Below are 70,394 nucleotides of genomic sequence, written 5' to 3'. Positions count from 1 at the left end.
GTGTGTGTGTTTATGTATACTGTGTGGCCCCATAATCTCTGATTGCCTGGGGGCCCCATAATCTCCGATTGCCCGGGGGCCCCATGAGTTGTCAGTCCGCCCCTGCTCCACCGTGTTTTCTACTGAAGTACAATACAGTAATCCAATCACTGGCTAAATCCTGCCGCCTTCACCTCCACAACATCTCCAGAATTCCACCCTTCCTGACTAATGACACCACAAAGCAACTTATTCACGCCTTGATTATTACTTCAACTCTCTCCTTAATGGCCTACCCTTGTGCAGGCTATCCCCCCTTCAGTCTATTATGAATGCTGCTGCTAGACTAATACACCACACTAATCGAGCCGTGACTGCTGCCCCTCTCTGCCAATCCTTTCACTGGCTTCCCCTACCCAACCGTATATAATTCAAAATACTAACCACATCATACAAGGCCATCCACAACATCTCCCACAGCTACATCACCAACCTCATCTGCAGAGATCGCCCAAATTGCCCCCTCCGCTCCTCCCGGGACCTCCTGCTCTCTAGCTCCCTTGTTACCTCCTCCCATGATCGCCTTCAAGACATCTCCAGAGCCTCTCCCATCCTCTGGAACTCCCTGCCCCGGTATATCCGATCAGCCCCTACCCTGCCCACCTTTAGGAGATCCCTGAAAACTCATTTATTCAGGGAAGCCTATCCAACGCCCACCTAAGAACTGTGCCCGAGCCGCCCCCATCAAATTATTCCCTGCATCTGCTACCTTTTGTACCACCACCCCCTCCTTTTAGAATGTAAGCTCTACAAGCAGGACCCTCTTGTCCCTTCTGTATTGAACTGTACAGTAATTGTGCTGTCCCCTCTATACATTGTAAAGCGCTGCGTAAACTGTTGGTGCTATAGAAATCGTGTATTGTAATAATAATAATAATTTAGTTTCACGTGGTATCGAATTCTACAAAATATGTTGATAGGTATCTAAGGCCGCGTACACACGGGCGGATTGTCTGTCCAACTTAGTCTGCTGAACAGTGTTTCAGCGGACAATCCGCTCGTGTGTGGGCTTCAGCTGACTTTTTCAGCGGACAGTCTGACGAACAAAGTCTTACAGAATTTCCGTAAGACGGTCCGTTCAAACTTGGTTTTGTCCGTCCAAACTTGGTTTCAGCGGACAGTCCGCTCGTGTGTAGGCAAGTTGGACGGACTAAGTATGGCGCATGCTCAGAAAGGGTTTACACGGCCAAAGGTTGCATTGCAGTGTATAGGACGTCGTTTTTCTAGTCCCGTCGTACGTGCTGTACACGTCATCACGCACGCTTTCAGTGGACTGTCTGCTCATCGTGTGTGGTCAAGTCCGTTCATGCTAATTTTGAACGGACTGTCTGTCAGATTGTCTGCCGAACTTAGTTGGGCAGACGATTCGCCCGTGTGTACGCGGCCTTAGAATTATTATTTCATGGATATTTCTATCAACAGATACTTTCTTCTTGCTGTGCACACGTTTGTAATGCTTTTATTTCCCATCAGCAAACAGTATTGTAATACCGGTAAATGTAACCTAAACATCCTTATCTGATATTTCCTGGTAGGCATCCTTCACCTATTAACCACTGTACCTATGCTCTGGTATTTACATAATGCAAACATTGACTCTTTGTGTAAACTTATTGTAATTCCCAAGAAAAGACTTTGACACTTATGAAATGCTTGTAATTATACTTCAGTATACCATAGAACACTGAAGCAGCAGACTTTGTGAAAATTAATATTTGTGTCATTCTCAAAACTTTTGGCCACTGCTATAAAACAGATACAAATTGGAAACTATGCTTTTTTTCTCTCCAGATTGAATGTATTTCATACTGTGGATCAGGAAAATACTGCATTATAGCCTCTAGATGGAGCTGTTAGAAGAAATGTTTTATTATGTATTTATTTCAGGTACTTATATAGCACCATCAACTTATGCAGTGCTTTACATATACCTTGTACATTCACATCAGTCCCTACCCTCAAGGAGCTTACACCCTAAGGTCCCTAACTCACATTCATACACACTCATACTAGGGACAATTTAGAGAGGATCCAATGAACCTACCAGCGTGTCTTTGGAGTGTGGGAGGAAACAGGAGTACCTGGAGGAAACCCAACGCAGGCACAGGGAGAACATGAAAACTCCAGGCAGGTAATGTCGTGGTTGGGATTCAAACCAGTCACCCTTTTTTACTGCTAGGTGAAAGTGCTACCCACCACACCACTGTGCCACCCACATACTTATTAAAGCAAAACTTCACTCTCTTAATCAACATTAACTACTTTGAATCCTTAGGCCTCATGCCCACGTTTTTAAAAACCAGCTGTAAAACTAGTACCGATGCCTGGAAAAAGAGGCGTTAAAAACGCGATTTTTACAGCGTTTTGCATTAGTGTTTATGTGCGTTAGCATTAAGTAGTGTTTTTTTTAAGAAAAATACATGCCCCGGATACAAAATTACCCACAATGCCACAGACACCCCTCCCCCCCCCAAAAAAAACGCCGGAGCTCAAAAACGCAAAAAAAGTTGATGCGGCGTGTTTGCGCATTTGCTGTTTTTACAGCTTTAGCGCCTCAGAACGCCCTGGTCCTGGGTTTTTTTTTTGCAGTTTAAAAACGCCTACACCATTTACAGCTCAAAAAACGACATGGTGGGCATGAGGCCATGGGCTAACATGGAGAGGCGTTTCTAAGCTGCAAAAAATGCTCATAAAAGTTCCAACTCTAATTCTTAACCTTCAACGCTGACCGGAACCCAACAGTAACTTTAAATCTCAACCTAACCTCAAAATCTCAAATCAAACCATAACCCAATTTCTAATCCTAAGCCCTTGTACACACGGTCAGACATTCCGACAACCAAATCCATCAGATTTTGTCCAATGGATTTTGTCTGAAAAGTTGTCAGAAAATCCGATCGTACTTAACGTGATGACGTTATTTCATTAGGGCGGGACTATGTTCAGGCTAGTAGCCAATAGCTTTGGTCTAGGAATTTGATCTGAGCATGCGGAATTCTCTACACTTTGTCTGATCGGATCATGTTGTCGGAAAATTTTATAGCCCAGCTGGAAAACTTGGTCCGTCGGATGCTCCGACGGAAACAGTCCGATGGAATCCACACACTGTCTGATTATCCAACAACAACGTCCTATCGGACATTGTCCATCGGAATGTCTGACCGTGTGTACAAGGGCTTAAACTTATGTGGGATGTGAGTTTGTTGGCGGTAAGACCATGTGTACGCTCCATCGGACAATTGTTGTCGGACTTTCCACCAACAAATGTTGGCTAGCGTGTTCTCAAATTTTCCACCAACAAATGTGGGTTGTCGGACTTTCCGATCGTGTGTACACAAGTCCGTTGGACAAAAGTACGAACACACAAGCTCAGAATCAAGGACGAGCCGGAAGTGCTTGGTTTTGTAAAACTAGCTTTCGTAATGGAGATATCACACGACTATTGAACTTCCTTTTTAACGGCTCGCCGTATGTCTTGCACAGCGCACGTCACTGCGTTCGTAATTGTTGGCCAACATTTGTGTGACCGTGTGTAAGCAAAACAAGTTGTTTAAAAGCTAAAATATAAATATATGTATATATATATATATATATATATTTATGGTGTAGAGCCCTCTGACCGATACGTATAAGGATGACAAACAAGGTTAACATAAACTCCCTTCCTAGAAATGGACCTGAAAGTGTGCCCTGGTCTAACGTACGGTATACCAAAATAAGGGGGCAAAAACATTCAGGTAGGGGTTGTATTTTATTTGTCTCAAGTTTGAGACTGGGTGAGTTTAACAAAGGCCTGGGCCATCTCCACTTGCGGGTTGGGTATGTAACGGGCGAAACAGGTGGACTTCCATCTGCCCAACTTCTTGATAACATGGTCCGGGACCCCTTGGCGGGAGGCGGTTGAAGCTGCTCCGATATGAAAAGAATGTCCGGAGTAGTGAGTAGGATTGAGGTGAAGGATGCCCAGAAGTATCCTGACATGTTCCATAAACTGGGCAGCGTTCAATGGTTTAGTGTGAAATGGCAGAAGCGGGCCAGACCCTGGTTGACCGGCCAGAAGGTTTAACAAGCGGGTGAGAACGGCGACCGGGCACCAGCGGTTGTTGGTTTTATAGAAATGTATGACAGTACCCGAGCCAAGCTGCTGCGTCTTGGAGACTGCTAAGTGTAGGATATAATGATCTTCGTATCGGACCAGGTGGTGCTCGCACAGCATGCGTGCTGAGGGGCCATTACAAGTAAACTCGCCTGGCCGTAAGAAGCCGTAGAAGGCCAGGTGTATGGCTGCTTGCAAGACGATGCTTATGCGGAGACCAAAAGGTGAAGTGGCCAGAATATCTGACATATCTCTAAAAACATCTCCTGTAATAGGCAGCCGTTTGGTGCGGGCCACTGGCTGGCGCTTCTGGATGCCGCGCAAAAGAGCCCGTACGGCGTGATAAGAAAATAAGGAAGGTTCGGTAGGGTCCTGGAGGGACGAGAAATGTTGTACGCCGGCCAGATATAGCCGGATCGTATTAAAGGATAACGCCAACTCAGAGTGGCAGTGGGAAAGGAAGGCTAGGACTTGCTTGACACGGGACGTCTCTGTACTGTGACACGTCATGAAGCGGTTAAAGGCCCTCCAGGCCGATTGATAGGCCTTGAGGGTATTGCGTGAGAGGGAGCGCTCGATGAGTTGGGTCGCCGCTAGGAGGTGTGGTGCTAATCCAGGGTCAGCTGAGACCAGTCCGGGATAGCTGCTGATGTTGGTCCGGCTCCGGGTACCTGATCAAAAAAAAGAGACAAAGTTAAAGCGGGAGAGGGCGTCCGCTGCCTGATTGAATTCACCGGGGATGAAGGAACAATGGATGTTGAACTGAAATGATAAAGAAAGCTGGACCAGTCGACGAAGGAAGGACATAATAGCTAGAGAGTTGGATCTGCCTTTATTAATGATCTCCGCAGTGGCTAGATTGTCTGTAGTAAAGGTCACTGTTTGCCCCGACCAACTGCGGCCCCATGTGTGAGCTGCAGCTACGATGGGGTACAACTCGAAGAGGGAGGACATCTCAGCGAAGCCAGGAATAGCCAGTATCTGGGGAGGCCAGGGAGCTGCGAGCCACAGATGGCCAAAAATAGCCGCAAAGCCTGTGGAGGCCGCTGCGTCGGTCACCACCTGGGGTGAAAGGGAAGACACAGAGGGAATGAAGAGGGACACGCCATTCCAAGAGGATAGGAACTCCTCCCACATAGCAAGGTCTGCTATCGCCGCGGGATCCAGGCTGAGGACTTGCTCCGGGTCCTGTGAGAGGGACAGTAAGACTAATAAGCGTGACATGAATGCGCGACCCTGCGGGATGATGCGCATGGCGAAATTCAGGGAAATTCAGGGAAATAGGGACTGTAGCTGTCTTTTGGTGCAAGTTCTGGCACGGGTGAAATCCCTCAGGACTGTCCTGATGCGGGCCAGTTTGTCCAGGGGGAGGCTGGCCTGCATGGTGTTGGTGTCTAGGCTGACCCCGAGAAAGGTGATGTTCTGCGTTGGACCATCCACCTTGTGCTCGGCAATGGGGACGTTGAGGTTACTGAAGACCGCCCTCAACTTATCCAGATCTCCTGGAGGTGAGCCGGGTGGCTCGATCAGCAGGAAGTCATCCCAATAGTGTATGACTCCCCGACACTGGGCTACGTGCAGCAGGATCCACGTGAGAGTCTGTGCGAAAGAATCGAAGAGCTGGGGGCTGCTCTTGGACCCGAACGTTAGTTTGGTGGCAAAATAGTACCGCTCCTTCCACTTGATGCCATGCCAGCACCAAAGAGATGGGTGGATGGGAAGGAGCTTGAAGGCGTCCGAGATGTCGGCCTTGGAGAGCCAGGTTCCTGTGCCTGTTTTGAGAATGGCCTGGATGGCCGTGTCTACCGATGTATACTTGAAGGAGAACTCCTCTGAGGGGATGAGGGAATTAAGACTGGGGACGGAAGAGGAATGAGGCGCTGACAAGGCGCTGACAAATCGTAAACCACTCTGAGTTTATTAGAGAACTTGCCCTTGACAAGCCCAATAGGGCTGACTCTCCAGGTGTTAAATGGGGGCTGTGTGAAAGGGCCTATGATGAAGTCTCGGTCCAACTCTGACTGTAGTAGTTGGTCAATGGCTCGTTCACCCATAGCTGCTGACCGCAGGTTCTGGCATTCGTGCGTGAGGTGAGGAAGAGAAATAAGTCCAGTGTGAAAGCCCTGAGTGAAGCCCTGAACAAGGTAGACAGATAGTGAGGGGGTAGGATGATTGGTAAGGTAGACGCTGAGCCACGAGACGTTGACCCGGCTTAGTCAAGATTTCTTGATCTGTTTGACCTCACACATAATCCTGGGATGAGCCCTATGACACTGCGTGCATACGTGGAGCAGCCTGCACTGGCTGAAATTGCATGAGCCGCTATTATAATTGTTGCAGATTGCTGCACCCCCCATGGTCTTGACCGGGCGCCCAAATTTAACCGCCTGCGGCAGGCGTGCCGGCGCCTGTGGGCCCTGAGCGGTGTCTGAGGGCGGGGCTGCCACTGAGCTAGCGCACCAAGTCGCGGTGTGAGTAGCCGATTGGCAAATCGCACAAAGAGGAGACCGTAGCCCCGCGAAGTGGCGGCAGAATAGCTCTGTATCCATGACGCTCCAATCAGTAGGTGTCTGGAACTGGGAGAGCCTGGCGGCCGCCTTAGCGGAGAAGGAGCGGTGGTAGTCGTAAAATGAAAAACCGCCGTATTTATAACCTAAATCTACTACCACATGGAGGTAGCGATCCAGCTCCTCCCTCCTGCCAGGGGAGACTGAGCAGATGATGTCCCTCATCATGCCGAAGGCCAATGTAAATTCGGTGACAGAAAGCTTCCTGTCCAGCCTGGGGTCTTTGGTCTTGAGGACCACCGACACGTCCCCCCATGTATAAGCCTTGTTTTCTGCCAGTTCATGAATAGAAATGAGAAGCGAAGCCAGATTGACGTCCTTGCCCTCTAGGATGTCCTTCCTGATGCTAGCTGATACCAGATGAGAAGGGTACACTACTGATGTACACCCGGTGGTACCTGCGAGAGGGCTAGTCACTGCCTGGGATGCTGGTACTGGAGGAGACACGGGCGGGCGGGTCTCGAGGAGGGCCACCCGATTCTGGACCTCTGACATTGAGGTCGTCAGGGAAGACACCAAGGTATGGAGCTGCGAAATAGAAGAAGCGATAGAGCCCAGTGAGGCCTGCTGGGTACTAGCCTCAGCCACTGCTGGGGGAGGAAAGAGGAGCCTGAAAAGCTCGGCCTTTCTGGCTGTTGCCGGAAAGGGTACGCCTCTGCGCCTAAGCTCAGCTGTCAGCTTAGGAATAGTCCATGCTCTGGGAGACCGTTGGCTGCCACTCTCTGAGACTAGAGACGGAGATAATGGGGCAGTGAGGTCCTCGCTGCCAGCCCGAGACATGGTGGCGTAATTCAGACCTGGCGAGCCTATTAGTCCTTGGGTTCGGGTTTTCTCCTATGCAGAACCTATATGAGGGTGACATGGATTACAAGACTCGATGGAGACTCCTGAAAAGAATATATGCTTTAACACGAAGGATGCTTCCGCTCATGAGCGTTTCCTCCTGGATGATGTTTTTTTTTTTTTTTTTTTTTTTTTTTTACCTAAGGAGGCACCGTCCCACCAGGTGCAGGGTGGACCTACTGAAAACTCGACTGACCTGAGGAGATGAAGGTGAAGTTTGAGAGTTCTATACCTGAACAGAAATGCTAGCCAAAATAGTGACTTCATGGAGGTGAGATTTTAGAAATGAAATGAAACAAAATAAAAGAAATAAAACAAACAACAAAAATGAAATGTAGCTTCCTTTTCCCCTTTTTTTTTTTTTTTTTCCAGCAGGTATGAAACTTAGAAGCAACTTAAAGTGAAATGTGGTCGATGAGCCAAGCCCCCGGTAGGAATCCGAAGTTTGAAGAATCAACTGGACTCAAACCGGGACGCGGTATGACAGTGAAATGAGTGAATCCGCCATGACAGATGTCCGGATCGCCATGCCACAATCTTGCGACCGAGCACGAAACGGATTCTGGAGCATGTACTGAAATGAGGTGTGTCCTAGGGCACGCCGAGACGAATTTGGTACACAGATGTGACCATTCGTACCGGAGCGTGATAGGTGAGATGAAATGATACCCATGACAAAGACAAGAATCAGAGGATGTGCCCATGAATGAAACAAAACGAATCCTGTCTTTGGAGCATGTACAGAAATGAGGCGTGACAGCTGGGCACACCGGAACAAATCGGTGCATCAATAAATGCAACAGGATTCGAATCGGAGCGTGATAAGTGACAGAAATGATATGCCATGACAGAGACAAGAATCAACGACTGGACAGATGGTTACAACAAAGAATCCGTCTCTGGAGCACGTACTGAAATGAGGCGTAACAGCTGGGCACACCGGAACGAATCGGTGCATCAATGAATGCGACGGGATTCGAATCGGAGCGTAATAAGTGACAGAAATGGTATGCCATGACAAAGACTAGAATCAGGGACTGTGCCTGAACCTGCGAGTGACTCAGTCTCTGGAGCATGTACAGAAATGAGGCCGAAAACTGGGGCACTTCGAAGCGAATCGGTGCATCGGGGATGCGACAGGATTCGCACCGGAGCGCGTGTGACAGAAATGAAATGATTAGAAAATTGATTGAAATGATTTGATCTGACATAAAAGATTGAAATGATACGAAGTGACATGAAATGACCGAAATAATTCGAACGGAATGAAATGATAGAAATGACTCAAACATATGAAATGAATTGCATTTGGAGCGGTCGGACCGGTTTACCGCTTGAAAGGCCCGACATTTGAAATGTTGCGGACTGCTAGATTTAACGTAACGAGCAGTCGGTTGTGGTATCGAAGTGATTCGACCGATTCGAATATTTAAGAAATGATTGGGGAGCCGTTCGGCTCGAAATGACGTGCCTACGAAATGAAGTGCCCGATGTGGCACGACCGACGCGTCTTTGAAAGGAAATAACAACTTTCCTTCGCAAGGAAAAGGAGTAGTGACATGAGGTAACGAGTACGAGTGACACAGTTTAAGACGTTCGTGAAATGAAAAGTGAGAGGTTCGTGAGTTCAGGATATCGTGTTTAAGTGACATTGTAACACATGAAATGAAAACTGGGTGCCGAAGCCCTACCTGCGACAGCCGGCCCGAACGCGTTGTACGACAACGGCAATTTCTTTGAGTATGCGACACTCGGACGGAAAACACACGAACGCCAACGACGACAAGACGATAGACAACACGGACACGCTCAAGACAAACACGGGAACTCACGAACACAACTCGCTACGCTTGGTCTCAAACAGTCGGCCCTTGATTTCTGACGTATCAGATATCGCGCACCGGAACCGACGAGGAAGGCAGGCGAACGGGCTAGTTATATACCCCACCGGGCTCCTCCCATAATTCCAGGCCACCATACTGGCCTTTCTATATATATATATATATATATATATATATATATATATATATATATATATATATATTTTTTTTTTATTTTTTATTTTTTTTTGACATTTTGACTTTAAGGAAAAAAAAAAATCAATTCTTGATGGCCAAGAACCTGAAGTGATGTCAGAGGTTGCTCCAGTCCATCCTTTCCAGTGCATATGGATGGTTTGACTTGCATAAAATAATAATATACGTAGCAATGTCCTGGCATGTGTGTGGAGAATATGGTCATTGAGTATTCCCAAGAGTCCCACCACTGGGATGTGAGTTATCGGCAGGTAAAGTCTGTGGTCGAAGAAAGCAAACAGTTCCTCCCAGAAGGCTGAAAGTCCGGGGCAGGTCCAGAACATATGGAAAAAGTCATCAGTAATCGTATCACATCTAGCATATGCAATATCCTTTCCCAACCCCATCCGTACCAGCCCAGCTGGAGTATAATGCAATTAGTGTATAAACTTAAATTGTACCAGTAGGTCAGCAGTGCTAATGATATCCTGAAAGCATATCTCAGATGCTTCTTCCCAGTCTTCTTAAGGAAGCTTAGGCATAGACAATAGCCATTTGAGATGAGAGTTCTGGAATGGATCAGCTCCCACCAGTTGGAGGCGACCATAAAAGGTTGTCAGCATTTTGGCAATTTCGAGGAACGACAGGAGATCTTCAATAGACGATTCCGTGAGCTCAATGGTTAAAGATCCGAACTGTGCCCGGATGGCGTGTCTGATTAGGAGGTATTTGAAGAAGAATTTATTGTCCAGGTTATATTTAAGCCTGAGTACTTTAAAGGATAATAATACATTCTCTTCGATTACGTGAGTTAGATGTGTAATCCCATGTCGACTCCACCAAGTCGAGTCTGGATGACCAAAGAGCTCAGGGAGGTTGGGGTTCCATCACAAAGTGAGGCCCGGAGTGAATGGACTAGGAGGGAAGTAATGGAGGGCCGGGCATGACAGGGATGTTTAAGGGAACTAAGGGTTAAGCTGCAAGGGGATTAGCCTGAGGGGGAGGAGCTGGTGGTGAGTGTGGGGACAGGGGAGGAGCCCTATAAGAGGTGGAGTGGGCGGAGCAAAGTCCAGTTCGACGGAGGGGACAGAGAGAGGAGGCAATTTTTCCACTGCTCCTCTGGAAGATGGCGGACGACGAGACCATGCTGGCGGGCCTGCGGCGGCCAGCGGAAGAACGCGGACCGGAGTGGCTGCGGGTGCAGCTGGGAGGCCTGGCGGGGACATCGGGACCGGACCTGAGGAGGGGTGAGCCCTTGCAACGCGCGCGGAGGTCGCGGCCTCCGGCGCATTGTTCGCCTGGACCGGACCCTCTGCCACCCCGGGTAATCGGCAGCCTTGGGGTGGACGGATCGCTCCCCCCAGACGAACGGACACGGGGGGTCTCAGGGGACCCGGAGCGGTCTTCACGCCGCGGCCCGGGGGGGGGGGGGTGGAGCGGGTGAGTCACGCGGCCGGCGTGCGGCTTAGGAGCCAGTTGGGGGGGGGGGGGGGGCGGGGGTGATGCTGCAGCAGGACACAGCGTGGGGAGAGGGATGGCTGCTCGGGCTGGCTCTCACAGGGATTCAGCGGCCCGGAGCAGGGGGACAGCCAGTAAGCCTGGGCAGGTTCGTGGTCCGCCTGCAGGCTGCTCCACCCGGATGGATGTGAGGAGCGCCCGAGGGTCCACCGTCCCAGGGGCTGGCAGGGTTGGCTCCCTTCGCCAGGCTGTCACGGAGGAATCAGCCGGAGGCGCGGACTCACCTATACGGGTGGCGGCTTCAGCTTCCGGAGTCTCTTCCCCCGGGGGGCTTGCACCCCCGCCAACATGGGTCCAGGAGGACCGGTCCGGGGGGAGATGTCGGATGAAGAGGAGTTACCCATTCCAGGGGGAGATGTCGCCGGTCCGGCTGTGAGGAGTGTTCCGGGTCAGCCAGGTGAGTCCCCTGCTGCGTTGTTAGGTATAATGCTTTGCAGGGTTCGTCTGGGGTGGTGCGGGCGGGCGCGGGGAGGCCAGTGACGCCTGGGGTTTGTGACGCGGGGTGGCGGGGGTTCCTGCGGCGGCGGTGCCGGGTGTGCGGGTACGGGATCGGCGGGACGGATGCGGTTGTGGGCCTTGGCGGGGCGTTTTGACCGGGGGGCAGGCCTATCCGTCGTTGGTGACCCCATGGGTGGCTCCCCCGGCGGGGGGGCCTCGGGGTGGCCTCTGCTACCCCGGGGGTTACGGCGCCGGTGGCACCTTGGGTGCCGTCAACAGGGGGGGGGGCGGGGCATCGGGGGGTTGACGCGGTCAAACAAGATTTGGTGGCGCGGTCGGACATGGTTCGGTTGGCCGACGCGGCGCGGTGTGAGGGGTATGTATGTTTCGAGGGGCCGCTGGGGAAGCGGCGGTATCGGCTGATGCCGCGCACTTTTCCAATTGGCTCCGGGCGCTTGCCATTTTGGATAGCGTCATTGGGGAGAAGAGCCCCGAGCATTGCTGGGCGCTTTTCTGTTATATGGATGCGATCGGGAGGCCCGTCGGGTTTATGGGGGGGTGGCGTGGCTCCGGTACGATGAGCAGTTCCGGCAGCATAAGGCGGTGCGGTCGGGATTGCGCTGGGACCGCGAGGGCATCGGCCTCTGGATGAGGCTTATGTCGTTGGCGGGGGCCCCCGTCTCAGTTTCTTCGGGGGGGGCGGGAGTGCGCCTACCTTGGGGGCTGCCGGCCGGAATAAAGTGGGGGGGGTCTGCTGGCAGTACACTGAGGGGGCCTGCTAGTTCGGGGGAGCGTGCACGTTCAAGCACGGGTGTTACGGTTGCGGCGGGACTCACATGTGGTCCCGGTGCTTCCGGAAGGGGAAGCGAGTCGGGGATGCTGCGCAGGTGAGGGAGGACGCCGGTGATGCTGGCAAGGATGCCCCCCTTTTCTGAGTTGGTATCCGGACGGGGCGGCGGCGCGTTTGCTGGTGGCGGGGTTTCGGGATGGCTTCAGGATTCCGTGTTCGCTGCCTGAGGTGCCGCGGCTTGTGGAACACTTGTAGTCCGCATTAGAACATCCGTGGGTGGTGGATGCCAAGCTGCGGAAGGAGGTGGCGTGGGGGCGCATGGGGGGGGCCGTTTGGGGATAGGCCGTGGCCCGACTTGGTGGTTTCCCCGTTGGGGGTGGTCCCCAAGAAGGAGCCAGGGATGTTTCGGCTTATTCTTCACCTGTCTTTTCCTCTTGGGCTCCGTGCATGATTTCAGTGACCCTGGGGTGTGCACGGTGTCTTACACGTCGTTTGACGCTGCGGTACGGTGGGTGCGACGTTAGGGCCGGGGGGCGCTGATGGCCAAGGCCGATGTGGAATCGGCGTTCCGGCTGCTTCCGGGTCATCCGGCTAGCTTTCGGCTGTTGGGGTGCCACTGGCGTGACAAGAGTTTAGTGGCTATGTGCCTACCGATGGGTTGCTCGATCTCATGTGCGTACTGTGAGACGTTTAGCTCCGTTTTGGTATGGGTGGTGAGGGACGCTTCGGGTCTGGAGTCAGTTGTCCACTATTTGGATGACTTCCTCTGTGTGGGCCCGCCTGCCTCCGCTGTGTGTGCGATTTTTCTGTCTACGTTGCAGCACATCGCAGGCGGGTTTGGGGTTCCCTGGGGCGGCCGATAAGACGGAGGGCCCAACGTCGGAACTGAATTTCCTGGGGATCGTGATCGACTCCCGGGCAAAGGAGTGTCGGCTGCCGGAGGACGAGTTGGTGGAGCTGCAGCGGGAAATTAAGGTTATTCGGGGCCGGCGCAAGGTCCAGTTGTGGATGTTAGTCGCTCTTGGGTAAGCCGAACTTCGCATGTAGGGTCATTCCCGTGGGAAGGTTTTTCTGCCGGCGGCTGTCGGCGGCTACGGCGGGTGTCAGCGTTCCCACCCATTTTGTGCGGTTGGGGAGGGAGCACCGGGAGGATTTGGGGGTTTGGCACGGGTTTTTTGGGCTCATACAATGGGAGGGCCATGTGGATGGCGGGCCCGGTCGGCAATTTTGTCTTGGCTTTGGTCCCAGACGCGGCTGGTTATGCGGGTTACGGGGCGTTTTTCTGGGGCAAGTGGTGCGTGGAGCCGTGGCCGGAGGCTTGGGGAGCGGCGGGGTTTTTGGGCAATCTGGTTCTGTTGGCACTGTTTCCGGTGGTGTTGGCCTTGGAACTGTGGGGGGAGGAGTGTAGGAATCTGAAGTTGCGCATTCATTGCGACAACATGGGGGTTGTGCAGGTGGTGAACCGGGTGTCGGCTTCATCCCCTCTAGTGATGCGGTTGATGCGGCAGTGGGTCCTTCGTTGGTTGCCGTTGAATGTTTTTGCTTACGCTGTGTACATACCCGGTGTGGAACACGAGTGGGCTTACTCCGTCTCGTTTTCAGTGGGACAGGTTCAGGGAGCTGGTTCCGGACGCGGAAGCGGAAGGAGCCCATTTCCCGGAGTGGATTTGGGGGTTGCCCTTGGAGTCGCCGCCGGATGGATCCGGCAGACTGTGAGTGCGCCCACCTGGGCGGCCTATTCCAAGGTTGGTCTGAAAGGTCAGGTCTGGTTCGGGAGGCTGGGGTACGTGATCGATTGGTGGTTGTTGGTGCTTTATTTTGTGGCCCGGAATATGGAACGGGGGGTGTCGGTTTCTGCGCTCGGTCGGAATACGGCAGGTTTGGCGTTTTTGTTTACGCTGTTGCGGGTGGTAGACTGGACTAAGGATTTTTGGGTTCGTCAGGCGCTGAAGGGTGGTAGGTGGCAACACGGGACGAGGGATACGCGGAGGCCGGTTACGTTCGCCATCTTGCGGGCGATCTGTGCTCAGCTGGAGCGGGTGTGCTCTGTGGAATTTGAGACGCGGCTGTTCACAGCGGCGTTTTCTTTGGCCGTCTTCGGGGCGTTTGGGATTGGGGAATTGGTTAGCCTGTCCAAGAAGGTGGCAGGGGGTTTGTTGGCTGAGGAGGTTCGAGTTGCAGTTGATCGGGTGGGGCTCTGGCTCCGCAGGTCCAAAAGGGATCGGCTGGGCAAGGGGGTTCTGGTGTCCCTGTTTGCGTTGCCGGGTTCCAGAGTGTGCCCGGTGGCGGCAGTGCGGTTTTTTCGGGCAGTGTGACGGGGGGGGGGGAGGGCCCCCTTTTTCCTGTGGCATGAGGGTGGGTCCTTTTTTGTACAAAAGTACCATTTGTTTCGGTGTTTCGGAAGTGCTTGCGGGCGGTGGGGCTGGATGAGGGGGATTTGCGTCCCATTCGTTCCGGATTGGGGCTGCCACGGAGGCGGTCCGGTGCGGTTTGGAGGAGGCGGCAGAGCGCCGGATAGGGAGAGGGAAGTCTCGGCGTTTTCGTTCTTATGTCAGGCCACAGTTGGTGGTTTGATGGTCTATATAACAAAAAAAAAAAAAAAAAAAACTTTACCTGACACAGGAATAATAAAAACGTAACGAGCAGACATTATGTTCTTAGGGTTGCACGCCTGCAAAAATCTTTTGGGCTTCCTTTGGGTTTGGGGGGCTGGCGTGGTTGTTGTCCTGTCGGGGTGGATGCCATGTTACTGGGTGGAGGCTGTTTACGCTGTGGATTTTCTTTTCGGACGGAGGTCCGGCTCGCCTCGTCTGGCTCGTGGGGCACTCCTACGTATGTTGGGGGGCCAGGAGAGGAGATCAACGGCCCGAGGGCAGGCAACGTGGGATTTTCCGGGGGGAGGCATGCTTGCAGTGGTTGGGTATCCCTGGAATGTGGTGGGGACGGTGGATGGAGGAGATTGAGAGACATGTGTCTCGGGACGGTCCCCCAGCGGTGCTGGGAATCCATGCGGGGGGGGACTGACCTGGGGGTACGGAGGGTTAGGGATTTGATTGCGGACGGCAAGTCCGATTTCATGCGTCTGCGCTTCGGGTTGCCGGGTACTGTACTGGTGTGTTCGGACATTGTGGCGTGGACGGCCTGGCGCTGGGCTCGTTCGGTGGCGAGCATCCATGGGACCCTTATTGGGGTCAATAAGGTGGTGGGGAGATTTGTGGCCCTACAGGGTGGGGTCGTGGTTCGCCACTGCGAACTGGGAGGTTATGTGGGCATGTACCTGAGACGGGATGGGGTTCACTTGTCCGATGGGGGGATTGCCTTGTGGTCCTTGGGGTTGCAGGAGGGTATCCACATGGCCTTGCGGGTGTGGGGTGGCCCTCAAGGGTAAGGGAGTCACCCTTTTGGGCTGTGGCGGTTGTGTCTGGTGGTCTTTGACGTTTGGCGGTAAATCAGAAGTCATCTGATATGGGGTGGGGGGCCCATTCTAGGATGGGTCCCTCCGGTGTATTCCTGAACGTTGGAGGGAATACCGTTATGGTTGTCACTGCGGAGGTTGTCTCCGAGCGGTCACAGCTGGAGGCCTGGAAAAGTTACAAGTGGGTACCGCAGTGATTGGTTGGTTGGTAAAGTTATGGGTCACCGTCAGAGATCACCAGACCGGGCATGTTAGCTAGATGCTATTCGTTACCAGTTGTGGGTTATGGTTATATGGATATGGTTATATTTATGGTTATATTTATACTGTTTGGTTATTTATATATAGATATAGATATATTTATATATATTTTGATTGGAGTATTTGAGTATCGTAATAAAGGCTGTTATGGCCATTTTACTCCAAAGCAAGATGTGGTCTCTTACTTTACGGGTTGATAATGGGGTGGAGGTTGGAGTGGAATGGGTAACAGGTAAAAAGGGACCTTTAGACTACCCTGGTCAAGTGAGGCCCGGAGTGAATGGACTAGGAGGGAAGTAATGGAGGGCCGGGCATGACAGGGATGTTTAAGGGAACTAAGGGTTATACTGCAAGGGGATTAGCCTGAGGGGGAGGAGCTGGTGGTGAGTGTGGGGACAGGGGAGGAGCCCTATAAGAGGTGGAGTGGGCGGAGCAAAGTCCAGTTCGACGGAGGGGACAGAGAGAGGAGGCAGTTTTTCCCACCCTCCCGCCCTATGTTTAGGTTGTTGGGGTTTGCCGGTGTTGTTTCTTTTCTTCTTTTTCAGGTGGCGTTGATCGGATGTCATGACAGCTGTGCAGAAGGCATTGGACGTTGGCGGTTGTGTCTGGTGGTCTTTGACGGTTGGCGGTAAATCAGAAGTCATCTGATATGGGGTGGGGGGCCCATTCTAGGATGGGTCCCTCCGGTGTATTCCTGAACGTTGGAGGGAATACCGCTATGGTTGTCACTGCGGAGGTTGTCTCCGAGCGGTCACAGCTGGAGGCCTGGAAAAGTTACAAGTGGGTACCGCAGTGATTGGTTGGTTGGTAAAGTTATGGGTCACCGTCAGAGATCACCAGACCGGGCATGTTAGCTAGATGCTATTCGTTACCAGTTGTGGGTTATGGTTATATGGATATGGTTATATTTATGGTTATATTTATACTGTTTCGTTATTTATATATAGATATAGATATATTTATATATATTTTGATTGGAGTATTTGAGTATCGTAATAAAGGCTGTTATGGCCATTTTACTCCAAAGCAAGGTGTGGTCTCTTACTTTACGGGTTGATAATGGGGTGGAGGTTGGAGTGGAATGGGTAACAGGTAAAAAGGGACCTTTAGACTACCCTGGTCAAGGAATCTGTAGCGAAATACCCATAGGAGACTATGTCAGCTTTTACCCCCCCCCCCCCCTCCAGACCATAAAACGAACCTCAAAGGGGGAGAATCTAGAACCACCCGATTTTTTTGACCTATGGAGTTCATCTCATAGGGAGTTAGGAGGTTCAAACATGGTCAACATAAGTGCTGTGGAAGGAGTCGGTGAGTCAGAGTGTAACCAGGCATGGACTTAGGTAAGTTGGGAAGCAAGGAAGTCATTTCTTAAACTTGAGCAAGCCAGGCCACTTTTGCCACCTGTAAGGAGGACCTGGCTATACGGTGCTGACGGCCATTCCAAACAAAGGAGGAAAGAGTGGAGTCTATTTGCCAAAAAAGGTTTTAGTTTAAAAAACTGGGACAGCTCAAAAACAGTATAGAAGCTTAGGTAAAAAAATCATCTTGAATATGTTTATGCGTCCAATTAAATTGAGGGGCAATGGCGACCAAGTTCTTCATATTTAGAAATGTTTAGAAATGCCGGCATGTATTTGAAGGAGGATGTTAATTGAATATGTGACCTTTGCAGGTATTCAATAGGAAAGAGGGGGGCCTATAAGGAAGGCCTGAGATTTTTCCCATCCCACCTGTAGTCCAAAAGCTGCACAGAAATCATCCACAACACACAGTCATTTTTGAAAAGAGCTCTCCCTACCATCTAAATATATAAGGGCATCGTCTGCATAGAACTACAACTACGAGAATGCTGAGAGGACAGAACGGACTGCTGTGAGAGGATTTTAAAAGGGCTGGTCATGGCCTGCATCACTCTCTGCCAGCAGGAGGTCCGTGTGACAGTGAGCTGCTGTGATTCATGGCCCATACAGCGGAGAGCCATCAGCTATACCCAGAGGGATCTCTTTGGACAGCATCACTTCTCCCTTACAGCGGACCAGAGGTTATCCAGAGATGCATGCACTTCAGATCCCAGTAGGCCGCAGCGCGGCGGATGCCATTTCCCAGAGCCAGGATACAGAGAGAGTTCCTGATAGAGCCTTCTTCATCACCTACATCGTTGCCAGCTGTATCTGAGTCCAGTGTGGTGGGCATAGCTCATTTAGTTGCTATAAGACACTGCTTACAGGCATCATTTACTCAGTTCTGCTTACTTGTAGTGCCACTGAGAAGTCAGTTCTTATACAAGTGTGCCAACAAGCACTTAAATGGCATGACTGGCATGGACTCTGCTCACTGGTGTGCTCTACACAGAAGCTAAAGAACCCCCAAATATCACTAATTCGGGGAAGCCTATCCCACACCCACCTAACAACTGTCCCCGAGCCACCCCCATCAAATCATTCTCTGCAGCTATTACCTTTTGTACCACCACCCCCCTCCCTTTAGAATGTAAGCTCTACGAGCCGGGCCCTCCTGTACCCTTTGTATTAAACTGTACTGTAATTGTGTTGTCCCCTCTATACATTGTAAAGTGCTGCTTAAACTGTTGGCACTATATAAATTATGAATAATAATATATATATTATTGAATGATTTCATTTCATATTACAATGTAATAATAGAAATAATGCGCTTCATTCATCCTGACACCATAACAATCGTGGCGCCGGGATGATTGAAGCGCTAACACCAGGTATTTGGAGTATCTTTATCTGCTGATTGTCAAACTCTGGAAAACACATATTGCTATTGTGGTGTAGGATTGGGGGGCTGCTGTCTCTCCTTTCCCTCTCCCCTCCTCCTTTCCCTCTCCCCTCCTCCTTTCCCTTTCCCTCCCCACATTCATCTCAGACTCGAGCCACGCCCCATGTAAGCCACACCCACTATTTAACGTAAACCCCGCCCACATTTTTGCTTCACGCGCTGCATTTTTACCTTTCCCTATGCCACACCCATAACCCCCATGCCCCACCCCTAATTATAATACAACTCCGCCTACTGCCAAAAAAGTCCCGTTTTTTTTTTTACAATGTTGGCAACTATGCTGTGTTGACCTGTGTTCACTTACAGCCTGAAGAGGGCTTTAAACTATTATATTGCCCTTTTCATCAATATAACCATAGTGTTCATATAAGTGTGCCTTTTTCTTATTGCATGTTAAAATATACTTATTTCTGTGTCCTCACTAATACAGCAAACAAACTTGAACAGTTTTGTTAATATTGTGTGAGTCTCCCATTATTAGTACAGTTAGTAATGGAGGATTTGCAGATTCGAGGTAATCAGTGGCGTACAGAGTCTATTAACAGCCCTCACGGGGGCACCGCTACATATTGGCAAGGGGCACACCCGTATGTCACTCGTGACACTGCCCCATCTGACGTCACGTGATTCTGATAAGCCCCCCCACCCGCAGACCCCGACAACCACAGCTCAGGCATTTGTCCCCATTAACACAGGGACAAGGTGCTTTGGGGGGCACAAAGCCCCCCACCCGCCCATGTTGAGGGCATGTGGCCAGTATGATTTAGGAAGTGGGGGGAAGCTCGCTCATCGCCCCCTTCCTGACCTGCCAGGCTGCATGCTTGGATAAGGGTCTGGTATATAATTTAGGGGGGGGGACCCCACGCTGTTTTTTTTAATGTTGGCGCGGTGTTCCCCTTAAAGCGGGAGTCCACCGGGACTCCGCGTTTTTTTTTTTTTTTAAAGCCAGCAGCTACAAATACTGCAGCTGCTGACTTTTAAAATAGTGACACTTACCTGTCCAGCGCGCCCGCGATGTCGGCACCCGAAGCCGATCGCTAGGTCGTCTGTCGGGTCCTGCCGCCGCCATCTTGGGTATGGGAATCAGGAAATGGAGCCTTTCGGCTTCATTTCCCGGTTCCCTACTGCGCATGCGCGAGCCGCGCGGCGCAATCCGGACGGTCCCCGCTGCCTCTGGGAACTGTGTGTTTCCCAGCAGGCAGCGGGGCACTTGCGCAAAGGGGCGGGCAGTTGCGGAAAGGGGCGTAATCTACGCCCCTTTCCGCAGACAGCTATCCCGGTAGTGGGTGCAGTTACCTGGATTATCCAGGTAACTGCACCCCCCTCCCCCCTGAAAGGTGCCAATTGTGGCGCCGGAGGGGGGGGGATTCCGATGAGCGGAGGTCCATTTTAGGGTGGACCTCCGCTTTAAAATTCATAAAAAACCCAAAAGACCTGGTATGGAATGGGGGGGGGGGACTCCACGCCGTTTTTTTTTTTCTATTACCGACAATTTCCAGCATTCTTTATCTTTACATTTATCTGTCAGTGGGGAAGCCCGCTGACAGATGATGACTTATGGTTATTAAAGTGAAAGTAAACCCATCGATTTAACCACTTCAGCCCCGGACCAATTGTCAGCCTCAGGACCAGAAGTCTTTTTACAATTTGGCACTGTACTGCTTTAACTGGTAATTGTGCGGTCATGCAATGTTGCACCCAAACAAAATTTGCGTCCTTTTCTTCCCACAAATAGAGCTTTCTTTTGATGGTATTTAATTGTCTCTGCGATTTTTATTTTTTACATTATAAAAGGAAAAAGACTAAAAATTAAAAAAAAAAAAAAGATATTTTCTACTTTTTGTTATAAGAAAAATCGAATAAACAAAATTTTAGTCATACATTTAGGCCAAAATTTATTCAGCCACATGTCTTTAGTAAAAAAAAATGTCAATAAGCGTATATTTATTGATTTGCGCAAAAGTTATAGCGTCTACAAACTAGAGTACATTTTCTGGAATTTACACACCTTTTAATTTATGACTGCCTATCTCATGACTATAGTATAACTGATGTTTGCACTGCTGCTACACCGACCACCCAACTCCGAACCTTATCCCATTACCATTAAATGAGACCACACCTTTTTGGAGTAATTAGTGGCCGTAGCAGCCCCTTTATTAATCAAAACCAATAATTAACATATCAAAACCAAACATCAATAGAATTATCATTTAACTGATCAAACTGAAACTCGTTGGTCTTCTGCAGGGCATTCCCCCTCCCCACTCCATTAACATAACGAGCAACATGCACTGCGGTCGTATTAACGGTAACTAGGCCTCAAGCTGACGTGCTAGCTCAGAGACAACCAACTCTTGACCGCAGTGCACCCATTCACCATCTTCCATATAAACCATCGTTATATGGCATCTGAGCAACGAGCCCATATCTCCAATGGGTCCCGCATCAAACTCAGTGGGGAGGGGTTATCTTCCTTTACCTGCACCGACCAACACCCGCCACAGCAAGCAAGGATAACACCTTATCCTTGGGCGCACCTCCACACCCTCAAGGCTTGCTCAATCCCATCCTGTAAATCTAAGGTCCATAGATCGATCCCCACGGCATTAAGACGCACTCCGTCATCTCTCAGATACCGCCATGTGTCAATCTCCAACTCCAAATGCCGAACCGCCAACCCCCCATTCCTTACTACAAAACGCCTAGTCTCTCGGTTCACCTTCCTCCTGGCCTTGTTAATCCGACCCACTGACCTCGCAAACCTCCATGTGGTCCTGGCAACCATGTCCGACCACACAATGATCATCCCAGGAAAATCTGCCTTAGGTGCAAGAAATCATACTTGATGTCCCGCGTTATGTCCAACTTCTAGCGAAGGCCAAGAATATTGCCCCCCACATGCAAAACCAACACATCCCGGGGCCTATCAAAAACCCGCAAAACGGTGCACCTCGAGCACCATCCTGCTCCAGAGCATGCCCAGGAAAACCAAACCACTTCAATCATGCCTCCCGCCTTGAAATGCCCAGCTGCCCACCTTCCGGCCTAGCATCACCCCTCCTAGCCCCCCAGCAGATGTAAGAGTGACCCATGATCCAGACCAACCCTGCTGGAGCACCTGAAAGAAAAGAAAACACAAACCAAATAACAGTTAATGTACAGCTGTAACACAAACCCATGCTGACAGCCCCTGGTTCTCCCAACTAAACCCCCACCAGTTCCGGCCCAACGTAAGAACGAAACCTCCACGATACCCACCGGCCAATCCTCTTCACAGACACCTCATCCAACCCCCATCCGACCGCCTCCGTCACGGCCCCAATCTTGAACGAACGTGAGGAAAACTTTTCCCCTCCCAAACCCAAAGCCATCAAACCTTTCCGAAAAAACCCCTATAAACTGGAATCGCGACAAAAATTCCCCATTCGCGTGCATCAACAACGGGCCCGGCAAGGCCGGCCGACGATCCAGGAACTCACGCACCACGAAAACAGGACAAAGCTTACAGTCCGGAATTGCGAACACCACAACTTCCTCGCCCTTGCCCCCTTGGTCCGTTTTCGATATGCGCACCAGCATGCTCAACCTGTCACCCGTACAAATCACATCCTCAAAAAAAAAAAACGACCCCCCCCGCACCTTCTTAGCCGGGCTGACCAATTCCCCTATCCGGAAAACGCCAAAAAATGCCACAACAAACTCAGCTTTAAACAAAATTATTTCCTAAGTCGACACACACGCCACCGCCAGCTGATCACAAAGCTGCCCAATAGATCAAAAGACACCGGTCTCCCGTCATCCTTGACCTGCCGACCCTTCTGATACCCCTTCACCGCTTGCCTCACCCAAAAATCCTTTGTGCAATCGTGTTCCCCCCGCAGTTCGAACCAGAACGCCAAGCCGGCTACTTCCGCCCCAGGCCAGAAATCGATATGCCATCCTCCAATTGTCGGGACAAAAAGTAAAGGACCATGAACCTACGATCCCGAACCCCCGCCCCAACTTGTGTGCCCAGAGCTTCCCACTCCGCCCAAATCTTCTTACAGGCCGCCCAAGTACCCGCACTCACCGACCGCCTGCTCCAGTCGGAGACTCTTCCAACGCAATCTACCACAGTCCCTCCGGGCACGGAACCCCGGAAACATCCGCCGTTGGTGCCAGCTCCCGAAACCTGTAGATGAAGATGTTCAATTGCAGACATCGCCGAACCAAATGCCACAGCATCCTCCCCACCGGCGGAGAAGCTGCCGATATCCGGTTCAGTACCTGCACCACTCCCAAATTGTCAACATGAAAACGTACCTTCAGGTGCCTGAAGGAGTCCCCTCAAAGGGTCACCGCCAGCATTACTGGAAAGAGCTCCAGGAGCCCCATGTTTGTCAGCAAACCACCCGTGCTCCAGGAATCGGGCCATGGGCCCGCACTCCATTGTCCTCGGAAAAAAGGCCCCAAACCCTGTCAACCCCGCCGCATCCGTATAGAGTTCCAGATCGAAGTTGCCCACCGGCCCCGACATCCACAAAGCTCTCCCGTTGAAACGTTACAAGAACACATGCCAAATCCGAAGACCCTCCCGAAGATCCTTCGACACTCGCACAAAGTGCTGCGGTGAAACCACCCCCCCGTGCTAGCCGCCAGCCGCCTCTGAAAACCCTCCCCATGGGTATTATCCAGCAGGCAAAGTTGAGCTTCCCCAGCACAGACTGAAGAGTCTTGAGCTGTACCTTACGCATGCCCACCAACCCGCGTATCCCCGTCTTTCACGCATCCAGCTTGTCCGCCGGGAGACGACACTCCATGGCCTCCGAATCCAAAACAATACCCAAGAAACGAATCACCGTAGTCAATCTTTCTGTCCTATCCGGGGCCAAAGGGATACCGAAACTCTCCGCCACACACTCCAGCGTTGTCAACAGCACCGCACACACCGCCGACGAAGCCGGTCCCACGCACCAGAAATCATCCAGGTACTGTATAACGGAATTCACTCCCGTGACGTCTCTGACCACCCATTCCACAAAGGAACCGAAATGCTCAAACAACGCACCCGAGATGGCGCATCCCATTGGCAGACACCTATCCACATAGTACCCGTCATGCCAACAACAACCCAGAAGATGAAAACTGTCCTGGTGCACCGGAAGCAGCCGAAACGCTGCCTCAATATCCGTTTTTTGCCATTAGGGCCCCCCGGCCATAGCGCCGAACCCCAGAAAAACCGCCGCATCGAACGACGTGTAAGACACCGCGCTCAACCGGGGGTCAATGGCATCATTGACCGACCCCCCTCTTGGGTGCGACAGGTGATATATTAGCCGATGCATACCCGGCCCTCTCTCGGGTACCACCCCCAACGGAGAAACCACCAGATCGGGAAGGGGCGCACCCGAAAACGGGCCTGCTCTCCGACCCAACGCCACCTCCTTCCGCAGTTTCACTGAAACCACCTCCGGACGTAGCAACGTGGACCGCAAATTTCCAGACGCCGGCGGGACCACCCCTAGGACCGCCGGGATCCGAAACCCTTCTGCAAACCCCTGTCCCAAAAGCCACCTCCCTATCCGGATATCAATCTAGAAAAGGTCGCATCTTTTCCAGTCTCACCGGCGGCGACCCTCTTGTTCGCAGGCTCTCCAACCCGACCTTTTTCTTGCTTGAAACACCGAGAAACGGGTGGGCTCCCCAACAGCTGGAGCACTCGAGTCTACAACTCCTGAAAAAACGGATTCGGCATCCTTGCCGACGACACCAAGCGCATCCACAGACTGATGTCCTCATGATCCCAGCGAAGTCTGATCGCCCTCCTTCGACGAAATTGCTCGTCATAGCGTAGCCACGCCAGTCCCCCGTAGACTCTGTGCTACTCACCCATCGCGTCCAGGTAGCGAAACAGCGCCGAACAATGCTCCGGGTTCCTCTCCCCTCTCATGCTGGCGAGAATTGCAAAAGCATGCAACCAGTTCTGGAACATCCGAGGGATAAGCCTGTAGCGCCTCTCCTCCTCCTCCTCATTGTCCTCCGGCTTGACCCTATCTGAATTGAACTTCCCCAAAGGCAACAGTGAGAATAACTCCACCTATTCCCCTTTCCATATCTTCTCCCTAACCTCCTGCTGTAAATGCGCACCCAGCGGCCCCTCAAAACACACTCACACCTCGCAATGGGCCGCATCAGCCAGTCTGATCACATCCTGTTTTTTGCTCGTGTCCCCCGACGCCCCGGCTTTTTCCCCAGAGGACCCTGGTGGCACCGCGGACGCAGCAGCCACCCCCGCATCACCCGCCCCAATTACCATGGCCTCAGCGGGCGCCGCTGGCGGAGGCGCCCCCGCCGCGTCTCCCCCCGCCCCCGCGGACCCCGTCTGGTCCGGAAACTCCACCTGCCCCCCCCACTCGGTCCCCAGGAGCGATCCATGCAGCCCCCGGCGAAACTGTCCCGGAACCGCCCTGCGCAAATTTTTCCAGCAGCTCCCTCAGGCCCACCCAAAACCCCTTCATCCCCCCCATCCGCCGGGGCGCGGTCAAGTACCCGCTGGGCCAGAGGGAGGGGAGAGGAACCCCCCGCCCAGCGAAACATCCGCGGCCCGCTCCCCACCCCCCCACAGACCCCCCAAACCCCTCCCCCCAAATCAACAGCAGACTTACCGGGCCGCCTGGAAGAACTCCCACCAGCCGCCGATCGACCCTCGACCGATGACGGAACGCCTCTCGGCATCTCTGCTTCGGATGATGGCAGCTCACCCTCGGACCGTTCTGGACTCTGAGCCTCCTCTCCTCGCGGCAGCCGTCCTGATGGTCCCGCCCGGACTGGCGGAGAGCTGCGCCTGGGCCGCCCCTGTCTCCGCCCAGCGATCGATGTTCCAGTCGTCATTCTGTGCTGTGCGCCCCCGACCTGTTCCCGCTCGCCGCCTCCCCTGATTCCTGCAGTCCTCTCCAGTGGAAGCATATGAGCCAGCAGCAGCCTCCGTGTGTCTCCCTCGGAGGAGCCCCGCCCCCGCAATGACTGCACCAGGGGCCAGGCCCAAGTCTTCCCACTCTGCATGTCAGTCCGCCTTATTCCCACCGCCGGTGCGGCCGGCGGCCGTGCGATGCTGTGCCCGCCCTCCCGCCACCGTCCCGCGGCCGCCACAGCCCTTACGGCCGGCCGTTTTGCTGTAGGTTCGTGGGGGGGCGGCGCCAGCGTTCCCCGCACGGCGATGCGCAGGTGCCCTGGGGGAGTCAGGGGAGAAATGAGCCGGCGGGCGGGAGCGCCTCGCCCGGGCCGAATTCTCCCCCGCTGGCCGAATACTGTCCTGGGCATCCCCCAACACTGCCTCCACCCGATCTCGCAGCCAGCTCTCACCGTTGGCCGCCGCCGCGGCCCGCGACTGCTGCACGAGATCTCCCAGGGCGGATGCCATGCTGTTCCGAATCTTTCCGTGCGCCGACTGACGCTGGGGCGGGGTGCGCTCTCTCCTCCTCGCACTAGCCCCGCCCCCCTAAAACTTTCCTACCTAATCCCCTACTTCCACAGTTAACTCTACTCATGCCAGCCCTCCGCCTACCCCGTGGTCCGTCTCCAGGCTGTTCTTTTCTTGAGGTGCTAAAATGGCAGGGCAGTACAAACCCCCCCAAATGACCCCATTTTGGAAAGTAGATACCCCAAGGAAATTGCTGAGGGGCATGTTGAGCCCATTGAATATTTTTTTTTTGTCCCAAGTGATTGAATAATGACAAAAAAAAAAAAGTTTATAAAAAGTTGTCACTAAATTATATATTGCTCACACATGCCATAGTTATATGTGGAATTGCACCCCAAAATATATTCTGCTGCTTCTCCTAAGTACGAGGATACCACATATGTGGGACTTTTTGGGAGTCTAGCTGCGTAAAGTAAATGCACTCTATGGGGCAATCAGGGGGTTAAACCTTTATTAGGGGGGTAGGGGGCTACCCTGGACCTAACACTAACTGCCCTGACACTTTTTACTGTCACAACTGACACTAAATGCAGTGATCAGTAAATAAATGATCACTGCAATCAGTGACATTGTGACTGGGAGGGGGGTGATCGGGGGGCGATCGGGAGAGGTGATCGGGGGGTGATTTGTGTGCTTATGTGTACCTACGTGTCAGTGTAGTGATTGGTGCCCTTACTATGTGTTCTCCTCACAGTCCGGTCAAAAAGACTGCCCCGAGGAGAGTGACATCACTTCCTCCCTGCCTGTGTTTACACTACACAGGCAGGGGAAGCTTCTCATGCCGCAACCAGCGGGAGGGGGTCTGATCGGACACCCCCACCTGCTGGAAGGCAAGCACATATATGCACGTGCTTGTGTCTGTCGATGCCATTGTGCCGACGTATATTTACATGCGGTGGTCTTTAAGTGGTTAAACAGTTAAAAAAAAAGGCATGCCAGGAATGCTAACTGCACTTTGGCTATGCTCTCAGCCAAACTATCAAACCATCCAATGGCTGGTGTCATAACGAATCACATGTGCAGCACCACAGCAGTTGAAGATTAAACAGAGGCAAAGATGGCAGCTTCCTTGGCTGAAAACGATAGGGGGGTTTACTTCCACTTTAAGGACATGGGTGGCTGGCTTCCCGGCCCGCTGCTTAAAGAGGAAGTAAACCCTGATGAGTTTACTTCCTCTTTCATTCCCTGCAAAGGCAAAGCATAATGGACTACTGCACCGCATAGTAGCCCATTATGTGTCACTTACCTGACATAGGAGCCAGCGAAGTCGCCGCTGTCCCCTGTAGTCTGCCGCATCCATCTTGTTGGTGGGGTCTCGCAGCTCCGCCGCTGTCATTCGGCGAAGCCGCGATGACGTCACTCCCGCTTATGCGCACAGGAGCCAAGACGCGCGGCAGCTCCGTCGCTGAGAATGCCGCGCTCAGTGCGCCTGGGCGCTGCTGTCTACGGCGCATGCGCCGTAGACAGCGGTGCCCGTTTTCAGGCAAATATCTCCTAAACCATATAGGTTTAGGAGATATTGCTTGGACCTACAGGTAAGCCTTAGGCCGCGTACACACGCGGGGACTGTTCGCTCAACTTTGTCCGTCAAACAGTTTCAGCGAACAGTCCGCTCAAAATTAGCATGGACGGACTTGCCCACACACGACAAACGAACAGTTTGCTGAAACCGTGCGCGATGACGTGAACGGCACGTACGACGGGACGAAAAATACGACGTCCTATACACTGCATTACAACTTTCGGCGTGTAAATCCTTTCTGAGCATGCGCGGAACTTAGTTTGACGAACAAGCCTACACACGAGGGGACTGTTCGCTGAAACCAAGTTTCAGCGGACAGTTTTTCGGAAATTCCGAAAAACTTTGTTCAGCAGACTGTTCGCTGAAACTGTCCGCTGAAAGCCCACACACGGGCGGACTGTCCGCCGAAACACTGTTCAGCTGACAAAGTTGGGCAAACAGTCCCCGCGTGTGTACGCGGCCTCAATCTAGGCTTACCTGTAGGTCAAAGTGGTTTGTAAGGGTTTACAACCACTTTAACAACCTGCTATTTCTTAACACAGAATTCAAAGCGGTTGATCATTTTTCGACCGATCCAAATTCTAATCGTTCGGAAAACTTCTAATTCATTCGAAAATTTAGAAATGAAGGGGAATTTTAACCTACTGTATTTGCCGGTGTATAAGGTGAACCGGCATATAAGACAACCCTCTAATCTTACAGGACAGAAACGTTTTTAAAACTGTACTTACCGTATAAGACGACCCGGCTTTCGAGGCTTCATATTTCTTCCTTCTTCCTGTATTTGCTGGAGCCAATCACGGTAAGCAAAGTATTCTATTAATGAATACAAAGCCTGCTTGGATTGGCAGATGCTGTAACATCATCAGCCCGTGCCTCTCTGACTCTTCAAGCCAATCCGAGCAGGCTACAGAGTAGTGATGTCACGTGGGTGCCCACAAGAGAGGAAGAGGAGGGGAGTTCAGAGGGAGATATGGACCAGCAGATAGGGAGGAGAAGCAGGAATAACTTACATTGCACAGGAGGGACAAAGCAGACTGAAAATGTATCAGGAGCGAGTCATCGACCATGTACGGTCACATCTGGCGCTCCCAGGACACCGGCACATGGCTCCGCAGTGTGGGCTTTTTTTAACGTGTCCGCTGCTGACAATAGCGTTGCCATCTGCAATCTTTGCAGTCAACGCATTAGTCGCGGTAAGCCCAACACTCACCTAGGGACGACCGCCTTAAGAAGGCACATGGGCAGCCATCACTGAGCCGAGTGGGAGCAACGGAACACACAAAGCCACACTCCAGGCTCTCACCGTCCAGCCTCGTCTTCTACTTCTCCTTCTCCTCTCTCCTCACAATTGTCCTCCACTCCACCTTCCATCATGCCAAGCTCACGTTTTTCTGCAAAAAGGCAGGCTTCTGTGGGCCTAATGTTCGAGCGTAAAAAAATGATGACGCTGGATAACCCTCTTGCCCAACGGTTGACGGCTGGCTTGTCAGAACTCATAGCCCGCCAACTACTGCCATATAAACTGGTGGACTCGGAGGCCTTTCGCAAATTTATGTCCATTGGAACACCACAATGGAAGGTCCCGGGAAGGAAGTAATTCTCAGAGAAGGGCATCCCAGAGCTATATGGCCATGTTCAGTGGCAAGTGAATGTATCTCTGGCACACAGTCTCGGTGCCAAGATACATCTGACCACAGACACGTGGTCTAGCAAACACGGGCAGGGAAGGTATATCACTTTTACTGCCCACTAGGTGAACCTTCTGACGGCCGTCAAGCATGTAACCCCTGGCACCCGTGTAGATTTGGTTTTACCGCCACGGATTACATGCAGGCCTGACTCTTCTTCTCCTCCTCCTCCTACTCCATCCTCCTCCCTCTCCTCCTCAGCTGACTCCTCCTTTTCCACTGCTAGCGTCTCTTCTGCTGCGCCACCCAAGCTCCCCAGAACCTATTCGACATTCCAGGTGAGACGTTGCCATGCCGTGCTGTGTCTGCTGTGCCTGGAAGCCAAGAGCCACACTGGCCCGGCACTCCTTTCAGCTTTGCGTTCACAGGCAGATCAGTGGTTAACACCGCTCAATTTGACAGTTGGTAAAGTGGTGTGTGACAACGGTGCCAATCTGCTTAGTGCATTGAAACAGGGCAAAATCACGCACGTGCCATGCATGGCACACGTCTTAAACTTGGTCGTGCAGCGATTCCTTGTCAAATACCCTGGGGTCCAGGACATCTTGCGGCAGGCAAGGAAAATCTCGGGCCATTGCAGAAGATCTTACACGGCCATGGCTCGCCTTGCTGACATTCAGCGGCGACACAATCTGCCGGTCAGACGTCTTATTTGCGATTGCCCGACGCGATGGAACTCAATATGCTTGATAGGCTGCTCCAGCAGAAACGTGCAGTTAACGTCTACCTGTATGAACTCTGTGGCAGAACCGGTTCTGGGGAGCTGGGGTTTTTTTCACCTCAGTAGTGGCTGCTCATGCGCAACGCATGCAGACTTCTGCGCCCATTTGAGGAGATCACCAAACTGGTCAGTCGCAGCCATGGTGCCATCAGTGACATGGTACCTTATGCCTTCTTTATGGAGCGTGCATTGCGTCGTGTCATTGATCAAGCTGTGGAGGAGCAGGAGCGGGAAGATGAGGAAGTCGCAATGCTGGATGAATTCCCGGGGGGGCTACTCTATCTGAGACAAGTCAACAACAGGAGTCTGAAGAGGAGTCAGAGGAGGATGGTGCCGGGGCAGATGAGGAGGAGCAAGAAGAGCATGCTTTAAACCTTTCTGGGATCTCTGTTGTGCGTGGATGGGGAGAGGAGAATGAAGAGGACGACATTATCCTGGATAGGGATGAGCTTCTTTTTCGCTGTTCGCTCGTTCAGCGAATTCCGAACGTTATGGGCCGTTCGTGCCAAATTCGTGTGGCGCTCACGGCCCACAATGCACTGCGTCATCGCAGTGCATTGCTGGCTCATGATTGGCCAAACATGCACTGTGACCCCGCATGCTTGGCCAATCACAGCGCCAGCAGCGAGGAGAGCCATGATTGGCCACAGGCAGGATGCCTGTGGCCAATCATAGCCCAGGCTGTGTAGTACACGCCCCACACTATATAAGGCCGCCAGCGCGGTGGCCTAGTGTAGTGTGTTGGCGTCTGAAGCAGTTAGTGGGTGTTCTGTGTACCTTTAACACAGTACACACCGATCGTTATCGGCCGATTTTCGATCTTGCTCTTCTGTAGTGGTTGTTGTCTGCTTGCCCTGACCGCAGTATACACCGCTTTATTCACCTCACCTATATAGCTAGTGATCTATCTTTTATAATAGAGCTTGCGGTCAGTAGTGTTAGGAGCTTGTGCGTGCTGTCTGCGTGCTCTGTATCCAGTACCAGTGGCGGAACTACCGCCATAGCAACACATGTGGGCGCTATGGGGCCCGCAGTCAAGTGGGGCCCGGTGAGGACAGGCGCCACGGCTCCGCGGGAGATAGCCGGCGGCTCCGCGGGAGGTCCGCGGGTAGTCCGCGGCTCCGCGGGTGGTCCGCGGGCGGCTCCACGGGTAGTCCGCGGCTCCGCGGGTGGTCCGCGGGCGGCTCCGCGGGTAGTCCGCGGCTCCGCGGGTGGTCCACAGGCGGCTCAGTGAGTGAGAGCGGGCGGTCAGAGGATCCGTGGGAGGCGGATGAGAGTGGCCAGTTCGCTGGTGAGAGAGTGGGCTGGCCAATCAGGGAGCTGACAGGCGGGGAGCATAGAGATGACATCATCTCTGGCCGCCCTGCATCCCTGCAGTGCAGTTCCCCCCTCACTGGGCAGGCAGCCAGGAAGCAGAGAGCTGACATTATCTCTCTGCTGTCTGACTGATAATCTGCTGCCTGACTCAGCAGGAAAGTGGCAGAGCAAGTGACAATCCATAATGTGTGGCAGGCGACGTGGCAAGTGACAATCCGTAACGTGTGGCAGGTGACGTGGCAAGTGAAAATCCATGACGTGGCAAATGACAATCCATAATGTGTGGCAGGCGACGTGGCAAGTGACAACCCGGGACGTGGCAAGTGACAATCCATAACGTGTGGCAGGTGACATGGCAAGTGACAACCTGGATGTGGCAAGTGACAATCCATAACATGTGGCAGGTGACGTGGCAAGTGAAAATCCATGACGTGACAAGTGTCAATCCGTAATGTATGGCAGGTGACGTGGCAAGTGACAACCCGGGACGTGCAAGTGACAATCCATAATGTATGGCAAGTGACAATCTAGGATGTGGCAAGTGACAATCTGTAATGACGTGGCAAGTGACAATCCGTAATGTGTGGCAGGTGACGTGGCAAGTGACAACCTGGATGTGGCAAGTGACAATCCGTAACATGTGGCAGGGGACGTAGCAAGTGAAAATCCGTGACGTGGCAAGTGACATTCCGTAATGTGTGGCAGGTGATGTGGCAAGTGACAATCCGTAATGTGTGGCAGGTGACGTGGCAAGTGACAACCCGGGACGTGGCAAGTGACAATCTAGGACGTGGCAAGTGACAATCCGTAATGTGTGGCAGGTAACGTGGCAAGTGACAATCCGGGATGTGGCAAGTGGACAATCCACAACATGTGGCAGGTGACATTCTGCAACGTGTGACAAGTGACAATCTGCATCTGGTGGCAGGCGATGTGGCAAGTGGACAATCCGCAACATGTAGCAGGTGATGTGACAAGTGACAATCCTTAATGTGTGGCAAGTGACAATCCAGGACGTGGCAAGTGACAATCCATAATGTGTGGCAAGTGATGTGGCAAGTGACAATCCAGGACGTGGCAAGTGACAATCCATAATGTGTGGCAAGTGACGTGGCAAGTGACAATCCAGGACGTGGCAAGTGACAATCCATAATGTGTGGCAAGTGATGTGGCAAGTGACAATCCAGGACGTGGCAAGTGACAATCCATAATGTTTAGCAAGTGACGTGGCAAGTGACAATCCAGGACGTGGCAAGTGACAATCCATAATGTGTGGCATAATGTGTGACTTATCTATCTTGGCAAGTGACAATCTGGGATGTGGCAAGTGGACAATCTGCAACATGTGGTAGGTGACATTCCGCAACCTGTGACAAGTTACAATCTGCATCTGGTGGCAGGCGATGATGGCAAGTGACACGCTCAGGGATCCCACTGATTTTGCATTATGGTGAGTTGAACTATTTCATTTTATATAACAGAACAGAAATTGGTTAGAAGGCCTGGAGGTCAGCAATGTGTTCCCTTCAGGGGCTGCATACAGTATAGTGCATACTTTGTTGTTCAAAATTAATATAAGCTGTTGCCTGGGTACTGTGCCACATGGGTGTGGTAGTCTGTTGTTCAATGGCATTAGTTCATTTTTTTTTTTTTTTTGATGGGGGGGGGGGGGGGCCCATACAACATTTTGCTATGGGGCCCTGTGATTTCTAGTTACGCCCCTGCCCAGTACACACCGCTATATCCACCTACATAAATCTTCTCTATTTGAGCACACTTGCCATCTGCAGGAGTTATTGGAAGTTGTGTGTGCCTCCAGCACAGCACAGTATACATCTGTATATACCCCTTTATCTCTGGTGTTCTATAATAAAGGCATCTGCAGGAGTTAGTGGGTTTTTTGTGCCTCCAGCACAATATACACCTGTATCTACCCTTTATTGCTGTTCTCTAATAGAGCCATCTGCAGGGCTTAGTGGGTGTTGTGTGACTCAATTACAGTATACCCCTTTATCTCTGGTGTTCTCTAATAGAGCCATCTGCAGGGCTTAGTGGGTGTTGTGTGACTCCATTACACTGCTGTTTTACCCAACTCCCTTCAGGCCATTACCATGTCTGGAAGGCCAGCAAGGAGAGGCAGACAGGCGCGAGCCGATAAAAGAGGGCAAGCAGGCTCTGTGTCTAGAGACAACAGTGCTGGTCGTGGACGCGGTGCATTGTCATCAGCACGTGGCCATGGGACACGCTTGTCCTTCTTTTCGGCAGCTGGACATGTTGAACTGCAACATGCCAACGACTTGGTAGAGTGGATGACCAAGCCCTCTTCATCCTCCTCATCCTCTCTCACCCAGTCTCAGGGTACTAGCAAAGCAGCTGCCAACGCATCGTCTTCTCTCCTCTCAATGTCATCATCAGTGACTCCTTCCCTAGACCCACCACGTCCTCCTGAGGAGTCTCCTGAACTCTTCGAGCACAGTGTTGGGTACATGCTCCAGGAGGATGCCCAGTGTTTTGTAGGCTCTGACGATAACACTCAGCTAGAGGAAGGCAGTAGCGTGAGCACAGAGAGAGGGGATGCTCAAGGAGGACAGCAATCTGGCAGTCATGTTCCACAAGCTGCAGCATACTGCCAGGTTTGCTACAGCGATGAAGAGGGAGGGGATGATGAGGGCACTGACTCCACGTGGGTGCCTGGTAGGAGAGAGGAGGAGGAGGCACATGTCCAACGAGGCAGGATGCCCTCCGGGGACCAGCTTAGGGGCAGCACACTGACTGAATCACACAGCAGAGCTCCGCCTGTGCAGGGCGCTGCCTCTGCACGTTATTCTAAAAGTTCTTTGGTGTGGGCCTTTTTTGAGACGAGTGCATCAGATCGCACCGCTGATATTTGCAACATATGTCTCAAGCATATCTCGCGTGGCCAAAACATCAGCTGCTTGGGCACCACATGCTTGACCAGACATATGTTGACCTGCCATGCAGCTCGTTGGCAAGCGTACCTCAAAGACCCACACCAAAGAACAAAGCGGACCTCTCCTTGCTCCTCATCAGCTGGCATCTCAAACCCCACTAGACCTTCAGTCTTCTCTGAAACCTGCTCTGAGAGGAATGAAGGTGTAGAATTAGGTGTGTCACAGCCAAGTGCTTCCGGGCACTCTGCTAGCAGTACACCCACGCCCGATTGTCCCTGCCCCAGCTGCTGGACTGGCAAAAGAAGTTCACTCCCAGCCATCTACATGCTAGCTTGGCTAAATTGCTAGCACTTCAACTGCAGCCTTTTCAGTTGGTAGACTCGGCCCCCTTCCGTGAGTTTGTACAATGTGCGGTTCCTCAGTGGCAGGTCCCCAAACGCCACTTTTTCTCACGGAAGGCGATTCCGGCTCTCTACCGGCATGTGGAAGGCAATGTCCTTGCCTCGCTGGACAGGGCGGTCAGCAGTAAGGTGCATATTACCGCTGACTCATGGTCCAGCAGGCATGGACAGGGACGTTACCTGTCTTTCACGGCCCATTGGGTCACTCTTCTGGCAGCTGGGAAGGATGCAGGACAAGGTGCAGTAGTGTTGAAGGTTGTTCCGCCACCACGCCTCCAAAATGCTACTATTGGTTGTGACACACCTCTCTCCTCCACCCCCTCCTCTTCTTCTTCCTCCATGGCCTCTTCCAGTGCTCTGTCCTCAGAAACAAGCGGTGCTCCGTAGGCGTTCCAGGGGCTACACAAGTACGCAGGCAAAACGATGCCATGCCGTGCTTGCGCTTGCGCAGGAGCCACACTGGGGCAGATGTTTTGTCAGCTCTGCAGGGGCAGGCTGAGAGGTGGTTGACGCCACGCCAGCTTAAGCCAGGAATGGTGGTTTGTGACAATGGCACCAACCTCCTCTCTGCTCTCCGACAGGGACAACTGACCCATGTGCCCTGTGTAGCTCACGTCTTTAACCTGGTGGTGCAGCGGTTCTTGGGCAGGTACCCCGGCTTACAGGATGTCCTGAAGCAGGCCAGGAAAGTCTGTGTGCATTTCCGCCGATCATTTAATGCCTGTGTTAGGACCTGGGCTTGAACCTGGGACCTCTGGTGTGTCTGGCAGTGACTCTGCTTGCTGAGCCACCTGGAATGCTGGACAGTTCCTTGGACAGTTCCTTGGACAGTTCCTTGGACAGTTCCTTGGACAGTTCCTTGGACAATTCCTTTAGTGATCATGTCTTGAATCTTGTTTGCCTTGAACCTTGAACCCTTTGCTCCTCCCATGAACTTCCTATATAAGCCATGTCTCTGCACTTCCTCCTTGCCAGAATATTGTGCCTTTACCAGCCAATATCTTGCTTCTATCTCTCCTGCTGCCGACCGTATCCTTGCTACCTTTCGTTACCGACATTTGGCTTGCTCCTGGACTACGCTTCTGCTGAATCCCAACCTGCAACTATTGGTTACCGACTTTTGGCTTGTTTCTCAACTACGCTTCTGCTTGATCTCTACCTGCTATATCTGCTACCAGACCCCCGGCTTGCTCACCTCCTGGTGGGGCTATCGTGAGGACCGCGACCTGGCACTAACACGCAGCCAAGCCCATCTCCACCTTTGGGAGCTCTGGTGAATACTGGTTAGTGCTTAGACCCCGCACCTCAGGTGAACCCGTGCCATCAGCCAGGGTGACCTGTGTGAATATCTGCTCTGCTGCTATAGCTATTGGTCTCTGAGCCTGACTCCAGATCGTGACAGCCTGTGCTCGGCTGGCTGAGCTCCAAAAGGAGTTGAACCTGCCCAAGAACCGCCTTATATGTGACATGCCCACCAGGTGGAACTCAACGTTGGCCATGCTGCAGCGGCTGCACACGCAGCAGAGGGCCATCAATGAGTACCTGTGCAACTACGGCACCAGGACAGGGTCAGGGGAGCTCGGTTTTTTCTCACCACGCCAGTGGGGCATGATCAGGGATGCATGCACTGTCCTGTCACCGTTTGAGGAGGCCACAAGGATGGTGAGCAGTGACAGTGCATGCATCAGTGACACTGTACCTCTTGTCCACCTCTTGGAGCATACGCTGCGTGGAATAATGGACAGGGCACTTGAGGCAGAACAGAGGCAGGAAGAGGAGGACTTCCTTGCCTCTCAAGGCCCCCTTTATCCAGACAGTGTTCCTGCTGTGCCACCCATCACACAGGAAGAGGATGAGGAGGAGGAAGAGGAGGAGGAGGATGATTGTGTCAGCATGGAGGTGGAGGCTGGCACTCAGCAGCAGCAGCAGTCTTGTAGGGATGATTTACAGTCCCAAGAAACACGTGGACTTGTATGTGGCTGGGAGGAGGTAGCTGCGGATCATGTTGCCCTTAGTGACCCAGAGGACTCCGGACCGAATGCTTCAGCTAACCTACGCTGCATGGCCTCCCTGATCCTGCAAAGCCTGCGGAAGGATCCTCGTATTGTTCAGATCAAGGAGAGGGACCATTACTGGCTGGCCACTCTCCTTGATCCACGGTACAAGGGTAAGGTTGCCGACCTTATCTTGACATCGCAGAGGGAGCAGAGGATGAGACATCTCGGGGAGGCCTTGCAGAAAGGTCTGTGCAACACGTTCCCAGAGACTGGGAGGTTACAAACTCCTGGTCCTGGACAATGTGTTGCTGAGGCATCGGTCAGAAGGAGCGGTGGAGAAGGTGGCCGTCTGACTGATGCTTTCAGACAATTTTTTAGTCCGCAGCCCCAAGGTATGATCGGTTCCAGCAACCATCGCCAGCGTCTGATTTACATGGTGCAGGAATACCTAGGGGCAAGGTCAGACTTGGACACCTTTCCCACCGAAAATCCTCTGGCTTACTGGGTCTTGAGGATGGATCACTGGCCAGAGCTTGCACAGTATGCAATTGAGCTACTGGCCTGTCCTGCATCCAGCGTTTTTTCGGAACGCACCTTCAGTGCTGCTGGTGGCTTTGTTACCGATCACAGGGTACGCCTGTCCACCGAATCAGTTGATCAACTGACCTTCATCAAGATGAATCAGTCTTGGATCACCCACAGCTACCAAGCACCTGAAGCTGATGTAACCGAATAATTTTTTTTGAAATATCACATCCCTTCAAGACTGCCTATGCTGATGCTGAGTGACTGTCCTGTTATGTTATGATCGTCTATCCTCTTCCTCCTCCGCTGATATGTTGGAAGAACATTTCTGGTTCTGGGTGATGCCATCAGCCCAATTTTTCTGCCCCTGTTTAACAGGGGCGTTTAAGTACGATTTTTGATGCAATGCTTTGCAGCAGGGCTAATTCCTGCAATAAAACTAGAGTATATGGGAGAGTTTGCAGTGTCGTGGCACCAGCACCAGTGCCTAAGGCCCAATTTTTCTGCCCCTGTTTAACAGGGGCGTTTTAAGTACAATTTTTGATGCAATGCTTTGCAGCAGGGCTAATTCCTGCAATAAAACTAGAGTATATGGGAGAGGTTGCAGTGTGGTGGCACCAGCACCAGTGCCTAAAGCCCAATTTTTCTGCCCCTGTTTAACAGGGGCATTTAATTACAATTTTTGATGCAATGCTTTGCAGCAGGGCTAATTCCTGCAATAAAACTAGATTATATGGAAGAGGTTGCAGTGTCGTGGCACCAGCACCAGTGCCTAAAGCCCAATTTTTCTGCCCCTGTTTAACAGGGACATGTAATTACAATTCTTGATATAATATTTCACAGGAGGGCCCGTTCCTGTGCCCACCCAGAGTAACTGTGAGGACTTATAGTGTTGTGGCACCAGCACCACAACCACCAAAGGTAAATTTTTCTACCACTGTTCAACAATGGCATGTAATTACAATTCTTGATATAATTGTTCACAGCAGGGCGCTCCAGCGCCCAGCAAGAGTCACTTTGAGGGCTTACAATGTTGTGGCAAAACCAACACCTTGTTCCGCCATTTCTGCAGAGCATATAGGGCAGGCCCCTACTTTCAAACATCCAACTTACAAACATCTCCTACTTGCAAATGGAAGGAGACAACAGCAAGTGAGATGAAAAAAGATGGACGACAAAACAAATTATACAGGGGTGATAACCCTTCCATATGTTTTCCAAAAAGCTTAAAAATAGTTTTTTTGACTGGAGCTACACTTTAAAAATGTACCAGTTGAAAATTACAAACAGATTCAACTTAACACAACAAACCTACACAGTCCCTGTCTTGTTTGCACCGCCTGTATACTGCTTTTCTGAGTATATAGGGCCTGGGGGCCACACGCATTTCCTTTTTTTAATATGGGTACAGGTTTGCCATTGATATGCGTAAAAGACCCAAAGGGGCTGGTAATGGGCAGGGAGGGCTACCCATGCCATTTTTCTCAATGGTTTTCAACCATATTGCAGGAACCAGATATAACATTAAAACCGCAAGCAGTTTTAAATGGTGTTATTTCCGTTTAATGTCATTTTGTGCAGGGACTGTTCTAAACACGGGAAACACGTGGCACTTCACAGGCATACTACAGACACCCCCCAGGCACCATATTTAAAGGAATATTTCACTTTTTTTTCACTTTAATCATCATTAAAATCAGTGCTCCCGCCAAAACGGCCATTTTTAAAAACATTTTAGGCATTGACCCATGTCCCCTGGGGCAGGAGCCAGGTCCCCAAACTCTTTTTTTGGACAGTATCTTGCATATTAGCCGTTAAAATTAGCATTTTTAATTTCGAACGTTCGAGTCCCATAGACTTCAATGGGGTTCTAAAGTTCGTTCGAATTTGGGGTCCGTTCGAAAGTTCTGCTGCGAACCGAACTGGGGGGTGTTCGGCTCATCCCTAATCCTGGATGATGAGCAGGAGCCAGGACACCACACCGCTTCCACTTTAGTGCAAATGGGGGCCTTCATGCTCCAGTGTTTTAATAGGGACCCCCGTATAAAAAGCATAAGGATCAAGGACCAGTACTGGGTGGCAACGTACTTAGACCCCCGGTACAAACACAAAATGGCGGAAATGCTACCGCCGTCACAGAGGGCTGTCAGAATGCAGCACTTCCAGGCCTTGCTTCGAGAAATGCTGCATTCTGCCTTTGCGTGCCCTGGCAGAGGAGCAATTCCCACTCCCAGAGAAGGAGTTGCGGGTACCAATCCAACAGCGCTTGCAAGGAGAGGCCGGTTTGAAGATGTGTTGGTGACTTCGGATATGAGGTCATTCTTTCAGCCGACCCATCGACAGGTGTCATCCGGATCCAGCATCAGGGAACGCCTAGACCGTCAGGTGTCCGACTACATCGGGTTAACGACCGAGGTGGACGCTCTGAGGAGTGATGAATCCCTGGACTACTGGGTGGGCAGGCTTGACCTCTGGCCAGAGCTTGCCCAATTTGCAATCGAACTGTTGGCTTGCCCCTCGTCCAGTGTCCTGTCCGAAAGGACGTTCAGCGCAGCAGGGGGGATCGTGACCGCTAAGCGTACTCGCCTAGCTCACGACAGTGTTAACTACCTCACATTTCTAAAAATGAATGAGGCATGGGTCTCGGAGGAATTCAACACATGTGACCAGTAGACCATGTATATGTCTATAAACAATTTTTTAATCCAGCACAGAGACCTTCTTTCTTCATTTGGCTCACTTCCTTGTCCAAAAAAAGCACACCGTTCTATATGCCTATACCCTCCTCTTTGAAGAGGTTGAGCGGTGTCATATTTCTACTGGGGCTGCTTATTACGAGGGGCTCCCACCATCCCTGTGCTGTGCTGACTTCCTCCTGGGGCTGTACCTCTGCTGTGCATATTTTGAGGTGCTCCCACCATCCCTGCGCTATGCTCATTATGAGGGGCTCCCACCATCCCTGTGCTGTGCTGACTTACTCCTGGGTCTGCTTATTATGAGGGGCTCCTACCATCCCTGTGTTATGCTGACATCCTCCTGGGGCTGCTTATTATGAGGGGCTCCCACCATCCCTGTGCTATGCTGACATCCTCCTGGGGCTGCTTATTATGAGGGGCTCCCACCATCCCTGTGCTATGCTGACATCCTCCTGGGGCTGCTTATTATGAGGGGCTCCCACCATCCCTGTGCTATGCTCATTATGAGGGGCTCCCACCATCCCTGTGCTATGCTCATTATGAGGGGCTCCCACCATCCCTGTGCTATGCTCATTATGAGGGGCTCCCACCATCCCTGTGCTATGCTGACTTCCGCCTGGGGCTGCTTACGGTGCAGGTGTCAGTGCTGTATATCACGGTGCTGATGTCAGTACTCTCTATCACGGTGCTGCTGTCAGTGCTGTATATCACGGTGCTGGTGTTAGTGCTTTATGTCACGCTGCTGATGTCAGTGCTCTATATCATGGTGCTGTTGTCAGATGACTCTATCACGGTGCAGGTGTCATTGCTGTATGTCACGCTGCTGATGTCAGTGCTCTCTCTCATGGTGCTGCTGTCAGTGCTGTATATCACGGTGCTGGTGTGAGTGCTTTATGTCACACTGCTGATGTCAGTGCTCCCTATCACGGTGCTGCTGTCAGTGCTGTATATCACGGTGCTGGTGTGAGTGCTTTGTCACGCTGCTGATGTCAGTGCTCTCTATCACGGTGCTTTTGTCAGATCACTCTATCACGGTGCAGGTGTCATTGATGTATGTCACGCTGCTGGTGATCATCTCCTGCACCCTCTTTGCCTACCCTGGTCCCTGACCTTCCCTCTCCTCCATTGCCTTCATGCGCTCCACAGTCCTGAATTGTCACAACAATTTCCCATATAAAAAAAGAATGCTTGTAGTTGTCGATCCCAAATTTACCTCATACATGTGTTATGTCATTGGCCATGTGGTGGGACTATGTTTGCACAGCTATTAATTATTTTGTGGCTGCAAATTTGACCTGTAGGTTTGCAAAGTTCTCCTCCCATTGAAGTCAATGGGGCCCGCCGCAAACGTTCCGGTTCGTGAACTATCGGCCACGTTCGCGGTCCGCGTTCGCGAAACGTCCCGTCGGAAGTTCGTCCATCACTAGCTGAGACGGTAGTTGGAAAATTTCTTCTTGTGGTTTAGGCCTTAATCACTGTATGGCCTCATTCAATTACCAGCCAGTCCAAAGGCCTCATCAGGAACAGTTAAAGAAAAAGGGTGAAACCATATAATTATAAAAAAAAATTAAATATAGTAAAAAACTCTACACATTTTTCATGATAACATATTATAAAATCTAACATTGGTCATCAAATGCAGGAACGGACATGAGGACATGAGTATGAAGGATGAAAAATGTATCTGGATTATTGTAAAGTTTTGCATACATATTTGCAAAGTAGCCCGCATAGAAACGCTGGGATTTTATAGGATGTGTCCAGAACCGATGAGGGCTGCTTCTCTCCTCCTCAAGCTGTCTCCTTCTCCTGGGCCTCCGTAACACAAGCAGCCGGATGGACTCATCGCTTTCCAATATGACGGGATCCATTATGCTCTCAGATGTAATGAGATGCTCTCTCTCCAACAAAAATGGCGCCCAAAAAAGGAGATTATAATATTTATTTATGCATTGTGGGAAATTAGGAGTGGAATATAGAATAGGAGAGTGGTTTCTAACCATCAACCTAATCCATAACCCTGAACCCCACCTCTAACCATCACCCTAATCCATAACCCTGAACCCCACCTCTAACCATCACCCTAATCCATAACCCTGAACCTCACCTCTAACCATCACCATAATCCATAACCCTCAATGTAACCCTTAACCCTCTACCTAATCCTCAACCATACCCCTAACCAGGGGCGTACCTAGGGGGGTCGCAACTACGACCCGGCCCTATGCTCCAGGGGGCCCATGAGGAGCCTGTACACCTGGATAGGAGGGGTGGCGGCATATAGAGGAACCAATCCCCATCCTGCTTCAGCTGCTGAATGGTCACTTCTCTTCCTTTCCCTCCTGCAGGCATTCAGCAGCTGCAGAAAGGAGGGGATAAGTTCCTCTATATGCTACCACCCCTTCTGCAACGCTTATCCAGCTTTTTAATGCTCCCCCAGGCCCCTGTCCTCTCTCCTGTGGTCTCCCCGGCCCCGCTTATCCCACTGTCAGGATGGAGAGCGAAGGAAAGGTCCAGTAAATGTGTCTTCCTTGTCTGAATGAATAGTCTGTGTTTATTAGGATTCAGTCTGTGAATGAATGGGAAGTTCTGTGCAGAGGTATTCCTGTCCATTCATTCTGTACAGCTGAGGCTGCAGAGAAGAGGATTGAGGACTTGTCTGAGAGATGCCCGTAACGGACATGCGACTGGGCGATCTGCGGTGCGCCGGTGTGCGCTGGTGCACTGTTGTGCGCATGTGCATGCGCCTGTGGGGGCGGGTGCGTGTGCTGGTGGGCGTCGGCGCGTGCGCATGGCGTTTGGCACCAAGCGCCCTATTTAGGTGTCCCCCGCAGTGTGCTCGGTGCTGTCTGATCTGCAGCTCCCTGTGCCCTAGTACCCGTAACCTTGCTTGGAACTCCTGATCTCCTGATTACCCGGCTTAACCCTTGGATTGTCCTGCTTGCTGCCTGCCCTTGACCTCGGCCTGTCTGTGACCTTGAGCCTGCCTGCTCCTCTGTACCGCGCTACCCGCCTGTTGCCAACCCTGCCTGTGACCTGAACTTTGAACTTGCTTGATCCTTTGTACTGCACCACCCGCCTGTTGCTGACCGTGCTTGTGACTGGACCTGCCTCACCAGCTCTTGCTCTGCATCCGCTGCCAACGTCCAGCTGTCTGGAGACCTACAACCCATCTGCATCAGGCCCTTGCGCCTCTTCTCCTGCATCTAACCCGCCAGGCTCTCATACCAGTCTGTGCTCCCATGCCTCATGTCCATACTACCAGGGGCCACAAACCAGACACGTAAGGGAGACCTTCCCCTGCTATATCGGGCTCATCAGTCAGGTACGCAAAGTTTGTCAGGACTGCTCCCTTCTCTGTCTCAAAGGTGAAACATCAGAGGTCTCCTTAGACCCCTGATAGCTCACAAAAGCCCCCAAACGGGGCTCCTAAAAAATTGTGAAAAATAATATTGTAAAAGAAATTAATAAAAAAATAAAATGGTAAAAAAATAAAATAAAAAACTACTGACACAAGTGGTGGAACTACCAGGGTCACAAAGGTCACATTTGCGACCAGGCCCTGGTGATCCTGGGAAGAGCCCCAGCCGGGGGTCAGGAGGGCCTCTTGCACTGAAGGTTCTAATCACCCCACTGCCCCTAACTCTCAACCTAAACCATAACCCTCAACCCAACCCCTAACCATCATCCTAATCCATTACCATAACCCTAACCCTTAACCGAAAGCATAACCCTCGACCCAACCCCTAACCATCATCCTAATATAACCCCTAACCCTCAGCTGAATACGTTACTGGAAGGGTTATTAGGAAGGTGAAGGGCAGAATATGTTTAAAGCGGGAGTCCACCGGGACTCCGCGTTTTTTTTTTTTTTTTAAAAGCCAGCAGCTACAAATACTGCAGCTGCTGACTTTTAAATAGTGACACTTACCTGTCCAGCGCGCCCGCGATGTCGGCACCCGAAGCCGATCGCTCGCTCGTGCCGCCGCCATCTTGGGTATGGGAATCAGGAAATGGAGCCTTTCGGCTTCATTTCCCGGTTCCCTACTGCGCATGCGCGAGCCACACGGCGCAATCCGGACGGTCCCCGCTGCCTCTGGGAGCTGTGTTTTTCCCAGCAGGCAGCGGGGCACTTGCTGAAGGGGGCGGGCGCTTGCGGAAAGGGGCGTAACGTACGCCCCTTTCCGCAGAGAGCTAGACCGGAAGTGGGTGCAGTTACCTGGATTATCCAGGTAACTGCACCCCCCCTCCCCCCTGAAAGGTGCCGATTGTGGCGCCGGAGGGGGGGGGATTCCGATGAGCGGAGGTCCATTTTAGGGTGGACCTCCACTTTAATAAGACAACTAAATAGCATAAATAAAAGCTACATATTACCGAATATGTTAAAGGGGTTGGAAAGGTAAATATTTTTTCACCTTAATGCATTCTATGGAAGGAGTTAATGAAGTTAAATATTATCTGAAATCAAAGAGTTCTTGTTGATTTAAAAAAAATGTCGTAATCGATGTGTATATACACAGACTGAGCTATGCTGTATATATACTGGTAGAAGAGAAGATAGATTCATGCAGTGGCCGGGAACGAAAGGTGAGTTACATAGCCCATGGCAGACTCGTGTACAGGGCTTTTATGATTTCTAGAGTGTTATAAACTATATTACAAAAGTTTTGGGACACCTGCCTTTACACACAAATGAACTTTAATGATACCCCAGTCTTAGTCTGTAGGGTTCAATATTGAGTTGGCCCAACCTTTGCAGCTATAACAGCTTCAACTCTTCTGGGAAGGTTTAGGCCCTTTTACACACGGTTGGAGAATCCGTCGGAATATATCCTATCGGACCGTGTTGTCGGATAATCCGACTGTGTGTGGTATGCATCGGACTAATTCCGTTGGACCCAATTTTCCAACATGTTGGAAATATTTTCCAACCAACTGGTTCGATCGGACATACTCCGATCATGTGTAGAGAATGTGTAGAGAATTTTGATCGGACAAAGTGCCACGCATGCTCAGATCAAATTCCTACATCAAAGCTATTGGCTACTAGCCTGAATGTAGTCCCATCGTAACGAAATTACGTCATCACGTTCTGAATGATCGGATTTTTCGACAACTTAGTCCGACCGTGTGTATGCAACAGTTTTGGACAAGATCCGACGGATTTGGTTGCCAAAATCTCCGACGTGTGTACGTGGGCTTGGAGTGTGTCTATGGGAATGTTTGACCATTCTTCCAGAAGAGCATTTGTGCTTCTGGAAGAATGGTCAAACATTCCCATAGACACACTCCTAAACCTTGTGGACGGCCTTCCCAGAAGAGTTGAAGCTGTTATAACTGCAAACTCAATATTGAACCCTACGGACTAAGACTGGGATGCCGTTAAATTGTATGTGTGTGTAAAGGCAGACGTCCCAATACTTTTGGTATTATAGTGTAGATTTCACATTTTGTTTGCTGTACCATATTTTTCAATATGTTTTAGTGTTGACTGTACCTAAAGTAACTATATCCACAGAGATTTCATTACTAATGATAAAATGTTAGCCACATGGAGAGTACATTGTTCTAAGGAAGCCATTCTCAACCAGGGTTCCATGGAACCCTATTTTTTCTCCAGAGGTTGCTAGGGGTTCCTTGAGCTGTGGCTGACTGAACTTCCATTTAATGTTTTCTGCAATTTCTGTCCTGGGGTGACAACGCACAGTGTACTGCATCTATGGAGAAGCAGACTTGTCACTGTGCCCCAGGTTTCCAGCTCCTTTCTCTTGCAGCTTCCTATGGAGCCACCCTTACATGCAGTGACTACAGTTGTGTGTCCCTACACTGTGTGCATCACTGATTGACAGCACTCTGTGCATTGAAAATTGCAAGGTGCAGCAGCCTTTGCAGCTGTCGGCTTTTAGTTTTCAATGAACTACCACTTCATGCTTCCTGTCAGTACATCTGCTGGCCCATATGTACAGGGAAGCAGATCTGCTGGAGACCTGCATGGCACTTGACATGTGCAATTCGTTTAGTTCCAAATTATTTTTTTTAACAAATTTTGACAAATTCGTTAATTACGAATTTCTGAATTTTTCAATTTCTGAAATTTTCGAATTTCAAAATTTGCAAAATGGCGAATTTCAGAAATTTCTGAATTTCCAAATTTCCGAATTTCGAATTTTCGGATTTTTGAATTTCCGAATTTCCAATTTTTGGATTTCCAAATTTTCGAATTTCGAAGTTACGATTTTTCGGAAATTCGAAAGTCAGAAAAAAAGAAAATCTGTTTAATTCTAAATAATAACTAACTATTAAATTATAGGTATTGGAATTCCCTTCCAAATTTCTGTTAGTGAACATAACGAGTACGAATTTATCCGAATTTACAATTTAAATTATTTGAAATAACGAATGCCACATCTAATCAAATGGAACGTAACGATCTAATAATAATAATAAAACCTTATTATTATTAATTATTTATTATTAATTTGTTCCATTCCATTTATATAGATCTGGCATTTGTTATTTCAGATAATTTGTAACTTCAGATAAATTCATACTCATTAATTTAATAGGTAGTTATTAATTAAACTGATTTCCTTTCTTTTTTTCAGATTTTAAAATTTTTGGACTTTCAAATCTTTGAATTCCGGAATTCCAAAAATCTGAAAATTTGGAAACTACGGAATTCTGAGAATTCGGAAAATCGGAAATCAGAAATTTGGCAATTTGGAAATCCGGAAATTCGGAAATCCGAAACTCATTCTTTTTGTTCCATTCGTTTTTTGTTTTGTTTTTTCGGAAAATTGAAAATTCTAAATCCGGAAATTTGGAAATCCGAAAAATCGAAATGTGAAAATTTCCGAATTTTCCGAAAATTTGGAAACGACGGAATTCCAAAAATTCAGAAAATCGGAAATCAGAAATTCAGAAATTTGGAAAATTGGAAATTCGGAAGTTTGGAAATCCATAAATCCAAAATTCATTCTTTTCGTTTCATTCGTTTTTTTTTTTTGTAAAATTGAAAATTCGAAATCCGGAAATTTGGAAATCCGAAAAATCTAAATGTGAAAATTTCAGAATTTTCGATTTTCTGAATTTCTGAAAAAATACAAAAAAACGAATGAAACAAACGAAAATGAACTAATTTTTGGTCAGTGCACATGTCTATGGCACCAGCGATCTGCTGATCTCTGGTGCAGTGCTTTACAGGCTCCAAAAAAAAAAATGCTAATTTTTTTACCTGTAAAAAAAAAAAAAGTGCATTTATAATTTTTTCCCCCCCAAAAAGTGAACTTATCCTTTAATTCTTTCATATGATGACCAGAAGTTCAGCGAAGCAGCACTGAGAGAGCAGGAGCCAACATCATTGGTAGTTTGAAACTGCCAGTGCTGGGGGTAAGAATTGTATTGTAAGCTTACTTGAGAATGTTAACCACTTCAGCCCCGGAAGATTTTACCCCCTTCCTGACCAGAGCACTTTTTTGCGATTCGGCACTATGCCGCTTTAACTGACAGTCGCGCGGTTGTGCGACGTTGTACCCAAATAAAATTGACATTGTTTTTTCCTCGCAAATAGAGCTTTCTTTTGGTGGTATTTGATCACCCCTGTGTTTTTTTTTTTTGCGATATAAACAAAAAAATTGTGACAATTTCGAAAAAAAAAGCTTTATTTTTTACTTTTTGCTATAATAAATATCCCCCAAAAATATATTTTTTTGTTTCATTAGTAATGGCAGCGATCTGCGATTTTTATTGGGACTGCGATATTATGGCAGGTACATCAGACATTTTTGACACTATTTTGGGACCATTGTCATTTATACAGCGATCAGTGCTATAAAAATGCACTGATTACTGTGTAAATGACACTGGCAATGAAGGGTTTAACCAATAGGGAGCGATGAAGGGGTTAAGTGTGTCCTAGGGAGTGATTCTAACTGTGGGGGGGGGGGCTACAACACACAGGACATCGATCGCTGCGTTTGATGACAGGGAGCGGTGCTTTCTGTACTGTCACTAGGCACTTTGTTTACAAAAGCATCTCCCCATCTACCTCTCCATAACACTAGCGCGGACATCGAGTCCACAGGACCCACGGTCACGTAGACCGTAGCGGGCACTGCTTCTTAAAGGGGATGTACCTGTACGCCCTTTTGCCCACCAGTGCCATTCTGCCGACGTATATCGGCGTGCGCTGGTCAGGAAGCGGTTAAAGTGGAGTTCCACCCAAAAGTGCTTATCTGCCCCCCCCCCCCCTGTCATATTTGGCACCTTTATTTGCTCCCACTTCCAGCAATAGAATCTGGGGCGATCTAAAACAAAATGTGCATTTATTATTTTATATTAGGAGCCTGTAAAGTATTGCATCAGCCATCAGCAGACCGCCGGTGCCATGCAGATCTCCTGCAGATCTGTCGGTGTATCTTAGCGCCTGTACATCCCCAGATACACTGACAGGAAGAATCAATGAACTACCACGGCGCCACACAGAGCCGTGTGAATGAATGTCACGGCTGTGTAGGTGGAGCCCCGCAGGGCTGCGCTTATTTAAAAAAAGTGAGAGCTAGTAAGGGGAACTTCTCCCTGTACTGCGGTCACAAGGGGGGCGGGGGATGGAGCAGCGGCTGCAGCATTGGGAACATGTTACCCTAAAAACAGGTGGGACATGTAACGTGTTCCCAAAGGTAAACTTATCCTTTAAAGGGAATATTTACAAAAACTGGAGCACTCAGCAGCTGTGCAAGGCAGCCAATCGGCTTCTAACTTCAGCTTGCTCGGTTAAGCTTTGACAATAAAACCTGGAAGCTGATTGGTTTTTATGCAGAGCTGCCCACAGAGTGTGCACTCTCCAGTTTTAGTAAATCAACCCAAAAAATTCGCTTCGTTCTGCGTCTATAGAAATTACAGCAACTCGCAATTTCTATTGATTTCTCCCTTTTAATGCATTTCAAATGTTTTGCATTCCCATCATTTTATTGCATGAGTTTATTCATTTTTGTACTGTTGCCGCACAGAAGGTTTTGGAAGAATTTACCGTTACAGTTGAGAGGCGCGGCTCTAGGTGATAACTGCTAAGACCAGGATGCGGACTCTCCTGTGTGTGTGCTTTCTGCTGGGCTCCACTGCGACATCTGCTGGTGAGCTTGAGTTATTACAACTTACTATTCATCCCCCTGTTATATTGACCAGTCCATTATAATAACGAATATGGTAGGGCAGAAGCAGCTAATCAACATAATCAGTTATAAAAAAACAACTGTCAGTTATTTGCATTGTGAAAAATTAAAAAGTAAAAACCTGATTGGGGCTCAACCCCTCTTAAAATAATAACAATGCTCTCAAGATCCATGGGTGGAGGGACTTAAAGGACCACTAGGCAGAATATCCATACATAAGTAATTGAATTATATATATATATATATATATATATATATATATATATATATATATATATATATATATATATATATATAAAAAGACAAAAAAAGACAAACAATACCAAAAACCACAAGATAAAATAATAATTGCCCAATTATAAACTACCCCCCCCCCCCCCCAGCTGCACAAGGAAGCACCCCTAAAAAAAAAAAAAACAGGGTATATCCTCAATTTTTTGTATGAGACACAGACTGGAGTGTCCAATAGGAGATGTGGAAAGCTTGCATAAACAAATTTTTTTTTTTGTATAGTTCCTCTTCCCAACGCATATAATGTACATCCTCAGACAAGGGCGTATCATGAAATGAGTGGGCCCTTGTGCAAGATCAAAAGCGGGCCCTAGGTAAGGATAAGAGAAAAAAAAAGCGCTGCGCTTAGAGCGCCAACGCAAACAGTGGTATACCAACACTACACTTACACTACAGATTCCCCAGACCCTTTCTCAGCAGCCTCAGCACTGCAAATAACGGGACAGGGGCAGGGGCGGACTGACAACTCATGGGGCCCCCGGGCAATAGGAGATTATGGGGCCCCCAGGCTATCAGAGATTATGGGGCCACACAGTATACACACACAGTATACAATCACACAGGTTACACATACATGTACACACAGTATACACAGACATGTTTCTATTGGCTGAGAAGGTACTGTAGAGGTGGGGCAGCTATAATCTCGGGATTTTTAGACCAAAAGGATGTCGGTAAGGGACATTTCAGAGGCAGATGTAAAAAAAAAAAAAACACACAGATTTTGACATACTGTCCCTGGTTTTACTGAGGCCGGCAACCCTGATGGGGCCCTCAGGCAGTGCCCGAGTGGCTGAATGGTCAGTCCGCCCCTGGTAGGGTTGCCACCTGTCCAGGATTCACCCGGACAGTTTGAGTTTTGAATTATGTGTCCGGGTTTCAGTCCACCTGAAACCCATGCACATTATTCAGACCAGGCTGTGGCTCCCCAAGTAGCCCGGATAGTCATACACAAATCTGTTGCCGCTGCCGGAAGCTGTTTGGGGGGGGCGGTGCGGCATCACTGAAGGGTGGGGTGATGATGTCAGCAAGAGCAATGTGGCCACACCCACTGGCGCTCTCTGTGATTGACCTGTGCCGCAAAAGTGTTCGCGTTTGGCTTGAAGAAAAGGTGGCAATCCTAGCCCCTGGACAGGAGACAGAGGCTCCTCTCTATTCATAAACTGAAGCAGAGAAATCACAGTTTACTCTGCCCAGTTATCACAGGACACATCACAAGACACAGGAGCGATCGGTAGCGAACGCTTTCTGTGTCCAATTTAGAAAAGGAAGGGGCCGGTAAGTTACATACTTACCGGCCCCTTCCTCCGCTCTCCATCCTGACACATCCCCTGCAGCCGGCGGAGGAGGAGAGGAGGGAAGCCGGCTGCGGGGAACGAGGGGGGGGGGCGGAGGAGGAGGACAGGGGGTCAGAAGAACAGGAAGGGGGGGGGAGAAGGAAATGGAGGGGGGGCCGGAGAATGAGGATAGGGGGGCCAAAAGAGCGGCCGGAGGAGCACACAGCAAACATTGGGGAATGATCAGTGTGGCAGGAGGCACAGCTGTGAACACCGATCTCCCTGTATAGCTTTTTCTCTGACAGCCGCAGGGGGGAGAGAAGGAGAAGCGGCTGTCAGCTATCAAGCTATACAGGGAGATATCACAAGGCACTTGCAGGGTGTCCGGCAGCCGCAGCCAAAATGCGGGAGACTCCCGCAGCTCGCGGGAGACTTGGAATGTCTGTTATTATGTCTGATATTAAGGTTTAAACGTGATCTACAGACAGATTTACCTGTGCTATCTTTATATTTAAAACCAGTTTCATAAAGAAACAAAAATATTGCATTTTGATAAACAGAAATGCAACTTTGAAATATAAAAAATACATAAAAAAACCAACAAAAAAAAACCTGTAAACTCTATTGGCTGTAATGCCATTTCACATATTCATTGAGTATAAAAAAAGGATTTTTTGAGGAGCTTAATAGATGCCCCCTTCTTATTCTTATGTGGTACATTTTAACAGTATTAATTTTGACATCACATTTCGATTTAGTTGTAGTCATAGTCTTTTGACTAAAATGCCATTTTAGTTTTAAGCCGCGTACACACAGGGCGGACTGTCTGGCCAACTTAGTCCGTCAGACAATCCGACGGACAGTCCGTCATACTTTCGAATGAACGGACTTGGCCACACACACCACTTTTTGAGTGGACTAATACGGCGTACTAAGTCCGCCATACTATCCGCCCTACTTTTGAAATGAACGGACTCGCCCACACACGCGGAGGAAAGTCTGCTCATTTTGAGCGCGTCTCCAGGTAGGCGGGGCCCGCGAAGGAGACGTCGCTGACCCCGCCGCCTGGAATGAACTTAAAGGGGACCCCCAACGCCGAAAAAAATCGGCGTGGGGTCCCCCCCAAGTCCACAACAGACCCTTGTCCGAGCACGCTACCCAGCCGGCCAGGAAAGGGGGGCGAGCGAGCGCCCCCCCTCCTGAGCCGTACCAGGCCGCGTGCCCTCAACATGGGGGGGTGCCTTGGGGAAGGGGGGGCCGCGCAGCCACCCCACCCCAAAGCACCTTGTCCCCATGTTGATGAGGACAAGGGCCTCTTCCCGACAACCCTGGCCGTTGGTTGTCGGGGTCTGCGGGCGGGGGGCTTATCGGAATCCGGGAGCCCCCTTTAATAAGGGGGCCCCCGGATACCGGACCCCCACCCTATGTGAATGAGTATGGGGTACAATGTACCCCTACCCATTCACCTGTGGAAAAAAAGTACAAAAAAACACAACACAGGGTTAAAATATTTTATTGCACAGCTCCGGGGGTCTTCCGTCTTCGGGGGTCTTCTCGCCGGACTCCTCCGCTATCTTCTTGTAGCACTTTTGCTAGCGGAGTCCGGCTTTCTTCCTCGCCACCGGCCTCTTCTCCCGACTTCGGGGGTCTTGTCCCCCTCTTCGGTTCTTCTGCCGGGCCACCGCGCCTTCTTATAGCTCTTTTACAGGCGGTGGCCCGGTCTTCTGTCGCCGCCGTCACCGCCGCCTTCCGTTCTTCTTCTTCTCCAGGAGATGTTGCCTCGACGATCTCTCCGGCCGGAATGCCAGGGACGCACTGCGCGGCCACTTATATAGGGACAAGGGGCGGTGTCACATGGCTTTATGTCACATGGGTTGGTCACATGGGTTGATGTCACATGGGGACTATGACATCGGAAGGGGGCGGGGTCACCATGTGACACCAACCCATGTGACATAAAGCCATGTGACACCGCCCCTTGTCCCTATATAAGTGGCCGCGCAGTGCGTCCCTGGCATTCCGGCCGGAGAGATCGTCGAGGCAACATCTCCTGGAGAAGAAGAAGAAGAACGGAAGGCGGCGGCAGAAGACCAGGCCACCGCCTGTAAAAGAGCTATAAGAAGGCGCGGTGGCCTGGCAGAAGAACCGAAGAGGGGGACAAGACCCCCGAAGTCGGGAGAAGAGGCCGGCGGCGAGAAAGAAAGCCGGACTCCTCCGCTAGCAAAAGAGCTACAAGAAGATAGCGGAGGAGTCCGGCGAGAAGACCCCCGAAGACGGAAGACCCCCGGAGCTGTGCAATAAAATATTTTAACCCTGTGTTGTGTTTTTTTTGTACTTTTTTTCCACAGGTGAAAGGGTAGGGGTACATTGTACCCCATACTCATTCACATAGGGTGGGGGGCCGGTATCCGGGGGCCCCCTTATTAAAGGGGGCTCCCGGATTCCGATAAGCCCCCCGCCCGCAGACCCCGACAACCAACGGCCAGGGTTGTCGGGAAGAGGCCCTTGTCCTCATCAACATGGGGACAAGGTGCTTTGGGGTGGGGGGGCCGCGCGGCCCCCCCTTCCCCAAGGCACCCCCCATGTTGAGGGCAAGCGGCTTGGTACGGCTCAGGAGGGGGGGGTCCCCTTTAAGTCCATACCAGGCGGCGGGGCCAGCGACGTCTCCTTCGCGGGCCCCGCCTACCTGGATACCCGCTCGAAATGAGCGGACTTTTCTCCGGGCGGGAAAAGTCCGCTCATTTCAAAAGTACGGCGGACTGGCACACACACGGGCGGATTGTCCGCCGAAATGCGAGTCCGACGGACTGTATTACGGAAATTCCGAAATACTTTGTCCGCCAGACTGCACGCTGAAAAAGTCCGCTGAAGCCCACACACGAGCGGACTGTCCGCTGAAATGTGTTTCGGCGGACTAAGTAGGCCAGACAGTCCGCCAGTGTGTATGCGGCTTTAGTCTTATTTTAGTCATCTAAAATGGTGTTAATTTAGTCGATGAAAATATTATTATCAATGAAATGAAAGAGGTAGTAAACCCGCTAAAATGTATTCTTTTTTTTTTTTCATACCTGTAAGGGAAAAGGCATAATGAGCTAGTATGCACCGCTTACTAGCTCATTATGAAATACTTAACTTAGAATAAGGCCCCGACATCTCGCCCGTGTCTTCCGGATATCGCGGCTCTGGTGCTGTGAGTGGCCGGAGCAGCGATATCGTCACTGCCGCGCATGCGCGCGGGAGATTTCTTTCCGGCAGGGTCCGGCGTCTGCCGGGCTTCCAGCCGAGAAACCCCTGTGCGCATGCGCCGCTGCAGTCAGCGACTCATTGCCAGGGAAATATCTCCTAAACCGTACAGGTTTAGGAGATTTTTTTTTTTTTTTACCTACAGGTAAGCCTTATTATAGGCTTTCCTGTAGGTAAAAGTAAAAAGATAGACTATACAGCCGCTTTAACACTGCCTGGCAATTTTAACAAAATTCCAACATTGCCAGGTAATTTCCAGCAAGTTCCCAGGTATGGCCATCGCCCATCCCCAAGTCTCACCATAGCTGGTCTAGCTGAATGCTTGCAGAATTGCAGATACAATATACACATTCATGTGTAGGTGACTCCTGCCTGACTGCTCTCCTATATCTCAATGTTGTAGTCCCTGAAGTGAAAGCATCATATGGAAACAATGATTTTTCCTTCTTCGATGAGCAACAACATGGGCCAATAACAGCCATTCGCATCAGGGAGGGTCCCAGTTGTCTGAATGGGTAAGATTTGTCTGACTATATCTTTTCTATTACACTTTATATACATACAACTTTTTCAGCACATTTCAGTAGAACGTATAATGTCAGTCTGCTGCAGGGAGAAGAAAGCATTTTCTCAGTCTCCTCTCCCCCAGTGATCAAGCTGCAACAGTGCAACTTTGTAGCAGCTTGTCACAGGGTCAGAGGCTGCAGCAGGGGCTGATCTGTATCAGACATCTGTGAACTCAGCCCAGAGCTGCACATGTGCTAAGAATTTAAAGTGGTTGTACACCCTGTGCAACCACGTTTACCTATAGGTAAACTAGGGTTGCCACCTGTCCAGGATTCACCCGGACAGTTCGGGTTTGGAATCCTGTGTCCGGGTTTCAGCCTGCCTGAAACCCGGACACATTATTTAGACTGGGCTGTGGCTCCCCAAGTAGCTTAGATAGTAACACAAAAATCTGTTGCCATTCAGGATCTGCTCTCTGAGGGTAGGTTTGGCATCACTGGGGGGGGGGGCATTATGTTAGTAAGAGCAGTTTGGCCACACCCACTGTTTGCCGCAGCGCACTGCATTACCACTTTCCTTGGGGGGCACCCAAAGGTGTCCCAGGTCTTTTGTAATCCTATAGTGCAGGGATATCCAATTAGCGCACCACCAGCTGTTGCAAAACTACAATCCCCATTAGGCATAGCAAGAATCTGACAGCCACAAGCATGACACCTAGAGGCAGAGGCATGATGGGACTTGTAGTTTTGCAACAGCTGGAGGTCCGCTAATTGCATATCCCTGCTATAGTGTATACTATGAAAAAATGTGCCCATGTGCCGCTAAAGTGTTCAGGTTTGGCTTGAAGAAAAGGTGGCAACCCTAAGGTAAACCTATATTAAGGCTGCTGGAAATATCTCCTAAACCTCCACGGTTTAGGAGATATTGACAATAGAGCCATGTGCCGATGTCTATGGCGCAGGTGCACTTTAGAAACGGCGATCGTGCCATTTCTAAAGGGGACATGCTGTGACTGGCAGCTCCCGCATGCATGTGCGGGAGTGACATCACGCGATTCCCGGCCAGTCACAGAGCCGGAGTTTGCGGCCCCGGAAGGAAGAGGGGTGAAGATGGACGCTCGCTGTTAGTGGAGACAGCGGTGACATCGCAGGCTTGGGTTAAAGGTAAGTGACACATAATGGGCTAGTATGCGATGCATACCAGCCCATTATGCTTTACCTTTGCAGGGAAATAATGAGGACGTAAAACCCATCAGGGTTACTTCTTCTTTAAACGATTGAGTCATCTCTGTGCCAACATCCCTGTCCAGGAAGTAGATGTAGGAACAAAGATATATTCAAGTCTTCATATGTTTTCCTCCAGGATTCACTTCAGATTTGGTAACGTCTGGGCGAATTTTGCGGGAGACCATGGTGGTGTCTTCCATGAGTTCTTGCTGCACAACCATGAAAATATCATTCAGGTGTCGGGAAAATCCTCCTTTTGTGTGAATGAGCTGCTCTTCGTGACAAGCCAAGGGAGGATATTCAAAGTTGGGCAACCATCAGGCACAAGCTTCAATGAATTTCCGGGGACTGAGGGCAACATACTGCGCTACATTAGTGGGCGATACTCCTCCGCCCTGAACAGCATCAGCTTCCACTGGGGTGTCCATCCATACACCCACCTCAAAGATGCTTCTGCTTGACCTCCAGAACTGAGATCTGGAGCCCACCAGAGCCAACCAGAAGACTGGGCTCCCTCCATGCCCACTTGCTACCCATCCAGCTTATTCTAATTTCCCTGGATTTGAGAAAAAATAAAGATTTTAAATCATATTTCGTGTTCCAATTTGTTAGTGCTCTCTACTGTAGCTATTACTTGAAGGAGATGTTTAATATTTTTGCTTTTTGTCTGTAGCGCCTACCACTGGAAGGGCTGATGAGGATATGCCCAGGGGTCCCAAAGTAGCACAGAGGCCGCCTGCCACAGACACAGCCCCAATCACACCAACAATGCAGGCTCCGTTTAGGGGATGTATTTTTATAAATGATTGCTGAATACCTTGAAACAGGAGAGGGTCACAGGATTTCCAAACAATAATAGTGTAACAAGGTCCCAGGCCTCCTTTGATCTAATGAGAACCTCCAGGGCCAGGAACAGCTGACATCCTTCTGTATGTAGTGGGTTGTAAGGCATGGTGGGCAATGCTGTATCCTGACAAGGCCCAGGCCTAGGGCAGCACTTTGCAGGGGGGCAGCACACAAAGAATCCCCACCAGCTTGCATTACACTGTTAGTGTAGCGCCAGTCTTACGGGGCGGACTGGGCTGAGAGGCAAATTAGTCTAGCGCCCCCATAAAGCGGTTGCACTGCTTCCGGTATGCGGGCGGCCGTCATTCTGCAACTGTGGGGGGGGCGGGGGTACACTTCTAATTCTGCCTGTCCTCTCATCCTGGACCACAAACCTTCCTCACTGTACTATATGTTTTCTGCGGCATCATTGGCATGGTTATATCTTCTTAGTCCTCTCCATAAAAATATCAGAAATTTGAGTTTAAAGTAGAACTATAGGCAACACTTTTAATACTTAAGGGAGGGTTATAGCCCCTGTCAGCTTCTTGTTTACCATCTCTGTCCCATTGCAGAGATTTCCCTTCACTTTCTGCCCCATGGCCAAACAGGAAGTGAGAGGAAATCTATGCAAATTAAGGGGATCCATTGTACCCCCCCCCCAGGCCCTCAGAACTAGTGTCCCCACTTAAAAATTTCAGGGCGGGTCTTAAACAGAAACAGGAAGGGGTGGGTCATATTTAAATTAGGGGTGTACGAGTTTAGTCAGGCCTAGGGCAGCAAAAAACGTAAATACACTACTGATGGTGGGTGCAAGGTGGATAAAGTAATTGGGCGCCAGACACTTCTTGGATGCAAAAGAACATTTATTTCTCTCTTTTTTTGGGGGGGGGGGGGGGGGGGAGAGGGTTAGGGACAGGACACCGAGACTTCAATAGGAGGACAGCCATGCAGTTAAAGGCATCCAGCGAGACGCCACATCTGCATGTGTAGAAATGTTGTCTCCTATGGCAACAGACTTTACCAGTTTCTAATGCCCCGTACACACGAGAGGAATTAAGTCTGACAGACCTCCAAAGGAGTTCCGCCGGAGTTCCGCTGGAGTTCCGACGGAGTTCTGGCGGACTTTTCGACCGAACGGACTTGACCACACACCATCACACCAAACTCCGACGGAGTCGAACGTGATGACGTACGACTGGATTCGACGTAGGAAGTTCATAGACAGTAGCCAATAGCTGCCCTAGCGTCGGTTTTAGTCCGTCGGAGTAGCACACACACGAGCGGATTTTTCAAAGGGGACCGGGTCCGGCGGAGTTCCGTCGGGAAAATTTAAAGCATGCTTCATTTCTAAAGTCCGTCAGACTTTAGCTTCGCTAAAGTCCGTTGCAGCCCACACACGATCGGATAGTCCGCCGGACTCAGTCCGTCGGAGTTTGGATGTCGAAAAGTCCGCTCGTGTGTACGGGGCATAACACAAAGTGTAACAGGTCCTTCACTTCCACTACAATCACTTCTTGTAGTTCTTCAGCCCACTGAGCTCCCAGTCTCTCTCAGGCCGCGTACACACGGGCGGACTGTTCGCCCAACCTTGTTCGGCAAACAGTTTCATCAAACAGTCCGCTCAAAATTTGCATGAGCGGACTTGCCCACACACGAGCGGACTGTTTGACGAACAAGGTTGGGCAAACAGTTCGCTCAACTTTTGAAATGAACGGACTCGCCCACGTAAGGCGGAGGCAAGTCCGCCCATTTCGAGCGCGTGTACAGGTAGGCGGGGCCCGCGAAGGAGACGTCGCGGGCTCCGCCGCCTGGAATGGGCTTAAAGGGGAACCCCAACGCCGAAAAAAAATCGGCGTGGGGGTTCCCCCCAAGTCCACACCAGACCCTTGTCCGAGCACGCTACCCGGCCGGCCAGGAAAGGGGGGCGAGCGAGCGCGCCCCCCCTCCTGAGCCGTACCAGGCCGCGTGCCCTCAACATGGGGGGTGCCTTGGGGAAGGGGGGGCCGCGCGGCCCCCCCACCCCAAAGCACCTTGTCCCCATGTTGATGAGGACAAGGGCCTCTTCCCGACAACCCTGGCCGTTGGTTGTCGGGGTCTGCGGGCGGGGGGCTTATCGGAATCCGGGAGCCCCCTTTAAGAAGGGGGCCCCCGGATACCGGCCCCCCACCCTATGTGAATGAGTATGGGGTACAATGTACCCCTACCCATTCACCTGTGAAATAAAGTACAAATAAAAACACAACACAGGGGGAAAAAATATTTTATTGCACAGCCGGGGGTCTTCCGTCTTCGGGGGTCTTCTCGCCGGACTCCTCCGCTATGTGTGTGTAGCTCTTTTGCCAGCGGAGGAGTCCGGCTTTCTTCCTCCCCGCCGCCGGCCTCTTCTCCCGACTTCGGGGGTCTTGTCCCCCTCTTCGGTTCTTCTGCCGGGCCACCGCGCCTTCTTGTAGCTCTTTTGCAGGCGGTGGCCCGGTCTTCTGTCGCCGTCGCCGCCTTCCGTTCGTGTTCTTCTTCTTGTTCTTCTCCAGGCGATGTTGACACGTCGCTCCCTCCGGCCGGAATGCCAGAGCCGCCCTGCGCTGTGACTTATATAGTGACAATGGGGCGGGGTCACATGGTATATGTCACATGGGTTGATGTCACATGGTGACCCCGCCCCCTTACGATGTCATAGTCCCCATGTGACATCAACCCATGTGACCAACCCATGTGACATATACCATGTGACCCCGCCCCATTGTCACTATATAAGTGACCGCACAGCGCGTCCCCGGCATTCCAGCCGGAGAGCTCGTCGAGTCAACATCTCCAGGAGAAGAACAAGAAGAACAAGAAGAAGAACACGAACGGAAGGCGGCGACGGCGACAGAAGACCGGGCCACCGCCTGTAAAAGAGCTACAAGAAGGCGCGGTGGCCCGGCAGAAGAACCGAAGGCGGCGACAGAAGAACGGAAGACGGCGACAGAAGACCGGGCCACCGGACCAGGCGCGGTGGCCCGGCAGAAGAACCGAAGAGGGGGACAAGACCCCCGAAGTCGGGAGAAGAGGCCGGCGGCGGGGAGGAAGAAAGCCGGACTCCTCCGCTGGCAAAAGAGCTACACACACATAGCGGAGGAGTCCGGCGAGAAGACCCCCGAAGACGGAAGACCCCCGGCTGTGCAATAAAATATTTTTTCCCCCTGTGTTGTGTTTTTATTTGTACTTTATTTCACAGGTGAATGGGTAGGGGTACATTGTACCCCATACTCATTCACATAGGGTGGGGGGCCGGTATCCGGGGGCCCCCTTCTTAAAGGGGGCTCCCGGATTCCGATAAGCCCCCCGCCCGCAGACCCCGACAACCAACGGCCAGGGTTGTCGGGAAGAGGCCCTTGTCCTCATCAACATGGGGACAAGGTGCTTTGGGGTGGGGGGGCCGCGCGGCCCCCCCTTCCCCAAGGCACCCCCCATGTTGAGGGCACGCGGCCTGGTACGGCTCAGGAGGGGGGGCGCGCTCGCTCGCCCCCCTTTCCTGGCCGGCCGGGTAGCGTGCTCGGACAAGGGTCTGGTGTGGACTTGGGGGGAACCCCCACGCCGATTTTTTTTCGGCGTTGGGGTTCCCCTTTAAGCCCATTCCAGGCGGCGGAGCCCGCGACGTCTCCTTCGCGGGCCCCGCCTACCTGTACACGCGCTCGAAGTGGGCGGACTTTCCGAGCGGGAACAGTCCGCTCATTTCGAAAGTACAGCGGACAGGCCCACACACGGGCGGACTGTTCGCTCAAACACAGTTTCAGCGGACAGTTTTTCGGAATTTCCGAAAGACTTTGTCCGTCCAACTGTCCGCTGAAACTGTCCGCTGAAAGCCCACACACGAGCGGACTGTCCGCCCAAACACTGTTCAGCGGACAAGGTTGGGCGAACAGTCCGCCCGTGTGTACGCGGCCTCACTAGACTAGATGATTCACTGCCACTGAATCCCTTAAACTACTCCAGTCTTCAGGGTAGTATCTTCTTCAAGATTCACCCCCACCTCTCTGCTGGGTCCCTAGCTTGGCACTTCAGATACTTCTCAAGCTTCACCCCACTGGCCCGCTCGGTCCCCCGCTTGGCACACAAGGCTGCTCTGAAAGAGTCACCTCCTCTGGCTGAGTCCCTGGCTTGATACCCGCTGAAGCTTCCCGATTCTTCACCGTCTCCGGTTGGTAAGAAAACTGCTCCAGTACTTGCTTCAGTTACTCGCTGTGGTCCCTGGTAATAAGGCGGATAGTCCCTTACTGGTGACAGCTTCTCCTCTAATTCCAACAACGACAGGTTCTCCGGCCGGCAGAAATGCCACTTCTGGTTGGACTGCAAGCAGCATTCCCAACCCTGCACTGCTCTCTTGCTTCTGGATAGGTAGCCTGGCAGCCCGATGCCCCCGGGATAGGCCCAATCTCTGGCCTAGCAGCCCAGGCAATACAACACATGTCCACCCAGACAGCCATCCAGGTGGCACAGAACATCCATCACCTGACTCCGCCTGAATATATAGGCTCTCCCAGCAGGCCAAGGGATTCAAGAAAACCCCTGCCCATTGGCTGAGATACCCCATATACCCATGACCTGACGTTGGGTTGCCCTTCTCATATCTAGCACCACCAAGTACCCAGCCACCTACTGGTAAAAGAGAAAAGTGCAACAAGGCCAAACTTAGGGAGAAATCAATGGATTTCTAACTATCAACCAGGACAACTACTCCTGACAAGTAAATTTGTGAAGAGCAACCCTGCCTAAACTTCAGGGTACTACAAAAGCAATCAATAGGAGGACAAACTACTCACTAATCTTCTCAACATCAACATTTCCTTGAGGTAACAAGGAATGGCCAGTATATCTAGGACCAGGGCTTTTTTTCCTCTGAAAAAAAGGTGCAGGAACTTACCCCCCCAGATCACACCCCTACCGGCCCAATAGAACTGCCATCTACTATGTCACCCCCCCCCCCCAAACTGCCCCTTTAGGGAACAGGGAACCAAGTATAATTTGGGGGCCTATACAAGTGAGTTGTTAATAAAAAGTAATGCAGTAAAATGTGCAAAAATTTGAAATGTCCAGCATTTACCACAGTAAGCTCTGAGACACTTCCAGACTTTTCCAGCATTCTCGTGTAGCACCCTCTACCAGAAGGTAGGTGCTAGTAAGGGTTGTTTTACTAGGTTTGTTCAGCACAGGCAAATTTAGGCAGGCCTATGCTTCAAACTAGGCCTGTCTGTTTTGATCTGGGGGCTGGGAGTGGTTAGTGTAGCAGTGGGTGTGACAGGACTGGACTGGGACAGAAATTTGGCCCTGGACTTCATCCAGACCGGCCCACTTAATTTTGAGTGTCCCATCAGCACCCCCTTACATCAGAGTGTCCCATTATCAACCCCCTTAAATCAGAGTGTCCCATCAGCACCCCATTACATCAGAGTGTCCCATTACCAGCCCCCTTAAATCAGAGTGTCCCATCAGCACCCCCTTACATCAGAGTGTCCCATCAGCACCCCCTTACATCAGAGTGTCCCATCAGCAGCCCCCTTACATCAGAGTGTCCCATCAGCAGCCCCCTTACATCAGAGTGTCCCATCAGCAGCCCCCTTACATCAGAGTGTCCTATCACCAGCCCCCTTACATCAGAGTGGCCCACTGAGCCATCGGCCCACCGGGAAACTCCCGGTAGTCTTGATGGCCAGTACATGCCTGGGGTGTGACCACCTGTGCTCCAGTTCTGAGGTGCCTCCCCTGCCTCCAGAGAGAATGTTCTGGAAGAGGAGGCTGGGCCTAGAGCTGGAGTGTCAGGCAGAAGATGTGGGAGCCCTGACCAACCCCTAACAGGCGTGGGGATCCTATATATTGCTGAGGTCACATGCTGCTGGGGAGGAGTAATTGATTGGGTGATGTGAGGAATGGAGTGCTAGACAGCCACAGGAGCACACCCCCATCTGGGGGGGGTGTAGCAATCACAGGAGGAGGCCTGGGGAGAACTGTGAGGGAACATTGCCTCTACACCAGGGATGCCCAACCAGTGGCACAGGGACCACATGTGGCCCACAGAGCCCTCTGATGTGGTCCCCGACCTCCTGCTCTGGGATGGAATAGAATAGAATACTGTTATTAAAGGTAACTTTATTACTAAAATCACAGTGTATATATGGGTATATATGTTCTGCAGTGGTTACAGGGCTGCTTTCAAACTGATCCACAGGTGCACCTGCTGGTTAACTGCACTGAGCCTTATGCCGTGTACACATGACCTGACTTTTCGATGGACTTGGTCCGACAGTCTTCTCAGCGGATTTTCGGCGGAGTTCAGACAGACTTTCTGAACTAACGGACTTGGCCACGTACAATTATACCAAAGTCTGACAGATTTGAACGTGATGACGTACAACCAGACTAGAATAAGGAAGTTCATAGCCAGTAGCCAATAGCTGCCCTATCGTCGGTTTTCATCCGTCGGACCAGCATACAGTCGAATGGATTTTTCGACCGGACTTGAGTCCGTCAGAAAGATTTGAAACATGTTTTATTTCTAGGTCCGTCTGATTTTTGGTAAAAAAAAAGGTCCGCTGGAGCCCATACACAATCGTAATATTCCGTCTGACCTAGTCCGGTTGTGTGTACGCAGCAATAGACTTCTATTACCTGTGAGTTTGGTTTGCTTTATGAAAGTGTACCACACCTACAGGATATAATAGAAGTCTATGGCAAAGTGCAGCTGTAAGAAAGCCACAGGTGAACTGTGCTGCACTCCACGGTGCGGGTGAACAACAGTGCATCAGTGTGAAAGCAGCCTTAGGCCCCTTTTACATGGTCAGTCTGACCCACTTGGACCATTCAGATGTAAATGGAATTGTGTCCATTTACAAACCCCTACTTCCAATCCGATCTGCTAAAAAAAGAGTAGAGTGGGCTCTATAGAGTAGAGTGGGATGCCATCTACCCGCTCCGCTCATTGTGGCCCATGACCAATTACCAAGTTGCTTAAGCAGTGGCGTAACTAGAACCTTCAGGGCCCCGATGCAGGAAACCATGGCGGCCCCCCCCCCCCCGACCTCCGGACAGGGCTCTTTTCTCCGAGCCCGATGGTGGAACACCAGGGTCCAGTCCCAAGTGGGTGGCTGCATATAAAGGAACCGATTTAAAAAACATCAATTACAGCCACTGTGCCCATCAAACGCCATCACTGTACCATCTAATGCCACCACTGTACCATCAAATGTCACTACTGTGCCCATCAAACTCTGCCGCTGTGCCCAAATGCCACCGCTGTGCCCATCAAATGCCACCGCTGTGCCCATCAAATGCCGCCACTGTGCCCATCAAATGCTACCACTGTGCCCATCAAATGCTACCACTGTGCCCATCAAATGCTACCACTGTGCCCATCAAATGCTGCTACTGTGCCCATCAAATGATGCCACTGTGAATCCCCACTGCCCGCTCACTGTCTGCCCGCCACTTACCCTGTCTTGGTGGGGCAGCGGGTAACGGCCATGAGCGGGGTCCTCCATGCAGCTACTGCCATCCTCATCTCCCGTTCTCTCCTCCTGATGGGCGTCCAATAGCTGTGTCTATCGTTTCAGCCAATCAAGTGATGGGTAAAAGACCCGCACACCTGATTGGTGGAGAGGCGGTTCAGTGTTAGGAAAGTGAATATTAATTCACTTTTCTAACACACCTGGCTGGGTAGACTGGGAGCGTCAAGCATGGCGCTCGCAGTTCACCTATTTTGAAGCCTATTATAGCCCATGGCTCTAATCAGGCTCTACAAAAACACCCCCCGCCGCTGTAATTCAGGCACCCGGCACCCCAAAAGGAACCAGACATCTAAATATGGGGGTGGCAGCGGTGGCCATAGATAGATTCATGCTATGCTATGCACAAATCTATCCATTGGTCATAGAGGGGGTGGAACCTGTGCACCCTTTTGGATGCACCGCCACTGATAAACACATGCACACACACATGCATACATACACATACATATATGAACACATACACACATACATACATGCTCTCACACACACATACAAGCATGCTCACACACACTCACACACATACAAGCATGCTCACACGCACACACACAAGCATGCTCACACACACACACACATACATTAATGCTCACACACACATACATGCATGCTCACACACACACACATACATACAAGCATGCTCACGCACACAGATACAAGCATGCTCGCACACACACACATACATGCATGCTCACACACACACACATGCATGCTCACACACATACATGCTCACACACACACACATACATGCTCACACACACACACATACATGCATGCTCACACACATGCTCACACACACACACACATACATGCATGCTCACACACACACACACATACATGCTCACACACACACACATGCATGCTCACACACATACATGCTCACACACACACACATACATGCTCACACACACACACATACATGCATGCTCACACACATGCATGCTCACACACACACACACATACATGCATGCTCACACACACACACACATACATGCTCACACACACACACATGCATGCTCACACACATACATGCTCACACACACACACACATACATGCTCACACACACACACATACATGCATGCTCACACACATGCTCACACACACACACACATACATGCTCACACACACACACACACACATACATGCATGCTCACACACAAGCATGCTCACACACATGCACATACAAGCATGCTCACACACACATGCACATACAAGCATGCTCACACACACATACAAGCATGCTCACACACATACATACAAGCATGCTCACACACACGCACATACGAGCATGCTCACACACACATACATAAAAGCATGTTCACACACACACATAAAAGCATGTTCACTCATACAAGCATGCTTACACACACACAAGCATGTTCACTCATACAAGCATGCTCACACACACACACACACACACACACACACACATAAAAGCATGTTCACTCATACAAGCATGCTCACACACACACACATACAAGCATGTTCACTCATACAAGCATGCTCACACACACACATACAATCACAAATACAGTAGATAGGCTTATTAAAAAAAAACAGCAGACATTTACCTCTTCCTGGCGGGTACTGCCTTCTAGGGGGAGACAAAGAGCACACACTGCTTTCACTAAGCCTAATGTGAGGAGCTGCCGCACAGTGCCGATTTCAGTTCGGCTGATGATTGTGAGCTCCTCTCAGCCTTCCCTCCTATCGCAGAAGTATCGCCATGGCGCCAAGATCGCCATGGCGACCGGGCCCCTGCAGCAAGGGGCCCGGTCGCCATGGCGATCTTGGCGACCCCTATAATTCCGCCACTGTGCTTAAGTGGCTCTTGCTCTTCAAAAGGTTGGGCACCTCTGCTCTACATGGTCATTGGCAATGCCTCTGTCACCACACGGTCGGTGGCAGCGAACTCCTGGAACAGAGGGGCAGGAGAAACTGTCAGAAAGCATGGTCCAGACAAGTTCCTCATCAAGGACTCAGAGCTAGAAGGTCAGTGAGTGTTACCACAGTGAATGGCTGAAGGTACCAGGGATTCTGTAAGGGAGCTTCTACACAGTCACTAGCAAAGTCTTTATCATGCACACGGTGGATGGTGAAGAGTCCTGGATCAAAGAAGAGACTTTGGGGAGTGTGTGTCAAATCATTGTGGCCGGCTGGCACATGGTTTGCAAGTTGGACTGGCTGGGAGCAGTAGTCCATTTCCTAGAACATAGACTTTAAAGTGGTTGTAAACCCTTACAAACCACTTTGACCTACAGGTAAGCCTAGATTAAGGCTTACCTGTAGGTCCAAGAAATATATCCTAAACCTATACGATTTAGGAGATATTTACCTTAAGACAGCCACTGCTGTCTACGGCGTATGTGCCATAGACAGCGGCACACAGGCGCACTGGGTAAGCCGAGAGTGACGGCTCCCGTGCGCACGCACGGGAGTGACGTCATCGCTGCTCCGGCGGATCACAGCACCCGAGCAGCGAGACCCAGGGAGACCCACCAAGAAGATGGACGCTCGGAAATACAGGGGACAGCGGTGACTTTGCTGGCTCCTGTGTCAGGTAAGTGACACATAATGGACTACTATGCGATGCATAGTAGTCCATTATGCTTTACCTTTGCAGGGAATCAAAGAGGAAGTAAACCCATCAGGGTTTACTTCCTCTTTAATGGCCTCACAGCAATAAAGCTACAAAATTAAGCCCATAGAACATTCACCATCATCCCGAAATAACATGAAAAACAGAAAATTGTACCATACTTACCGTAATTTTCTTTTCCTGGTGCCTATCCATGGCAGCATACCTGTGACAAGCTCCGCCTTGGCTCCTCCCTCAGGACTAGTGAATATTATAAAAGAAAAGGTTAGTACAGCCCCCGCATTCTCGTTAATATAGAATACCGAGGGTGGGAAAGAGAAGCACGGATTAAGAATGAAATGATATAAGGAGTGCTGGACATGACAGTGTGGATGAGGGACACAGAGGGTTAAGCTTTATGGGTGGAGTTGAGGAAAAGGTTTGCAGGAAACAAGTTCAGTGTAGGGGAGGGGTCACATAAAAGGGAGGGGTGTGGCTTTAAGGGATCATTCGGAGCCCAGTGTGACACAGAGGAGGCAGTTTTTTGCTGCTCCTCTGCTATGGCTGACCTTGAGGGACTCTTCGCGCGGCTGCGACGGGCGGCGGAGGTGCATGGAGCGGACTGGCTGCGGGACCGCGTTGGTGACCTGGCGGACGGCGATGAGGACGGCGGCGGGACAGGTGAGGTACTGCTGTGCGCGCGGAGGTCTCGGCCTCCGGCGCGTTTTTCCCCTGGGCCTACACCTCGGCGGCCTCATGACTCCCGGAGCCCGGGGGAGGACCGTTCGGTCCCCCCGGCGAAACGGCCGGTACTCGGCTCTCCCCGGTCCGGGCGGTCGTTGCGCCGCCGACCGGAGGGGGGCGGGGCTTCGCGGCAGCATGGCAATGGCGCCGAGCCTGCACGGGGCCCGGCGGAGGAGGGGGGGAGTGCGGGTGGCTCGGGGGTTTGGGTATCAGGGGGGGGTGCACATGGCAGTGGATCAGCGGCCTGCTGGCTCAGGAGCAGTGATCCGCGCGGCGGGGGGCTCCTCGGGGGGGCCGCATGCTGGAGGGGGGGGAGGGCGGGTCGCAGAAGGCCGCCAAGGTGCCTGGCAGGGCCGGTTTCAGACGCCGGGGGGGGGGACATTGCCTGCAGTCCCGGATCACATGGACCGGAAGGACCGCTCGGAGCACAGGGGGATGGCGGCGTCCCCGGTGCGCGCTGGTGAGGTCGGGTCCGAGAGCGAGCTGTCCCAGGAGGAGGAGGTGTCCTTTTCTGCGCCCGGACCGGTTCAGGTCGCCGGGGCCCCGGGGGGGCCGGGTAAGTTGCGCGAGTCTACATTGCTGGCGGATGCTTTGCGTAGTCTGATGGGGGTGTCCCAGGGGGGTGCGGGGCCCACGGGGTCCCGGGCTGACATGGGGGGGTTTCGGCTGGTTCATTGGGGGGGCGGGGCCAGTAGCCCCGGGGGGGCCCTCGGGTCCGCTGCAGGAGCTGTTGGAGGGGCTGCAGGCCCTTGTTGGTAAGTTTGCTGGGGGCTCGGGGTCGCCTCAGGTGGCCCCCTGGCTGAGTACTGGGGGGGGCCGGGGGGGCGGAGGCTGTGCCTGCGCGGGACGCACCGCCTGCGGTGGCATCGGGGAGTGTGGATGCGGGAGCTGGGGGCTCGGGGGTCCCCCCGGTGCCCGCGGACCCGGGGGCGCGGTCCGATCTGGTTAGGCTCGCGGATGCTGCCCGGAGCGAAGTTTATGTTTGCTTCGAGGGCCCGTTGGGGGCGCATTTGAAGCAGGAGGTGAGGGACAAGATCGGCAAGGGTGAGTATGTGGAGATTTTCTCTTTGCTCCCCCTCGAGAAGTTTAACTTGGATAGGGTCAAGCCGGACAGTTCCAAGAAGGACGACGAGGAGAAGCGTAGGTATCGGCTGATCCCGTGCACCTTTGCGAATTGGCTTCAGGCGTTCGCTATCTTGGCTAGCGTGATAGGGGAAAAGAACCCCGAGCATTGCTCGGCGTTATTTTGTTACCTGGACGCGATTGGCGAGGCTCATCGGGTGTATGGGGGGTTGGCGTGGCTGCGCTATGATGAGCAGTTTCGTCAGCGGAAGGCGGTGCGGGCTGAACTGCGCTTGGATCACAAGGACATAAGCCTATGGATGAGGCTTATGTCTGCTCCGCGGACGCCCACTCCGTTTCTTCAGGGGGGGGGGCGGGAGTGCGTCGTCCTCGGGGCTGCCGGCCGGAAAAAAGTGGGGGGTGTGCTGGCCCTTTAATGAAGGGGCTTGTAAATTCGGGGGCGCGTGCCGTTTCAAGCATGAGTGCTCCGGGTGCGGCGGCACCCACCCCCTGTCCCGCTGTTTCAAAAAGGGTAAGAGCGCCGGTGACGCCGGTCACAAAAGGGATGACGCCGGTGAACCTGGGAAGGATGCTTCCTTTCCTAAATAGGTATCCGGATGGTGAGGCGGCGCGGGGGTTGATTGCGGGCTTTCGGGACGGTTTTAGGATTCCCTGTTCTTTGGAAGGGGTGCCGCTGTTAGCCAGGAATTTGCGCTCGGCTTTAGATCACCCGGGGGTGGTGGATGACAAATTGGGTAAGGAGGTGGCACTGGGCCGGATGGGCGGGCCTTTCGAAGTGCAGCCGTGGGGGGACCTGGTGGTTTCCCCGTTGGGTGTGGTTCCTAAGAAGGAGCCGGGGAAGTTTCGCTTGATTCATCATCTGTCTTTTCCGAAAGGGGGGTCGGTCAATGATTTCATTGACCCGGAGGCGTGTACGGTTTCCTACACGTCTTTCGACGCGGCGGTACGGTGGGTCAGGCGGTATGGTCGTGGGGCTCTCATGGCCAAGGCGGATGTGGAATCGGCGTTTCGACTTCTGCCTGTCCACCCGGGCAGCTTCCGGCTGTTGGGATGCCATTGGCGGGGCAAGTTTTATGTAGATTTGTGCCTGCCCATGGGTTGTTCCATTTCATGCGCCTATTTTGAAGCTTTTAGCTCATTTTTGGAATGGGTGGTGAGAGATGTTTCGGGCCTGGAGTCGGTCATCCACTATTTGGATGACTTTCTGTGCGTGGGCCCGCCTGCCTCCAATGTGTGTGCGATTCTTCTGTCCACGTTGCAGCACATTGCGGGCAGGTTCGGGGTGCCGTTGGCGGGGGATAAGACGGAAGGCCCGGTTACGGAATTGAGTTTTTTGGGGATCGTGATTGATTCGCTGGCAATGGAGTGTCGATTGCCAGAGAATAAATTACGGGATCTGCAGGCAGAGTTGGCAGGGATGCAGGGCCGGCCGAAGGTTCAGCTTCGGGCCCTGCAGTCCCTGTTGGGCAAGCTGAATTTCGCTTGCCGGATCATCCCTATGGGCCGTGTGTTCTGCCGACGGCTGTCGGGGGCCACCGCCGGGGTGACCGCCCCTAACCATTTTGTGCGTTTGCGGAAGGAACACAGGGAGGACCTGCGGGCATGGCATGAATTTTTGGAGTCGTATAACGGGCGGGCCATGTGGATGTCGGGGCCGGTGAGCAACTTCGATGTGGAGTTGGTTACTGACGCGGCTGGGTCTACGGGTTATGGGGCATTTTTTCGGGGCCGGTGGAGTGCTGAACCTTGGCCGCGCTCCTGGGCAGTTGCGGGGTTGTTGGGCAATTTGGTTTTGCTAGAATTATTCCCGATAGTGTTGGCGTTGGAGCTGTGGGGGGCGGAGTTTCGTAATTTGAAGTTGCGCATCAATTGCGACAACA

At 51.4% G+C, this 70,394-nt stretch overlaps 1 protein-coding gene across 4 annotated transcripts; it reads left to right on the top strand.

Moving 5' to 3' along the window:
* Positions 1-44,528: 44,528 nt before the first annotated feature.
* Positions 44,529-56,339, top strand: LOC143923579 (zymogen granule membrane protein 16-like). 4 transcript variants are annotated; one of them, XM_077447351.1, is made up of 4 exons: positions 44,529-44,621; positions 49,043-49,165; positions 54,419-54,530; positions 55,885-56,339. In XM_077447351.1, exons 2-4 carry the CDS (start codon positions 49,111-49,113, stop codon positions 56,207-56,209), a joined length of 492 nt encoding a protein of 163 aa, XP_077303477.1. In that variant the 5' UTR covers positions 44,529-44,621; positions 49,043-49,110; the 3' UTR covers positions 56,210-56,339. The 4 variants fall into 4 exon arrangements, with proteins under 4 accessions (XP_077303477.1, XP_077303479.1, XP_077303476.1 ...); XM_077447353.1 differs by having other exon boundaries at positions 44,599-44,621; positions 49,046-49,165; XM_077447350.1 differs by lacking the exon at positions 44,529-44,621 and adding an exon at positions 47,347-47,423.
* Positions 56,340-70,394: the final 14,055 nt, after the last annotated feature.

The sequence above is a fragment of the Lithobates pipiens genome, unplaced genomic scaffold (genome assembly GCF_037356315.1).
Source record: "Lithobates pipiens isolate NorthernLeopardFrog02 unplaced genomic scaffold, aLitPip1_a1.2 Scaffold_22, whole genome shotgun sequence".
Lineage (NCBI taxonomy): Eukaryota > Metazoa > Chordata > Amphibia > Anura > Ranidae > Lithobates > Lithobates pipiens.
This window is presented reverse-complemented; position numbering and strand designations above follow the sequence as displayed.

Coding starts and splice junctions, on each gene's coding strand:
- LOC143923579 (XM_077447351.1), top strand. CDS start 49,111: ATGCGGACTCTCCTGTGTGTGTGCTTTCTGCTGGGCTCCACTGCGACA. Junction 49,166..54,418: donor CTCCACTGCGACATCTGCTG/GTGAGCTTGAGT, acceptor TCAATGTTGTAG/TCCCTGAAGTGAAAGCATCA. Junction 54,531..55,884: donor GGTCCCAGTTGTCTGAATGG/GTAAGATTTGTC, acceptor GTTTTCCTCCAG/GATTCACTTCAGATTTGGTA.